This window comes from Magnolia sinica, chromosome 12 (assembly GCF_029962835.1).
Source record: "Magnolia sinica isolate HGM2019 chromosome 12, MsV1, whole genome shotgun sequence".
NCBI classification, from domain to species: Eukaryota; Viridiplantae; Streptophyta; class Magnoliopsida; order Magnoliales; family Magnoliaceae; genus Magnolia; species Magnolia sinica.
Genome location: NC_080584.1, coordinates 16230300 through 16302388, shown reverse-complemented (window position 1 = coordinate 16302388; position 72089 = coordinate 16230300). Strand labels below are relative to the sequence as shown.

Below are 72089 nucleotides of genomic sequence, written 5' to 3'. Positions count from 1 at the left end.
TGTAATATCAATATTACTATTGTTGCTATTATTATATTATCCCTTTGGAAGGAGGAATATTGTATGTGTTCCTAAGAAAAGCAATTCATCTATTTTTTGACCTCTCAAAAAGGCATGAAAATTGAAAAGAGATGTAGCTCTAGTTCATTAAAAAATGATATGATTTTTGGCGCAAGAAGGGATTGATTCGTATTGGCTTCACTTTGGTTTTGTTCCTTTTTTTTTTTTTTAAAAACAATAATGAGTTGGGGTCTTTTATTTTATCTTGTTTGGCTTTATTAATGTACTTTTAAAAAAAATCCAAAAATTACTTTTTTAACTATTAACATTGTTTGGTTACCCACCAAATTAATTGATTAAAGAAAAATACTTCTTAAGACGTGTTTTTTCTGAACTGACTAACCCATTTTTTAAGGCATTTTTATTAAATCATACTACTTAAATCGAAATGAGAGAATTATTACCTGCCAACAACTCTAGGTGGATGAATTATAGACCTTCATTCAGACCTTTTACCATGATCATGGACATTTTCTTGTATTAAGCTTATGGGAAGTTTCCCTCAATTGTTGAACTATGCCTTTGATGTTTTCCTACAAATGTTGGATTTTCAAATCATATTGCTTATGTTTGGCATTAGACATCGCCAAAGCCATATCTGATACTAGAATATTATATTCATTTTTAATAAATAAATGGTCAATGGTTCACTTCTAAGGGAACCTGTTGATAGATGTCTTAAATCTGTAATTCAACAGTCTGTCGATGACAGGTTCGATGCCATCAAGCAAGTTTTGATGCCATTAAAGTCGGCTCGATTCCATCGATATTTTTCGGAATAAATCAAATTAGTTATTGGACACTTTAGGTGTCATTTTCAATGCCATCGAAAGTTGTTCGATGTCATCGGTAAAATCTATATTTTCATGTTTTGCCGTCGGAATATTTTGGTGTTATTCCAATAACATTGAAGTGAGTTCGAAGTTCCATAGAATGTGTCATCAAGCGCATTGCGGAATTATACAGATTTGTGAATTTACGGGATTTGTTTCCTATTTCAATTGGGATTCTTCCAAAGGCCATATATTTGGGTGTAATCGGGGTTGAGATGTATTTAAGGGCCTGTTTGGTTTTCTCGTTTACAAGTAAATGGCGGTAGGTGTGTCATCATTATGAAAGACCGTCGTTTGGTTTTTTCAAGAAATACAGGTACTTGAGTAGATTTCAAAATCGCTGTAATTGAAATTGGTAGATCGCGCCATATCTCAGCCGTCGTGCATGTAGCCAAGACAAGAGGACGTGTCGCCAACGTCCTACCGAAATGACAGTTTCAGGTTCCCATGGTCTGCAGGAGTATGAAGGCTAGTCGTTTAGTCATTTTGAGTAGATAAATACATATATGATATTTTACTCCTCTTCTTCACCACCAATTGGATGAACATGAGCCGTTGATCCTTGTGATTTTCAAGATATTCTTGAGGCACCAAGAGCATGCAACGTGTATTAAGATATATTCTAAGTATCATTGATATAAGGGAGCCACCATGTCTCTTAATTCACCTATCATGTGCCCACATAAGGGGGATGACTATCCGAGAGCTTCAATGCATTTTATGGGATTATATACATATAAAGGTCCAATGCGGTCAACCTCGTGGGAAGTCCTATGCGGTCAACCTCGTGGGAACTTCCCATGAGGTGCTGTTTGGGCCCACCGTGAACATCTACTCCGTAAGTCATAGGCACCATTCTATGGTGGGCTTAGGGCCTAAAAATCAAGTCAATTCATGACTTGTGTGGGCTACACCACATACAGAAGTTGAGAGGGGTTACCTTCCATTAAAACATTTATAATATAATTTGTTGGGCCCATTGAGATGTGGTTCACAAATCCAACTCATCCATTATGTGTGTCCCACTTGGATGAGGGGTCAAACCAAGTTTCAGACGTATCTAAATTTCAAGTGGGCCCCACCAAGTGCTTTTATATGTTTTAGGAATGTCATCACATGATTTTAGATGGTATAGCCCACCTGAGTTCCGTGTACGACTGATTTTTGGGATATCCCATAATTTAAAGGGGACCATCAATTGCACGATGTTGATGTTCGACATAAATCATGGTGGCCTCATGGGATGTTCCGATGAGCTGGACCGCATAGAACCATTTCCCAGATATATATATATATATATATATATATATATATATATATATATATATATATATATATATATATATATATATATACACATGTGATTTTTTTTCCTTGGAATTTGGACCACTTACTATTTTGCTTTTAACAATGCATTTGATAGCCAACAATTGAACGGCCAAGATTGCTTGATTGGTTTGATTTTAGAGACATGCTCCTTCGTATTATGGCCTTAGTCTTTAAATGGCCTGCATGACTCTATCATTTTTTAAATGGTGGTGAACTATCGCAAGGGATTTATAAAAAATAAATAATAAATAAAAAACCAAAAAAGTAAATTCCTTTGGCTTTCAAATTAAAGAAAAAGCTGACATAAAGTCATGAATGATCCAAATGTTGATATATTGCAGACAAAAGATTACACCGGGAAGGTAATGGTAACCATGTGATTTATTATTATTATTATTATTATTATTATTATTATTTCCTATTGGAATTTGAAATTTGGTTCACTCACTATTTTATTCGTGACCATCCAATTCAGATCTATAAATTGGGTGGTTAGGATTTCCTGATAAGTGTGATTATAGAGATATGATCCATCCACAATGTTACCCACAGTATGGGTGTTCTCTGTGGCCATTCATGAGTATAACATTGTGGAAACGGATTGGCTACTCCCCTGCCGGTGCTCTGTGAGCCCCACCATGACATGACATATGTGTTTCATCCATTTTTACAGATCGAAAAAATGAGAGGGATGTAAATCTCAGGTGGACCACACCACAGGAAAACAATAGTGATAGGATATCCACCGTTAAAATCCTCCTAAGGCTCACTGTACTGTTTATATGACATCCAATCTGTTGATTACTTCATACACACCCAGATGAATTGAAAAAACAAAGATCAGCTTCATCCAAAACTTTTATGGCCCCCAAAAAAGTTTTTAATGGTCAACATTCATTCAAAACTGTTCCTGTAATATGGTCCATTTGAGATTGGTATATATCTCATGTTTTGTCTCATACTATAAAATGATCTAGAAAACTAGATGGACAGCATGGATGAAACACATACATCATGGTGGGCCCTACAGAGCACTGACCATCAGCCACTCGGCTGGTGGCAGGGGGAGTAGCCAATCCGTTTCCTAACATTGTGGGGCCATCAAGATCAGCCGACACAATGGTGGGGCCCACCTGATGAGTAAAGTGGCTTGATTCTTGTGCTAGGTAATCTTTCATGACAATGCATACTTTTTTCATGTTATTAATGTCATGCATCCACTCCCTCTGCAAAAGCATTTTTCCGACTATGGAAATCATAAGCTATGTGGGCTCCACCATGATGTGTTTCCTAAATCCACTCCTACCAATAGTTGAGTGATCCAATTTTAGGTGTAGAGGAAAAAAAAGCCATCTTATCTCTAATTCGGTTGGGCCACATGATTGAAAATAATGTATAGGGTGATGTGCACCCTCCAAACGGTTTCCCTTAGCGTGCCTCACTTCATTCATAGATTGTACTGATTTTTGGGCCAGGACTAAATTTTTGTATGGTGTCTAATGTTTAGGGTAGATTTCACATAATCATCACGGTGGGCCTCATATAAAATCAATGATGGACGTCTCTCTCATAGTTGATTTTTTACATGGCCCACGGTGATGATTATATGAAATTGTGTCAAATTATTAGATGCCACAAAAAAGTTGGGCATGAGGCCCAATAATCCATATAACATGTGGGGCCATACCAAAGGAATCGGTTAGTGGGTGACATCGCCCTGTATAATGTTTTCAACCTGTGGTCCACCTAAATAACCAATGGTGATGGTCTTTTAGCTACGCACCAAAAATTTGGTCATGCAATTGGTGATCAGAGTAATTTTTGATAACAGATCATGGTTGGTTTCACCCCACAATTAAAAAAAAAAAACCACTTAGATATAACACACACACACACACACACACACACACACACACAAACAAACACACACACACACACACACACACACACACATATATATATATATATATTCTTTAAATAATTGGGAGAGTGAAGCTACTGTTGATTTTTGGCAACACTTACCCTATTGTCTATGTCTAATCTACTCTAACCATTAGATGTGTAATCTTTCGTTAGCGCACGCACAAAAAAAAAAAAAGGGGGTTAATATATAATTCAGATGGGCCACATTAAAGGAAACAACTGAGAGAGACATTCGACATTAATTTTTTAAAGGTCTACCATGATGATTATGTGAAATCTACTTAAACCATTAGATGCCATACAAAAATTTAGTCATAGGGCAAAAAAATCAAGACAATCGGCCATTCGTTATGTGAAATCTACTAAAAATATTTAAAAAAAAAAAAAAAAAAAAAAAGAAAAGAAAGGAAGAAGAAAGATTCACACCACCCATAATGTTTAACCTCATGTCAAGTGTGGCTCATGTGATGATTGCATCCTCTTGATATTTGGAGCATCTGATCATCTTAGTGGTACACCTAGTGAATGGGTTGAATGTTACACATCACGTGGGCTCTACTATTATTCCCTCCATCCATATGGAAAAAGTTAAACAAGAGGGCTTTTTTTTTTCTTTCTTTTTTTTAGAGCAAAGTTAAACTTTTAAAAAAGTTTTTCATTATATTTGTAAATGGACTGTTTATAATCAATAGTCATAAGAATCTCCTGTCATTCTGAACGTGGCTTACTAATAATGTATGACATGCATCTCAACTGATAGTGAGTAAAAACGATTACAGGAATCTCCTGTAATCCTGAACGTGGCTCACTAATAATGCAATATGTGCGTCTCAGCCGATAGCGAGCGAAGAAGTAAAGATTTTCACATGTGAAATGACATTTTTACCCATTTATTAAGGGCCTACATCTACTAGACATGCATTATCATTTGGCCACTTCAAGGACTCCTATAATAGTGTTTGTTTTCATGGTGGAGGCTGTGGGATGGAAACCCACAAGTTCTATACTGTGATTAGCTTGTGAGAGACTAAGGGCCTGTTTGGGCATTTGTGTCAGGGTGGTTTACGAGGGGTAGGATTATAAAATCTTCCCCTATTCCTTCCCACGTCTGTTTGGGCAACCGAGCTACCGTCCCAGCTTACACTTCCAACGTCTTCTGTCAGAGGGGCGAGATTCGGACGATCCCGCGAGTGGGATTCGGAGGTTTACTTCTATTTTGCCATTGCTCAAGCTGTCAAGCATTTTCAACAGAGGTTTGCTATACCTACACACATTTCTACATGCGGACACACGTGCGAACCAGCTATGTAATTTGGTTATCGAAACCGTAAATCATGAGGAATCCACCTTCTAGATCATCTATGCAAAAACGTATTCCAACCAACCATTAGTCAAGTCACGCGTATTCAAAGAATTGGATGGTCGGCGTTTATCCTTTTCATGCACTTGAGCATTTGTACAAGTGAACTATTGTGAGACCCTCCCATATACACACGTTCAATGGGGAAACAGATCGGCTACTCACCCTGCCACTGGCCAATGGCTAGTGGTCGGTGCTCCGTGGACCCCACCATGATGTATTTGTTTCATCTGTTCATCTATAGGTTGACATGTGCCAATATGGAGTGCATGCGAAAGATCAGAGCTCTCCATGTGGTTGCTAATAATGCCCAGATCTTCTCGGGTAGTAACACTTAGCTAGGTCACAATGTACAAAAGGAACTTTTCTTAGCCGTCCATTTGTTTTGTAATCCGTGGCCCACCTTATCTGCGAATTAGTATGAACTTCTTCGAAGTATATCTAAGTAGTGTATTTCACCTGATGGAAAGATCCGATCTTGTACACATATCCTATGTTAGCATGTGTGTGGGCATGTAGATGGGCATAGCTACCACACGGGTGGAATCAGCAAACCGCCTCTTTTCAGAAGCTGCTTGACGGTTTCGTATCGTACTCGCTATTTCACTACATATAAACCGATGCTCTCTACCCAAATCTCCGTGGCCTTTTCAAACAAGCGAAGAAGAAAGAAAGAAATAGAATTCCGATAAATCATGATTCGGTGAAATCGTGATATTCCTATATTATAGGTTTGTGTTTTTTTTCCTCTTTTTTTTTTTTTTTTTTTTTTTTTTTTTTGCGTTTTTTGGGGTGCGTTTTAATGCACTATTTTTCATGATATTTTGCCATTTTTGGAATTTGTAATTGTAATAAAGTGCGATTTCCTTTGTTGGAAATTCTACTGAGAGTAGAAAGTCCAAAAAAATCACGATTTTTTTTGTGGGCCCACTGTGATGTTTTTCTGACATCTACTTCCTACATCAGTTGCAACGCCTCATCTTAGGGCTTGGGCCCAATGATCAGTCAGATCTAAAACTCAGGTGGGCCACCCCACAGGAAAGAGTTGGGATCAAGAGGCAAATTTTAGAGATTTTAAATAGGATCAAGAGGCAAATCCAAGGCGGACATCAGGTAGGCCCCACCTTGGATGTGATTGTGTCAAAAAGCGAGGCCCATCCGACAATCCCCGATGATGATATTGAGTATTAATTGTGGACCGTTGATGAAGCTCATCTTAGTTTTTACCGTATATTGTATCCCATGGGCAAACCAAACAGCCCCGCCGTGGTATCCTATGGGATGAAAGGAATCCCATGAATTCCAAACATAATATCTGATCCATCCTAGGATAGAGGTGTATACTTCTATCCCAGACAATCCACTGTCTATCATAAATGCTATTGTCAGCCCAATTCCATCCCATTTAATCCACCCTAACGCAAATGCCCAAACAGGCCCTAAGGTCGAAGCCTTTTGAATCTGGTGACTCGACCAAGTTAGCATGTGAACTCAGTGAGTCTTGTTGATGCGAGACTGAGTTGTATTGAGGAGGATGTTTGACAGTGACTCGACTCAGAATCCCCTTTATTTGAATTGACTAGATGACTCTAATCAATTGATCTGGACGGTCTACACACATCTCATGGTGGGATGTGGATTGGCTAGTGGTTGGTGCTCTGTGGGCCCCACCATGATGTATGTGTTTCATCCATGCCATCCATTCATTTTTTTTCCAGATTATTTTATGGTATTAGACTAAAAATGAGGTAGATCCAAATCTCAAGTGGACCACATCGTAGGAAACAATGTTGATTGAACTCCCACCATTGAAAACTTCTTGGGCCCACAAAAGTTTTGCATGAAGTTGATGACCTAAACAACAGGTTGGATGTCAAATAAGCACTACAGCGGGCCTTAGGAAGTTTTTAATGACGGGCATTCAATCACGACTGTTTTCCTGTGGTGTGGTCAACCTGAGATTGAGATCTGCCCCAATTTTTTTTTTATCAACCATTAGAATGATATGAAAAAATGAATGGACAGTATAGATAAAACACATGCATCATGGTGGAGCCCACAGACTACCAACCACTAACCACCTCACTAGCCAAACCCCGTCCCTCCTGGTAGTACAGGACAAATCTAGACATTGAACCAATGGCCTACAAAATAGACGGTCAAAGTTGGATAAATGTTCAAAGAAAATATAAATGATTACTTTTAGTAGACAATCTAACCTTTCCATTCATCACTAGGAAATCAGACGGCTATAAAAAGAAATAGGCAAATGATTGATTGATCGAGCCATTGGGCGGGTGGGCCAACATGTCCATGCTGCATCTTGTGGTCTGTCAGGATTAATCTAACGATCTTCATTGGACCATATGATTTTTGGGTCATTGGATTGAGGACAGAATGATCAAATTGATTTTTGTGCAATGCGATAGGGACCATCGTTTGGACGTTCTAGCTTGCATGATCAGTGTATACCGCAGTGGAAATTGACAACTTCTCATGTGACCATGGACACCACCTTTACAAATAGAGAAATTGCATTCCAACAGTAGGAAAGCTATTTGCATTGTTGTTTTAAAACTCAGTAACTCAGACTTGAATCTCACCTGAGTGAACTCAACTTGTTTAGAAATCAAGCCGAGTCGTTATGGAACTCAATGTGCTGGACTGAGTTCACACCCGACATGACTCATGGAGTCAGCTCGGCTACTCAGTCGACTCAAACTACCTGGCATGACAAATATCCTATCATCACCGTCATGGTTGTCATCTAAACAATGCCACAAAAGAGGGTGAAACATGAAGAATTTTGAGGAGATCAGCCATCCTAGTATTATTCTCCTTAAGCATGTGAAACTAAGGAGTTCTAATGGAATCTGGTTTACTAGTATTGGTATATGATCGAATTCAAAACTCATAATTTTTTAAGTATATTTTAGAAAAATATTATTTCTAATTTAATTATTAAATTTTGAGTTGAGACAAATTGACTTGATTGGATATCAAGTAAAGTTGAGTTTTTTTAATTGTTTTTTTTTTTAAAAAAAAAACCTATAATTTGCATAAATGTGACGCAGGGGAGGACATGAGGTTGAGCACCGTCTTCCTCAAGAGGATAACTATTCCGAATCTACAGAACTTCTCTGGACTCCTCACAAAGACTTCTCGAATCCACGAGGAAAGAAATCAGAAAATAGAAATAAATTCTAATAAATTCGAAATTGATTAATGAATGAATAAAAACGAGTTCACAACCCTTTAAATAGGGGTACCAAGCAATGAGAAAGAAATCAGAATCGAACTATAACTCAAACTCTTAGAATCCACGACTTACTATAAATAGTAAACTTACTATTTACAAACGGTCATGATGTCTACTAGTGCGCAAGGTTTTCGGCCAAAAATAGTAAGTGTCCTATTTGGCTTCACCAAACCGTTCTCCTAATTATTCTAAGCTCTTTTCATGTTGGGCCTAACTCCTAAAGCCCGACGGATGAAGAGTTATAATTAAACTAAAACTTACTATTTATAGTAAAAACAAAATTAAAGCAGGGAAACGACTGTCGATCCAGGGATTTTTCACAATTTCGGGCTGCGCAACCCGGCGTAGTGAGGTTGGTTGGCTAAAGTAGCTCGTTCTACTCAAAATCATATATTTTACGTCAGGTAACTCATCCCAGATTGCGAGATACGCCCGATTTAAGGTTTGATGGTCCGGATCACTTTTGTCGTCGACCGGGCCTTTTCTAATCCATCGTAGCCATGAAACTGTCCCCGACCTGCTCTACATCAAAATGTCTATCAATGGATATGGCAGATATTTGCACCAGCCAAGAAACCGGTCAATCTTAAGGTTTGTTTGGATTTGGGTAAAGTTATATCATGAATAGTAGTCTACGACCAACTTTCAAGGTTAGCTAGTTATGGATAATGTTATTATTGATTAGTTATATCATTTTTTGTTTTCCAAATACCTTGAAACACACACACCAAGTATGTGAAATTTATTTTAATGTATGTTTAAATAAATATAATTTTCATGTGCACCAAAATTATAAAGTGTTATTGGCCAAAGCAAATTGCATGTGCCTAAAAGTTGTGATGGGCGAAAGCTATGTGAGGCTTATGGAGATGCTGGTGGTAAATCCAATTTGTCCATTAGTTTTGCAAGACCATAATAGGTTAGGAATCTAAAAATCAAATTGATCCAAAACTCACAAGAGCCGTACCACACGAAACAATGGAGATTGAACCCCCACCATTGGAAGCTTTGTGAGGGCTACAAAAGTTTATCTTAGAAGTAATAACCTTATGAACAGCTTGGATGGCATATAAACATCATGGTCAGCTCCAGGAAAGTTTGGAGGATGGATGTTTTGGTTTCCACTGTTTTGTTTGGTGTGTCCTACTGGAGTTTTGGGTTTGACTGAGTTTTAGATTTCTATCCTATCATGGTCTTGCAAAACTGATGGATGGAGTGATTTGTCATGAGCATGTATGTGAGCCTCACAAACCTTCTAGAACTTACTGACATTGCACCCATGGTGTTAGGGTCCCATATCAATGGATGTGAATAAACAAGATAAAGGTTACATGCAATTAATGTCTGATGTTTAGATTATTGATTCTTGTGCCTGTTTAGACTGAAAGGTTGATTAGAAAAGAAGAATACGAACTAGTAGTGGCCACATATGCCAATTTCACATGGATTGTTGATTACCCCTATTAATTTGTACGGTTAGATTGAGTGGTAGACTGAGTGAAAGATACCTCCTTTCAACACACTGAGGTCTTGGTACCGATTGTGTACTAATAAGCTAACAATATATATATATATATTCATTTGTACGGTTAGACTTTGAGACCACCTTACCATTGAAAAGATAAAGAAAGTGAAAAGAAGTAGACTAATGATATAGCCTGCTGGTGTCTTTTTAAGCTGTGGTATCTTATATGTTTTTTTTTTTTTAATTTGGACCGTTCAACTTGACAGACCCAGGCGCCCGAGCTCAGCCGAGTATGCTTGTTGAGTCATGAGAAAGCTCACTCCTAAGAGTGACTCGTCCTAACCCATCAAGACTCATGAGTCAACCTAGTGAACTAGACATGGGTTACTGTGACTTAAGCCTAGACATACCCAATCAGGCTATTTTCTTTTGAGGCAAGAGGGAGATTTGAACTTGCACCTTGGCCGAGAGGAAGTCGTATTATCGTAGTTTCAAGACCCGACTGAGTCCTATTCGACTTGTCCGAGTCGACTTAAACTCAATCAGACCTTGTTCTGTTCAATACCATGAGTTGAAGTCGTCACCCTTGACTAAGGTGAGATGAGCCTCGATCTGGCTGAATGAGTTGGTCCAAGTTGCCGTGTCTTTTAACCATGGTTAAAAGAATACACACAAGACTTGAGTTTGCATGCATAGAGTGAAGGCTGGCATATTCAAGCCATTGTAGTGATGTGAAAGATGGATTATTCCGACAAATCTATTGAAAGATCCTAGCTATCCAATTTGATTATTTCTATTGAGTCGAGACAAATTGACTTGATTAAATATCAAGTCAAGTCAAATCAAGTTTTTTTTTATTTTTTTTTTTATTTTTAACTATGATTTGCATAAGTATCAACAAGAGATATGGATTCGACTCTCTCCTCCACATTACTAATACATATGGTTGTGGGTGATTGCATGTAGCTAGAGAGAATAGTCTCGCTTCAAAAGAGATGGAGACACCTTATGTCTTTAAAAAAGAAAAATTAATTATTATTATTATTTAAAAAAAAAAAAAAAAAGATATGTCAACCATTTGCATAATCCAAGACACCAGCTAATCTTATGGGGCCTTGTATGGATCTAGATCTATGGTATATTGTCAAGGTTAGTTGATAATAAACAATGCTATTGTTGACTAGTCCATATGTGTGTGTGTGTGTGTGTGAGATTGTCATGTGGGGTCCTGGCTCTCACTCTCTTGTGGTAGAGTCACAGGAGTTTCAACACCTGGTCAAGGGTTCGAGTACCCATAAGTGGTGAAATTCCACTATGGCATGAGTGTGTGGTGGTGTGTATGGGTTAAAAAAAAGAAAAGAAGAAGTGTGTGATTGTCATGTGCACCAAAATGATAAAAGTGTTGTTTATATATGAATTCTTATAGTTGTATGTTATGTGGGGCCCACAAAGATGTTTGTCGCAAATCCACTCCATCTGCCAGTTTTGCAAGACCACAATATAACAAGAATATAAAAATTAGGTAGGCCCAAAACTCATGGAGCAATGCCATACCAAACAATGGGGAATAAACACACATTAGAAACTTTGTGGGGCCAATGAAGTTTTTTATCATGATGATATTTGTGCCTATAGTTTCTTTAAGTGGTAATAACTTTATGAACGGCTTGGATGACATATAAACATCATGGTCGTCTCCAAGAAGGCTTCAACGATGGATGTTTCCATTTTCACCGTTTCATTTCGTATGGCCTACTTGAGTTTTGGATATACCTAATTTTTAGATTCCTACCCTAGTGTATTCTTGCCAAACTAATGGACGGGATGGATTTATCGCGAGCAGCTCTGTGAGCCCCACACATCTTTCACCTATAGAAACTTTCTATACTTTGGGGCACATGCAATCTACTATTGTCGTTGACAAGTAGTTTCATATCTTCATCATTGATATTTAATCTACAGTGTTATGGTTATATATTAATGAATGTGAATCGTTGTAATTAATGTCTCATGTAATGTTTATCCAAAAGTACATTAATTAATTAATTAATGGACATGTATATATACTTGCTCATGGTTATTATCCTACATGCAACTTTGCTAAATCCAAACAAAACCCTCAAATGAAGGGTGGAAAAGCGTGGATATCAAGCTGGTCCACTCGTCAGGTGGGCCACATGGGTCTATTTCATGTGGATGGTTGGTTATCCATATTCATTTGTACCTTTCTTGGTAATTCCTGTGCAACCGGCATTGGGTTGGACTTTGATACCCTCTCACCATTAAAAAAGGATAAAGAGAAAGTGAAAAGAAGCAGACTAATGATATAGCCCGCTGGTGTCCTTTTTAAGCAGTAGTATCTAATATATTATTTAAATTTGGACCGTTCAACTGGACAAAGCATGTCTCAAAATTTCCACAAATGGAACAATATTAACCATCTGATTTTTCTTTTTCAATCTGGACCGTTCAACATCTTTTTTAATATCAGATTGATGGGTGGCCCATCAGGCTTCTGACCTCACCCGTTGTGGACCTGATTGTAGGCCTAACAAAAAACCAACCTCCACGTGCCTTAATTTATCAATTTTTTTGGGTTTTCTAAATCTTGATACACTTGTGAAGTGTGTGAACCTTCATGGGTCTTCACCATTATTCATCTTATATAAATAAGCTCATTGATCTGAGCCATCTATCATAATGGCCACCTCTCGAACAGGCCATTGCTTGAATTGGGGCTATAGTGACCACTTCTTCATACTTGATGATGCCCATTAGTTGAGCGAACAATACATTTTTGGCCCACTTTGAAAAGTTTAGGCCGAAAATGTATTAACCATCCATTGGTTTTTGGTGGTCCACTTTTAGAACGGCTGATTCAACATGGTTTCAAGACTTGAGCGCGTCTTGTTCGACTTGTATGAGTCGACCCAATCTGGTTGGATACCATGAGCCACCTCCAACAAAGGTTACTTAAGCCCCGACCTGACTCGACTCAGACCCAATGAGTCGGTCCAAGTCACTGAGTCTTTTAACCATGGGTCTTATGCAGCCCACTTACAATTTTTACTGAGAAGGCAGGGTCCTAACCAGTGCACCATGCATTTATAACCATTATTGTATGTGTTTTGTTATAATTTTAGGTATTTCCACTGTATACCTTTGTTTAAGACACTAATTTTCTTTGTTACTGATTGACATGAGACTTCCTTGTTGCTAGTGAAGTTTGCATGTGCAAGGCTAAGGGTGGCATATCCAAACCATTGTTATGATTGCATCACAAACGTTGAATTATATCCACAGAATCTCCTGAATTGAAAGATCCCAACCATCCAATCTTTAACCTTTTACCTCCTTAAACATGATTGGTTGGTTTTTCTTTTTTAATTTTACCACATCTCCTATGGTTTGAATCACCAAACCATGAGTCCTATAGTGTAAACTTTGGGCAAAATAAGAAAGTTTCCTATTAGTTACTTCAGGGAAAGTGTGCATGTATGGAGAACATTGGAGAGAGAAAAAGTAGAAGAAATTGAAAATGATAAGAAAAAAATTGAAAATTTTATGGTAAAAGTTTAAGACACATGCAGAGAAAGAAAGAGTAAAAAATGCAGATTATATTAATTACGGGTAACCTATATCTACTTTTTTCTATATTATGGATCACTTGAACATTAAATCTACCTTGCTTCAGGGTTGAATGGACACGGCTAGTGTATTGACGTTGCTAATAAAGACGAGCTACTAGACGGTCCTTTGTGGGCCCCACCATAATGTATGTATTTTCTTCATGTTGCCAATCAACTTTATCTGCTCATTTTAGGACATGAAACAAAATATGAGGTAGATACGAATCTCCAGTGGACCACATCATAGGAAAAATGTTGATTAAATGCTCACCATTAAAAACCTTTTGTGGGCTACTAAAGTTTTGGATTAACTTGATATTTGTGTTTTCCGTTTATCTTGGTTGCATGTAATAGTGGTCCTTAGGAAGTTTTTAATGGTCAAAGTTCAATCACTACTATTTTCCTATGATGTGGTCCACCTTAAACTTGGTTCTACCTCATTTTGGGTTTCGTTTCATAAAATAAGCTAGCAAGATGTATGGACGGCATGGATAAATCACATAAATGCTTGTGGGGACCATATAGCACTATCTAGTAGTGAAGTTGATAATAACATGCAATCTATGTTCATCTGCTAACACGAGCCAACAAAACATATATACAACGTGAATTTCATATAGTCATGACACCCACAAGCTTTTATTACAAAAATTTTCTCCCATTACACCCTGCATGAGCTGCCCGTATCATACAATTTGAGTGGCTAGCCTACATCAAATGGTTGAAAAGAAGAGGGTAGAATCTAACCCGTTTCATGCTTTTTGTGAATGAAATTTGAACCATGTATTTAAGATACATATTTAGTTCTTAACATAAATTTAAATTTATTTAAGATATTTTCACTTATCAATGTTCATAGTTTTCATTAATTATAGGTGTTAAAATTATAGTTGTACACAAACCGTGTTAGCTTAGTTAACTCACTTGACTCATAAAAGCTTGATTCAAATCTGTTCAAAATTGAGTTCAAGCCGACTTAAGCTGATTTTTGAAGCTCGGAAAAAATCCAAGCCGAGTTCAAGTTTGAATAGACTTGGATTGAACTTCAACTCGAATCAAACAAGTTCATGACTCGATCATTTTGATATTGATGTTGCTCACCAAATATTTGATAAAATGACTCAACGAAATGTTATTTTGAATGCATACATTCAACTGGTGGTAAGGAAAGTATGCATACAAAACAAATCACTATAAAAAAAAAAAAACCCATTACGTGATAAACTATCCTTATATCTTGATTTTGATGCTGCCTATAAAATGTTTGATAAAATACATGTAAATTGTTGTTACTATTTTGTATATTGTGAGAAATTTAATGTGCACTCTGTGCTTGAAAAAATGTTGAATAGGATCGTTCTTGTCTTGAACTAGCCCAAGTTGTTGAACAAATCGAGCCAAACAGAGTTCGAGTAGGAATCAACTAGTGGCAGAGCCAAGCCGAGCTGTGCCAACCACAACACACGTGCAACCCTAATTAAAATGTCTGAAAGTTGCCTATTAATTATTGAATATCAAGTCAAATCAAGTAAAGACCATTCCACTGGTTGAGTTGGGGTGACACCATTGTGACATATATATCTAAGACTTTAAAAATCTTAAAATTTTAAATAAATATTGTGAAAATATTGAAATATTTCATCATGAGATTGGAAAGTTTAAAAGTTGCCTAGATTTTAAAAATCTCATAAGTTTTTAACAAAATACCAATTAGATGACGTGACATATATATTTATTTAAAATTATAAAATAATTTATTAATTTATAATAAATATTTTTAATTTTTTAATTTTAGCGTGATTTTCATGATAATGCCACGAGAAAATAAAAATTATGAAAATCTCACGGGAAATTGCCAAACCATGTCATTATGATGTAGACATTAAGTGGAAACAAGGTTTTTTTGGCTTTTAAACTACAGTTCAGACAATCTAATCAGTTTGGGTTTTGGCCGAATCCTTCAAAAATAAACGGTCTGTGCTCAGGCTGACAGCCTAAGATGATGATGATGAATGATCCTAATTGAATGATCATGGTCTTTCCATCCATAGTAAACTCTATAATTTGGACGGTCTTGATTTGTGTGTATGTATGCCGTCCATGCAAAATGAGACATCACAATTTAAAGAAGCGGCAACTGGTTGGACTTTATACCCTCTCACCATTAAAAAAGGATAAAAGAAAGTGAAAAGAAGCAGACTCATGATATAGGCCGCTGGTGCCGCTGGTGTCCTTTTTAAGCAGCAGTATCTTATATATTATTTAAATTTGGACCGTTCAACTGGATACAGAATGTCTCAAAATTTCCACAAATGGGACAACATTAACCATCTGGTTTTTCTTTTTCAACCTGGACCGTTCAACATCTTTTTTAATCATCAGATTGATAGGTGGCTCATCAGGCTCCTGAGCTCAGATGTTCTAAGCCTAACAAAAAACCAACCTCCACATGCTTTAATTTATCAAAATTTGGGGGTTTTATAAATCTTGATACACTTGTGAAGTGTGTGAACCTTCATAGGTCTTCAGCCCTGTTCATCTATAAATAAGCTCATTGATCTGAGCCATCTATCATAATGGCCACCTCTCGAATAGGCCGTTGCTTGCGCCGGGGCTCTGGTGACCAGCTCTTCATACTTGATGATGCACGTTAGTTGGACAAACAACACATTTTTGGCCCATTTTGAAAAGTTTAATTAGGCCGAAAATGTATTATCCATCCATCGGTTTTTGGGTGGTCCACTTTTAGAATGGCTGACTCAACATGGTTTTAAGAATTGAGCACGTCTTGTTCGATTTGTATGAGTGGACCCAATCCGGATCGATACCATGAGTCACCTCCGAGTAAGTTAAGTTAAGCCCCAACCTGACTCAACTCAGACCCAATGACTCGGTCTAAGTCACTGAGTCTTTTAACCATGGGTCTTATGCAGCCCACTTACAATTTTCACTTAGAAAGCAGGGTCCTAACCAGTGCACCATGCATCTATAGCTATTATAGTATGTATTTTGTTATAATTTAGGTATTTTGACTGTAAAACTTTGTTTAAGACAGTAATTTCGTATGTCAAAGCCACTGTTGTGATTGCATCACATTCGATAGATTATATCCATGAAATCTCTTGAATTGAAAGATCCCAGCCATCCAATCTTTAACATTTTTCCTTCTTAAAAATGATTGGTTGGTTTATTTAAATTTACCACCTGGTATGGTTTGAATCACCAAACCATGAGTCCTCTAGCCTAAACTTCAGCTTCGGGGAAAGTGCACATATAAGGCATGAATGGAACAGACTGGAGAGAGAGTAAAATTTTGAAAATGGTAAGAAAAAAATTAAAAAATTTACTATAAAAGTTTAAGATATATGCAGAGAAAGAAAGAGTAAAAATGCTCATTATTTTAATTATTGGTGACCTATCCTTACTTCTTTTTTTTCTATACCATGGCTCACTTGAACATTAAATCTACCTTGTTTTAGGGTTGAATGGACACAGATTGCAAATTAACACTGCTAGTAGTGATGGGCTATTGGATTGTCTTTTGTGGGCCCCACCACGATATATGTATTTTATCCATCAACTTTGTTGGTCCATTTTAAGATATGATACTAAAATGAAGCAAATATAAATCCCAAGTGGAATACATCATAGGAAAAAATGTTGATTAAATGCTCACCATTAAAAACTTATTTGGGGCACAAAAGTCTTGGATTAACTTGATATTTGTGTTTTCTATTCATCTGATTGCATGACTTAATTAACAGCTGTTAGATGGAAAATAAATGTTATAGTGGGCCTTAGGAAGTTTTTAATGGTGGGAGTTCAATTACTACTATTTTCCTATGATGTGGTCCACCTTAGAGTTGGATATGCCTCATTTTGGGTTTCATTTTCATAAAATGAGTTAGCAAGATGGATGGATGGATGATATGAATAAATCACACAAATGATGATGGGGACCATATAGCACCATCTAGTAGCAGTGAAGTTGCTACTCATAATAGCATGCAAACACGAGTTGGCAAAACACATATACATCATGAATTTCATATGGTCTTAGAGCTAGGCATTGAGTCGAGTCGGACTAAGTTAAGGATGACTCATCTCGATCCAGTTTTGAAATAGGCCCGACCCAAACTTGATCTGAGTCCGGTCTGGCCTGGACTGATCCGGACTGAGTCCGATCCGATCAGAAATACCAAGTCAGGTTGAGTTGGCATCGAGTCGGAGTGAGAGCTGAGGGAGGCAGAGACTGAGAGAGTGGATAGGAGAGAGAAGGGGAGGAGGAGGAGGAGGAGGGTGATGGTGGTGGGTGGTTGCCGGGCTTGGAAGATGAGGAGGATGAGAGAGAGAGAGAGAGAGAGAGAGAGAGAGAGAGAGGCCAGGCATGGAAGATGAGGATGAGAGAGAGAGGTCGGGCTTGGAAGATGAGGAGGATAAGTGATGTAGAGCAGGTCGCGAACAGTTACATGGCCAAGATGGATAAGAAAAGGCCCGGTCGACGACAGAAGTGATCCGGACCATCGAACCTTAAATCGGGCGTATCTTGCAATCCGAAATGAGTTATCTGACGTAAAATATATGATTTTGGGGTAGAACGAGCTACTGAAGCCAACCAACCTGCTAGGTCGGGTTGCGCAGCCCGGAATTGCGAAAAACCCCTGGATCGATGGTCGTTTTCCCGTTTTAATTTCGCTTTTACTATAAATAGTAAGTTTTAGTTTGATTATAACTCTTCATCCGTTGGGCTTTAGGAGTTGCGCCCAACGTGAAAAGAGCTTAGAATAATTAGGAGAACGGTTTGGTGAAGCCAAATAGGACACTTACTATTTTTGGCCGAAAACCTTGCGCACTAGTAGACATCACGATCGTCTATAAATAGTAAGTTTACTATTTATAGTAAGTCGCGGATTCTAAGAGTTTGAGTTGTAGTATGATTCTGATTTCTTTCCCATTGCTTGGTATCCCTATTTAAAGGGTTGTGAACTAGTTTTTATGGATCAATTAATCAATTTCGAATTTATTAGAATTTATTTATATTTTCTGCTTTCTTTCCTCGTGGATTCGAGAAGTCTCTGTGAGGAGTCCAGAGAAGCTCCGTGGATTCGGAGTAGTTATCCTCATCACGTTCATCCCCGCGTCAATAAGGGAGGGAGAGAGATTTTGGGATCGGGTCGGGATAGAGTGCGGCGGTCAGGGTTAGAGAGTCGGGTTTCGAATTGAGTCGGGTCTAACCGGATTGAGTTTCGAGTTAAGTCGGGTCTAACTAGATCGAGTTTCGAGTCGAGTTACTAGGTAACTCGAACTCGACTTAGTTTGAATTCGGATTAGGCAAAACCTACTCGGTTTGGACCGACTCACCTGTTCGAGTAGGGTTGAGTTGGATCTGAATGAATCAACGAGTTGAGTTAACGAAATTGAGTCGTCTAGTGCCTACCTCTACATAGTCTTGACAATTGACATCCATAATGCTTTTATTGCTCAAAATTTCTCCCAGTACACTTAGCATAAGTTGCCCGCATCATACAAATTAAGTGGCTAGCCTGCATTAAATAATTGAAAAGATGAGGTAGAATATCAGTTGTTCCATACTTTTTATGAGTGAAATTTGAACCATGTATTTAAGACACGTTTTCTCATTTTCAAAATAATTTTAAATTTATTTTAAATATTTTTGCATATCAATGTTCATAGTTTTCATTAAATGTACTGCCAAAACGTTAAAAGTTGTCTATAGAAAATAATAAGATTAATTCAAATTTAATTATTAAATAGCAAGTCAAATCAAGTAAAGACCATCTCCACTAGTTGAGTTGAGGTGACACCATTGCGACGTGCATATGTAAGGTTTTAAAAAATCTTAAAAATTTAAATAAATATTATGAAAATAGCGTGATAATTTCATTATGCAATTGGGAAGATTTAAAATCGCTTAGATTTTGAAAATCTCATTTTTCTAAAAATACCAATTAGATGATGTGACATATATATTTATTTAAAATTATAAAATAATTTATTAACTTATAATAAATATTTTGAATTTTTTTATCATTGCGAGATTTTCATGATAATTCCGTGAGAAAATAAAAATTGTGAAAATCTCACGTGAAATTGCCAAACCAAGTCATTATGTTCTAGACATTGAGTGGAAACGAGTTTTTTGGCTTTTAAACTACAGTTCAGACAAACTAATCAGTTTGCGTTTTGGCCAGATCCTCCAAAAATAAACGGTCTGCGCTCAGGCTGACCTGGACAGCCCAAGATGATGATGAACGAACCTAATTGAATGATCAGGGTCTTTCCATCCATAGTAAATTCTATGATTTGGACGGTCTTGATTTATGTGTATGTATGCCATCCATGCAAAATGAGACATCACAGTTTAAAGAAGTTGTAGTGAACTAACACCATAGTCTTTCCGAAGAAAAGGAAAAAGAAAAAGAGGAAGAGAAATGCTCGAGAGCTCTCAGAGAGCACCATACGCTATGGTGCTCCTGGTTGCATCAGTTCTCTTTTATACCCAAATATATTGATCGGAACCGTTGATTATGTCCTAAAAAATATCTTATCTTTTAATAAGAAAAAATAAAATTTATCTGATGATCTAAGCCTTCAGTGACTTGTTCTTGTTTTCTTTAACGATCCTTTTACTAAGAAGAGAATGTATGGATACATTATATAAAAAAGTAATTATTTAGTAAAAAATCAATCCATTATGGTCCCTAATAAATGGATGGATCAGATTGTTGATTAGATCTATTTTGTGTGAAAAATATTGAACGTTCATATTAAATTACATTGATCAAATGGTTAATATTATTCATATTGATTTGATAATTATATGGTAGCCAATAAAATGAATAATAAATCTAATGAACGGTCTAGATCAATTTATTGAACTACCTAAATATCCCAATGAAAGTAGAGGCACTACACCTTATAGTGCTCTAACAGCATTGCAGCATTTCTAAAAAAGAAAAGGACAAAAAACTCCCTTCCAAAAAACAAAACAAGAGGAGATATTTTATTTAGAGAATTGATATATTCACCCATCCCATTTCATTTCTACACACCTATTATTTATTTTGGGAGTTGAAATAGTACAAAATTGTACTTTTGGAAATCAAAAACTACAAAATGGTGTATTCAAGCAAAAGGTAGGGGTGACTAGCAGCTCCCATTCATTTCACACTGTCATTTATGTAGGTTCTTTCATAGGTTTTCCTACACTGTAACAGACCCTCGCTGCAATTCATGCAAGCTGGCCATTCCTGTTGCTGCTGAAGAGATATTGTTGCGAAGATTTGCAAGATGGGCAGTGAGATTAGAGCTCTACCAGGCCATAAATCTCTTGAAAAAGGGCTGAAATTCAACACCCAACTCAGGAATTTCATTGCTTGTAGGTGAGTCTCTTCAAATACTCCTTCGGGATTGCATCTTTCTTTGGTTTTATGGAGTGGGTGCTGATTTCCTTCTTGGGTTTTGCTTCTTGAGTGGTTTTTTTTGGGTGGATTTTGGTTAGAAGGGTGAAAAGATTGCATTTTTGATTGGTGGGATGTGCTTGTTTTCTTGCATTTTTTTCACTTGTGGGATCCACAAGACTGCACTTTTTGAATGGTGGGTTGTGTTTGCTTTCTTGAGTTTTCTCTTGCAGAACTGGAAACATTGCATTTTTGTTGTAGGTGGTGTTGTTCACTTCATTCTCTTCTTGTAGAAGTCAAAAGATTGCATTTTGATTGGTGGGTTACTTTCTTGATTTTTCTCTTACAGGAAAAAAAAAACACTTGCAATTCGTATCGTGTGTTTGTTCACTTGCTATTCTTCTTACAGAAGATGGAATTTGGAATGGTGGATTGTTCTTTTTCACTTGATTTTTTCCCTTCTTACAGAACAGAAAAGATTGCATTTTGACTGGGGTGTTGTGTTTGTTCACTCGCTATTCTTCTTACAAAAGCCAAAAGATTGCATTTTGATAAGTAGGGTGTTTTTTTTTTTTTCTTGAATTTTCTCTCACAGTACCAAAAAGATGGAATTTGGAATGATGGGTTTTGCTTGTTCTCTTGATTTTTTTACTCTTACAGAACTAAAAGATTGGATTTTGATTGGTGGGTTGCTTTGTTTTTTCTTGATTTTCTCTTAACATGGTGTGTTGTGTTTGTTCACTTGCTATTCTTCTTACAAAAGCAAAAAGTTGCATTTTGATTAGTGGGGCATTTTTTATTTTCCCTTGAATTTTCTTACATGGGAAAATAAGATGGAACTTGGAATGGTGGGTTATGCTTGTTCACTTGATTTTCTTCTTACAGAACCAAAAAAATAAAAAAATAAAATTGCATTTTTGATTGGTAGTGAGTATTTTTTTTTCCCTTAATTTTTCTCTTACAGAACAAAAAAGATCGCATTCTGAGTGGTGGGTTGTTTTCTTTCTATCTTTTTTCTTTTTCTTTTCTTTTTTCCACTTGATTTTCTTTTTTCAGAGGTTAATGATTGCATTTTTGGGTGGTGGGTGTGTTTATCTTCTTAAATTTCTCTTACAGAAACTAAAAAAGATTGCAATTTGGGCAGTGGGTTGTGTTTGTTCATTTGGTTTCATCTCACAGAACCCAAAAGATTGAATTTTTTACTGTTGGGCTGTGTTTGATTTCTTGATTTTCTCTTACAGAACACATAGGATTGCTTTTTTTGAGTGGAGGGTTGTGTTTCTTTATTCTGATTTTTTTTTCCTTTTTTTTTTTCGCCCTTTAACTTACAGAACCCAAGATATTGCTTTTTGGGTGGTGGGGTTTGTGTGCTTTCTTGATATTTATCAATAGGACCCATTTCAAGATTCTGATTTTTCATTTTATTTTTTGGGAGAGAGAGAGAGAGTGGTGGTTGCTCTAGCTTGCAATTTTTTTTTTCCATTCATTTTATCAAAAACAGGGAGAAGGTTTGCATTTTTTATGGTACTTCCATTTTAAAATTTTTGCTATTTCCTTGGTTGTGGCTTAATAGCTGTTTCTCTTATAGGATGCCACATTTAGATTCTGATTGGTGAGCGTTATTGACATGTTTTGAGATTTTTGTTTGTTTGGTTGGTTTTGTATGGATGGAGTGGTTGTAGTTCTCCTTCATGAGTCCTGTTTATGTTTCAGCATCTTCAAGGTTTTTATTTTTATTTTATAATTTTATAATTTTATTTTAATAAATAGTAGCAGGCATGATTTATTTGTTTTTTTAATCTTTCGATCACTTTTGGGCTTTTGGGAAGGAGTGGAAAGATTGCGTTTTGAATGGTGGGATGTGTTACCTCTTGATTTTTCTCAGAAAACCCAAAAGAATGCATTTTGAATGGTGGGATGCGTTACCTCCCGTGATTTTTCTCACAGAACCAAAAATCTGCATTTTGGTCAGTGGGTTTGTGTTTTCTTCAAATCTCTACAACATAACCCTGTGAAAAAGTAAGTGTTGGTTGTTTTACCAAGCATCTTTTTTTTTCCTGATTCTACAGAAATAGACATTGCAATTTTGATTGATTTTGATTTTGAGTGGTGAATCTTTGTTAAGTATCCTTTCAAGATTTTCTTTATTGATTTATTTTTAATTATTGTGAAGGAGTCTTTTGCTGCATGCACGAAGTGCTCCATGTGTTTGCTTCGTTCTTTCATCATCCCTTTATCTTGGGTTGTTTTGATCGTGTTTTTCACAAGCATCATTTCTCCACTTTTGTGCATTTTTGAGATGGAGGAAATATCACTTGGTACTGATTTTGGCTTGTTTCTTCCATGGGAAATCTCATAATGGGTTGAAATGTCCAAGCCATCCATCAGGTGGACCTCGCCAGGTCTATGTTACTACCCAAAGATAAAGGCGGTCCATTTAGAAGGTGAGCTGGGATATTAGAAATAAGACAGTTTAGAAGTCTTAAGCTGTTTTTTTTTTTGCCATAACCATACATGTTCAATTAATTGTAGCCCACTTGACTACTTGACCGATCTGATTCTTGGGATGGGGAACCTTCATAATGGTACCCTTGCGATGGATGGCTTGGATATTGTAGCTGTCCGCCATGCTAGTATATATGGTGGCGTGTGCATTAGCTGACTTCTACATGTATGTGGGCTTAGCAAAGCTCTTAATGTTTAGAGTTTTATATCTGGCCATTTGAGCCTTTTCGTCTTCGGTTGTAAATATAGATAGCATGAGACATTTTGGGATTAGTTCCATGCAGTTTTAGTGGAGAATGGACATGAACAGAACTTCTGTGTTAAGAAGCCTTCACTCTGGTTCAACACAGTCAGAAGAATCAGCTTTGGATCCGGAGAGAAACTTCTACAGCCACCCCAACTTTCATTCTTCAAGTCCACCTCCTCTCCAGGGGTTCACATCGGGCGGTCAGCATTCTGAGAGCAATGCAGCCTACTTCTCGTGGCCCACCTCTACTCGATTGAATGGGTCAGCTGAAGATCGGTCGAATTACTTTGGGAATCTTCAGAAAGTGGTGCTACCCGAAAATCTTGACCGGCTGCCGACGGGGCAGCAAGCTACTACGTTGCTTGAATTGATGACTATAAGAGCATTTCACAGTAAGATCTTGCGTCGTTACAGTCTTGGTACAGCAATTGGATTCCGGATTCGACAGGGTATGTTGACTGACATACCGGCTATTCTTGTCTTTGTCGCCCGAAAAGTTCACAGGCAATGGCTCAGCCACATTCAACGTCTGCCTTCTGCTCTTGAGGTGCGTGAAGGGATGTGGTTTGTATCTTTCATCATCATCATCATCATCATCATCTTAAGATTTCTCCCAGCTGTTTGGTCAGCTTTTTAAGTGGTAGATTGGCAATCGCTCTATATTGCCTGCCAACGCACATCACCTGGTCGATAATTTCTACTATTTTCCTCCCTACTCAACAGGATTCCATATGTTCTTTTGAGGATTTGCTTTAACTCATTTTTACTATGAATGTTAAGTGGGTTTTCTCTCTCTGATAGGGACCAGGTGGTGTATGGTGTGATGTGGATGTAGTGGAGTTCTCATATTTCGGTGCACCTGCTCCGACTCCCAAAGAACAACTATACTCTGAGCTTGTGGATGGCTTACGTGGAAGTGATCCTTCCATTGGTTCAGGTTCTCAGGTATTCTTTGCATCTTCCTGGCTAACTTCTCTCCCTTTCAAACTCGTATAATGATTAAAAAAAAGTGCTGGTTTTGTAGATAGCGCAGATTCCATGAGACTCCTTTTGGAGAAAAGCTTGTTATTTCCTAGATTTTTGCTTTAAGTAGACATGGTTTTGCAAAGTGGATTGATAAGAATAAGGATAACGGGCAGCTTTGTAAAAAAGGGTGGAACTCAAGTCAACCATTCAGATTCGGCCAAGTTTCATTTTCTTTTTTTAGGGAAAATAACTAGCACACGTCTGTTCTTTGTTTCCACTTCCAAAATCTACTCTAAGGGCCTGTTTGCATGGCACTTAAAAATGAGTTCATCTTATTTTAGTTATTCGTAAGTACATATTAGTGATTGTATTTGTTTTTGGTAAGGATTAAAAATAATGTTGATAACCAACCATCATGATCTCTAATGCATAATTACGAATAACTAAATGAGATGAACTCATTTTTAAGGGGCACCCAAACAAGTCCTAATATTGTATATTTGCCAGTTGTCATCCACCTTTTAGAAGTATTTGATAGATGACACTTATGCCTAACTTCCGTCCCATGGAGGTTAAATGCTCTTTCTGATTTTGCCTGTGCTCTAGCTTCCCTTTGAGCCTTCTTGGCATCCATGACTCGGTATTCGTATTGGCTGATACTGCCATATTGTATCCATATCGGCCTGATACGATACGTGATGTGAGGCCGAAATGATCCACTCGAAAGAAAATGGGAAATGATCCACTCGAAAGAAAATGGGCCACATCAGCTTGTGTCGGGCCATTTAGGCACCAATACGGGCAGATACACCCATGGAGGCCCAAATATGATTTTTTTTTTTTCCATTTCAACCATGGAGGAAGCTTAGAAAGTCATTTTAGACTAGATTTAGGCCTATTTGGAGGATCAAACAAAATATTTGAGTGGGTTTCGATGAATCAAAGCGGAATGGGCCATTATGTGAAAATTGGAAAAAAAGGGTAAACGTTCACCTTTTTCCATGTTTTTATCATCTTTTTGTTGCATTTCAATGTAATGGGTCCTAGTTCAGCGACTTATGCTTGATTTGCGTTCATTTAGGTTGCTTTTGGTTGACTTTCAACAAGTCAAGCTGCCAGACAGCATTCTTATCGAAGGATGGTCCGATACACCATTATATAATTGTGGCCGAAAGCATTAATGTACCATAACCCAGGCCGTTCATATTGTGAGCCCCATGTTTGGTGGGTAAACGAAAAATGGATTTATTGGATGACCTAGCTTTACTGTTTCATTTTGACCATCCATTTGCTACTGACAGATCAGGTACCTAGGATCAACCATATAGCAGCGTGGATGGCAGCGGAGCGGATTTATCCTGACTGCCGGTTTAGGGCCTATGCTATCTTAGGCGATGATGTAGTTATCGCATCTAGTAGGGTTGTGTTATAAATTTTGGGTGGTGCCCCATCAACAATGGGGTCCACAGTTCTAATAGTTTGGATATATATATATATTTTTTTTGCAACAATTTATTATAATTTGGATTAGTGTAGTTGTGCCATGTATGGATCAACAAACCATGCCACCATTTCAAATAACTCATTGACGGCAACTGGTGTAGGACACGTAATAGTGAGGAATTCTAGGGTACTTTTGCCCATCAACCATATAGTGAACTTCGGTTCAGGATTCCATCTAATTGTGTGACTTTTGAAGCATATGCCATCAAGATTAGGTGCCAACAGATGGATGGTCTTGATTGATGTCCCCCCGTCATGCATGCAGTGGAAGGGGGTTCTACCATATAGTAGTTCTACTTGAATCTATTGAAAGAGTGCATCTGGACCATATTATTGTTGTTAGAATCTATCTCATGCAAACTTGAAGCCCATGGAGGAGTGTGTTTTCTTAAATACTTCAAACCCAAAATAGTCATGCATATATGCAATTCTTGAGAAGAACTTGTACATGTGAATCTAAAATGAGGAAATTTGAGTAAATTTCCCTTTTTTCGCCAAAATTGTTAATCCTTGAGCTGGTTGGCTAAGCTAGCAAGTTTATTTGCATGGCCTTATGCTTGAGTTACAAGAAGATTTCAGTTTCTTTGAAATCTTCTCATTTGATCTTCCTCCAATCACCCAACGTAGGCCTGGGCCCAGCAAAATCATAATCTTGCATGGGTTGATGCAGGACATGGAAATTAAGCATGATCAGGCTTAAGATCATACTAAATTAGAAACAATCACACAAAATTCCACATCCCACATAAAGTCAAGCACTTAATCAAGGGGAATCTATGCGGGTCCAGTCCTACACATTTAGGGTTGGATCAATAAAAATTATAAGCCAAACAATACTTAAAGGAGAGTAAATTCATCCACACATGCACAAAAATATTTCCCAAATCCAAGGGATTCACGGATTTCAATTCGGGGAACCCTAGGGTTTAAAAAAGGTATGAAAATAGGGATTTAGGACAATCTAGGGTTAGGGTTAGGGAAATCAGGTGAGGGAGGAGTGAAAGAGAGGAAAGAGAGAACCTGGAACTGATTCCGCACGTGTGGACAGCTAACCCACCTGACACACGTGCGCTGGTGGTGGCCCGTACGTGTGTGGGGCCCACAAATCAGAAAAAGGCCAGCTTGGACTTGGTTGGCCAGGGGTGGGCCACCTTCCCTTCAAGTTTCAGGCCAAACGAATGATCGGTTTGATCACGGTACTCCGCCGAAGTTTCAGCCCTTCTGCAGATCCAGATTTTGAAATTCTACTGTAGGGGGAGAATCGCTGTGAAAGGATAATGGATTTGATGATTGGTTGGTCGTAGGAGATGGTGGATATTTGTTCACTCCCCAAGTATAGGGTTGTGATGTAGTAATAAACTCGGTAAGACCGAGGTCGAATCCACAGGGACTGATACCTGTACGTTATATGAAACCAAGTAGAACTAGAACTAGACTAAGATGCTATCTAAATCAAATAAAATTTAGGGAATAATTGTGGAATAATTATCTAAAACTTTAAGGAATTCAGAGGAAGGGAACTAGGGTTTCAGAGGATCCACTTGTAGAGATCAGGGAGATCTTATGCCTGCGTCAAGGATTATGGAATTCAAACTGAACTTACTTGATCTGATTTTCAAGAGATGAAAGGTATATGAATTAGAATGGATTCCATCATCAAACCATGCCCAGGAGACAAAGTAAACAACAGAATTAAACTAATTACCAACCAACCAACAACGTATGAAGATCAGGAAGGATACTTTCATCCTACCATGCCCATGGGACAATGATGAACAACAGGGGTTCCTGACTTCATAAACATAAAAAAAAGGAAAAGAAATACTCAAAGCCATTGCAAATCCATTGTAATTTCAGTCACAACAGACCATAAAGGACTAGGAAAAATATTCCTTGAATAATCAAATATAGATCAAATTCAGTTTATGAATTAAAGGCACAAAGTAGACTCTCCCATCTTGCTACAGGCTTCACCTCTTAGCCCTAGCTAAGAGGTTTAGCCACACATGATATGGGCTAAACCAGAAAAAATTAATAGAATTATAAAGGAAAAAAAAAAGAAAAAGAACCAGAAGAGAGAGAAAACAGCTTCTCCTTTTTCTTCCTCACGTTCAAGACCCAAAGACCCAGCACCTTCACGTTCTTCAATCAGCCGCACAGCCTCCCCTTCTTTTCTTCCTGCTGGCGTCCTCACGCTGCCAGCAGCAAACCTTTGCACTGCAGCAGCAACACTCCTTCTTAGCAGCAAAGCACGTTCAGCCCCCCCGCCTACCGCAAACCGTTCCTCCTCTTTTATTTTCCACCTCCCGTAGCTCTCTCCGAATCCTTTCTTCCCTCCTCGGACTGTCGCCCCTCTTTTCCTCATATAGAGCAGGAGGTTGTGCGGAAGGTCGGAGTCCGCGGACGACTTGGCTGCGGAGACGCCCTTTACGCACAACAGCCAGTTCGGAGTCTTCCCCTATTTTTCTTCTTTGCTTTCCTTCCAAAAGGACAACGTCCTCTGGGAGCACAATCTGCCGCAAAAACCGGACGGCGTCGGTTGCGAAACAGAGTGCGTTACGTACTTACGCTGGCTGATGGTGGGGCCCACATGGCTTTCGTTTTTGGAAATCCACACCGTCCATTCATATCAGCTCGAAAAAACAGGTAGGATTCACTATTTTTGGATAAAAATCGGTGCGGTCCAGGGATGATTTCATTCAGCCGTCCGTCGCACGTTTGGGGCAGCTAGAGATCAATATCCATTGTATCGTCAAATTCTGTCGCCTAGGACTTAGTGAGCAGGCCGTTATGAACTCGATGAATGGCTTGGATTCTTTATTTGGCCAATGGGTGGGGCCCACAGGAAAGAGCCGCAAGATTTTCTTCCTTCCGCAGGGAGGAATTTGAATTGGAGAAGGAGAGCTCGGTCAGCGCTTGCTGACCGAGGTTTGGATGCCCGGTGCACCTGCATAACTTGTACATGCACTATCTGTATGGGTCCCACAGAGATGTTTGTGAGAAATCTACTCCGTCCATCCATTCTGTCATATCATTTAAGGTGTTGATTCAAGAATTGAAGCATATCCAGATGTCATATGGGCCCAAAATCGACGGTTTATGGGCTGATCTATCCGTTGGGCCACTTTTACTAGGATCCAATGGCTGCAATTTTACGTGTACGGTTCATTTATGGTCCTCAGGCCACGTATGGAGTTTTGAACCGATCAGATGGTGGGAACCTTATGATCTTGCATTCTGGACACTTTTCAGGCTACTTGAGCTTCGGTTTCTCGATTTTTTCGAGTCCCTGATGTATAATTCTGTTGATCTTGGGTCTCTGGAGTCCGTTCCATGCTTTGGTGTCATTAGAGCGTTAAGTCCATGCTTTAAGCACCCTTTTCGGTCCAGGCTCGTACATACACTCTGCATTACAAACACGATTAATCAGGCCATTAAGCGGTATCATGCGTGTAAATCTATGCACTAAATGGGTCTGATATGCAATATTTGACCCTCAACAATATTGATGGTAGGAGATGGGGGCGAATCGGGATGGGTGTGGCTTTGCACCACGGTAGTTAGCCCTTTGAAGAAGGAAGGGTTTCACACCCAATTGGATTTCCACAACTCAGAGAATTAGAGAAGCAGGAAAACACAGAATTTTATTCATAATATTCAATGAAAGAAGCCCATGGAGGAGTGTGTTTTCTTAAATACTTCAAACCCAAAATAGTCATGCATATATGCAATTCTTGAGAAGAACTTGTACATGTGAATCTAAAATGAGGAAATTTGAGTAAATTTCCCTTTTTTCGCCAAAATTGTTAATCCTTGAGCTGGTTGGCTAAGCTAGCAAGTTTATTTGCATGGCCTTATGCTTGAGTTACAAGAAGATTTCAGTTTCTTTGAAATCTTCTCATTTGATCTTCCTCCAATCACCCAACGTAGGCCTGGGCCCAGCAAAATCATAATCTTGCATGGGTTGATGCAGGACATGGAAATTAAGCATGATCAGGCTTAAGATCATACTAAATTAGAAACAATCACACAAAATTCCACATCCCACATAAAGTCAAGCACTTAATCAAGGGGAATCTATGCGGGTCCAGTCCTACACATTTAGGGTTGGATCAATAAAAATTATAAGCCAAACAATACTTAAAGGAGAGTAAATTCATCCACACATGCACAAAAATATTTCCCAAATCCAAGGGATTCACAGATTTCAATTCGGGGAACCCTAGGGTTTAAAAAAGGTATGAAAATAGGGATCTAGGACAATCTAGGGTTAGGGTTAGGGAAATCAGGTGAGGGAGGAGTGAAAGAGAGGAAAGAGAGAACCTGGAACTGATTCCGCACGTGTGGACAGCTAACCCGCCTGACACACGTGCGTTGGTGGTGGCCCGTACGTGTGTGGGGCCCACAAATCAGAAAAAGGCCAGCTTGGACTTGGTTGGCCAGGGGTGGGCCACCTTCCCTTCAAGTTTCAGGCCAAACGAATGATCGGTTTGATCACGGTACTCCGCCGAAGTTTCAGCCCTTCTGCAGATCCAGATTTTGAAATTCTACTGTAGGGGGAGAATCGCTGTGAAAGGATAATGGATTTGATGATTGGTTAGTCGTAGGAGATGGTGGATATTGATGGTAGGAGATGGGGGCGAATCGGGATGGGTGTGGCTTTGCACCACGGTAGTTAGCCCTTTGAAGAAGGAAGGGTTTCGCACCCAATTGGATTTCCACAACTCAGAGAATTAGAGAAGCAGGAAAACACAGAATTTTATTCATAATATTCATTGAGAAAAAACTTACAAGGGGTGTCTATTTATAATAAAACCGTATACCCTAAAACTCGCGCCATGTGCGTAACCTATTACTTAGAGATGAAGTAACCACAAATAACAACTAATCAAAGCAATCTAAACCGTCCATGATATTCCTAATAACAAAAATAACCAAAACTCAAAGTACTAGATCGTTTAGAATAGTGGGCCATGATCATGAGAATCCATGGTGGGATTCACATGATGATCGGGTCCACTCCAAGGGACCAAAACGCAGTCCTCTAGTAAGGAGGCCCTCCCTGGACGTCATCATTGATCCAAATCGACGGTGGGGTCCTCTTCCTTGCATACGTGCGTAGGGGGGCATGCATGTGCGTGTGATGTCCCCATCATGGGCCCAAGTTCAAGACCAACCCAGGCCTAGTGCATTGACAATTAAGGTTGAAGGTTGCATATGGTTCCTTTATATATATATATATATAAAGGTTCCTGGGATAATGATGAACCACAATGAATAAAAAGAACACTATTAAACATGGGAAATCCGGAGTTATTGTTTGTACCTTGGTAGGTTTAGCATCAAACATGCAAAGCATTGAACCTTGTATGAGCATAACGTTATGCCACGTTTGTACCGAGCATTGCATCCAATATGTTTCGAAGAATCACTCCCCTAAGTAGAAAATCTCCCTATGCTTAAAAACCTTAGATTTTCATTCCATTATCCATGTAACTTGTTATATACTTTTCCCATTCTAATTATCCATTACTTTCAATTCTAGCCATCTATTTTAATAAAATATTTGTAACTCTAAAATATCCATGATCTCGTGACAACGATATAGGCCTTCTGTGAATGGGTCAGATCTTTCAGTTCAAGTCGGAATTTTATGTTCCTGGGTTTGTTTGGAAGCTAACTCAATAGGCTTTCAAATGTGACCAATTTTTGTATCATTTGGACATTGTTTGCTACCTGAAAGTGGACCTGAAGATAAGTAACGAAACAAATAAAGGGGTGGGTCAGAAAATTTGTGTGATCTACTTCGGTAACTGGATTGATCATGGAGCCCACATGCTGTAACCCATCCCCATCATCACATCTAAGATCAAGAGATGGTACACGTGATTTCTAAGGATGACAAAAGAGGCTGTTAGATACATGTGTGGTCTGTCTGAGACATGGTGATATATCCCAGTCTAAGACTGACTCTATTTGGACTGAAACTAGAGTCGACTTGGTTTTGGTATGTCTTGCATGAGTCAAAGCCTCAAATGGCCTGAAAATAGCCAAAAGAGGCTGAGTCATGATGAAACCGATTTGGTTCCTTCAAACCAAAGTTAAGCCAACGAGTTGACTTGGTTCCGTCCAAACCAAATCAGTTTGTTCAAGAATGAAGTCCAGTTGATGAGTTGGCTCGGTCTCATCTGACATTTAAAATCATGGTCCAATCAGATTGGTGGGCCCCATGTCCTATGATGGGCATATGTGTTTGTTCACACATTTGCTTTGTTCACTCTTACGCATCCATGGGTTAAGAATAGTTTTGAATTTTTTTTTGTTAGCAGTTGCTGTTTTTGTTTAAACTTGCTTAGACGGCAACAGGTGGCGTTTTGATTGAGTTAGGAAAATGGTGTGTGCAAGGCCAGCATATACCAGGCTGTAGGTATGTGTATGGCTAGAAGATGATTAAAGACTCTTTCTTTTAAAACTGTGATGGGTTAATTTGTGATGTGATGCTTCTTTTTAATCTAGTGGTTTGATGCCCGAGCCTATCTTCTCTAGTGATGAGATGCCTTACATTTATTCTTTACTTTTTCCTCATGTTTCTGATCTCCCTCAATTCCCACAAGTGCTTTCTTGCATTAACAGCCACTGTTGTTACTGTTACGGTACGGGCTGGGAAAAACCCCAACTGTAATGGCCTTAATGGGCCTTTTTTCCCCCCTCCCGTACCAGCCGTTACGCCCCCGTAATTCATAGCGGTACCCACCATTACCATTACGTAATGGCCGTTACATAACCATTTTTGGATACCATGACATCGACTATCGAGACTGAAAATCCAGTACGTATGGTCTGGATTTGTTTCTTTGAATTCAGGTTCAATTTTCCTCTTCAAACCGCATCACACCTTCACCGATTAGATAAATTGTCGAGTCCACTCCTAGGCTGCATCAGTGTAGTATTATCTTGTGTGTATGGAGATTAAATTGCAGTTTATGGGCCCAGTCAGGTGGTGGGTGCTTTTTGACTGTAAATGGTGCCAAAGGTTATCGACCAAGGCATTCATAGCATCCTGCTAATATACACCTGATTGTCTTTTGAGTTTGATGTGAATATATGTTGTGTCAGGTTGAGACATTTTTTGCTTATCCATCAACCCATGGAAAATGATTCCAAGGTATTGCTGCTTATATGAGAAAAGGATTTCATTGAGATAGTTTCCTTGGTACTGGTGGAACTTTGATTGTCTTTGCTACCCTCATTTAAGTTCCTAGTTGAACAAACCTGATAGGTGCTAATTGTGCTAAGTTACCGAAATTACTAGAATATTATATTTTAGATACCGATTGGTTGTCCTATCAAGTTGTAGCTTGTAGGAAACCAAGCCAACAAGGTAGGCTTTGCATTTGGGGTGGCTTGGAATGCGGAACTGGCATTGAGCAGGCTTTTGGTTTCCTGCTTTTTCTGCCTCAAATCACGAGTGATATATGTATGTGAAGGTTCTGAACACATCTCATGTGCAATTTGGCACAACTTATTGTGTATCCTTGGGAACTGTGAACTTCAAACACACCCTTTTGTTTCAAGCTCCGTTCGTCGGGAACTAGGAGCTTCCAAAAGTACTCCTCCCCTTTAGTTTCAAGCTCCACTATAGGCAGACGATCCATCGTGAAACTAACCATCATTGCAAAACAACCAGTTTTGTTTAACGTAGTCTGGTGGTTCCCTACCACTCAAACTTACGGTTGCATACATTTGAAGAGTGGGAAAAGTGCAAAAAATGTGAAATGTGGATTATGGAGATGATGGCGGGGTTGGGTTGCTACTGTTGCTCATATGAAGTCACAATGTAAGTGCTAGCCCGCGAATGGTTTAAGTTAGTTGTGTGGCCCATGTTAGTCAAATATATGTTGGGAGTCGAGTATTTGATCAAATATTTTAACATGGTTGCTACCATATTCTTGTATGGAATTCTTCTTTCTCGTCTATAGTGCCATCTACAAATCTTAGACACGTTTTGACTCTTAGATTCAGCCTCTCGACGTGTTATGCATTAGCTTTGTTTGTTGTTATAGTTCAATGTGATTTGTCCTCCGGCCATCTGGTGGTTGGATAAAAAATCAAGTTCCTGAACCTTGGAGGTTTGCTTTTCTGTGTGACGAGATCCATGCCAGCGTTGGGGGTAAACATCTCTTTTTTTCCTTTATCACTGATGATGGTAATCGGTCGGATGTTCTGTTGGATAGAGAGGATGCCCACCAAGAGTTGTGTATGGGATCAGTCCCTCTTTTGTAGTTGTGCTTTGCCTTTTTTCTTCATGTTCTAGTTCGTGTCTCACCTGGCAATAACCTCAATGACATTGAATCAAGGGTTTTCCCCCCATTTTCTGAATTGTACTAATAGTGGAAGATTAAAAAAAACACTAACAGAATTTGTCTTTTCTTTCGCACAAAATGATTAGGCGCATGGGAAGGGTTTGGTAACTCTCCAAAACAAGCAGTAGAGAATGATTTGATGATAATAATGTGAAGAAAAGAGGAGAATATTGAGAGAGAAGGAAGATGAGAGTTTGGGAGAGATGTTGTGTTAGGCTTGCTTGCCCTAACACATAATATTTTATTATAATAAAGCATATAGTACACCGCAGGAGAAGAGGGAAGTGTGCACATGCACTTACACTAAAAGGGCCACTAACCACATACACAATACACTAGCATTCTCTATACTCCCCCTCAAGTTGGAGCATAGATGTTGATCATGCCCAACTTGTCACGAACACGATGAAGAGCATCTCGACTCAAGGACTTTGTAAGAACATTAGCAAGTTGATCCCCAGATCGAACAAAAGGAGTGACGATTTCCTTAGAAGCTACTTTCTCCCTAATAAAGTGACAGTCAACCTCAATATGCTTGGTTCGCTCGTGGAAAACCGGGTTACGAGCAATATGGATGGCCGCTTGGTTGTCACAGTGAAGAGGAACAGGATCCGAAGGAGGATAGCTAAGTTCTTCAAGAAGGTTGCGAAGCTACACGAGTTCACACGTCGCATGAGCCATAGCACGATATTCTGCTTCAGCTGAGGACCGGGCAACAATTGACTGCTTTTCGCTCTTCCATGTTATAAGATTGCCACCTATGAAGGTATAGAAGCTGGATGTAGAGTGGCGATCAAAAGTACTACCTGCACAATCAGCATCGGAATAGCCAGAAAGATGAAGATGACCATGCAATTGAAAGCGGAAGCCAAGACCCAGGGTTGATTTTAGATACCGAAGTATGCGGTAGATAGTCGTGAGATGGGAAGTATGGGGAGCTTGCATGAATTGGCTAACAATGTCCACCACAAATGAGAGATCTGGGCGAGTAATAGTCAGGTAAATAAGTCGGCCTACAAGTCGTCGATACATCCCGAGATCAGTAAGGAAAGCACCATCATTTGGTCGAAGCTTCTGTGAAGTATCCATGGGAGTGGTAGCAGACTTGCACCCTAACATGTCGGTCTCCATGAGAAGATCGAGCGCATATTTTCATTGTGACAAGACCAATTTGGATGATGAGCGACCAACTTCAATTTCGAGGAAGTAGCGAAGAGGACCAAGATTCTTGATCTCAAACTTGGTCTTCAAAAAATCTTTGACCACCCTCATTCCAGCAGAATCACTACCGGACAGAACAATATCATCAATATAGACAATGAGAACCATGATGCCCGCCGATTGACGACATATAAAGAGAATGATCGGCATGACTACGAACAAAGCCGAACTCCAAGAGAGCTTGACTAAAATTTTTGAACCATGCACGTGGGGATTGTTTGAGTCCATATAAGTGCAGGATTGTGAGAAGCAACAAAGCCAGGAGGTTGATGCATGTAAACTTCCTTTGCAAGGTCCCCATAGAGAAATGCATTCTTAACATCAAGCTGAAACAAGGGCCATGATAAATTAACAGCCAAGGAGATCACAACGCGAATCGAATTAAGCTTAGCCACCGGAGAGAATGTCTCGAAGTAATCCACACTATGAGTCTGTGTGTAACCCTTAGCAACAAGACGGGCTTTATAGCGATCAATGAAGTTGCCTGGAAGAAACTTGATCGTATAAACCCATCGACAGCCAACAGGTTTATGTCCTAAAAGAAGTGACACAAGGTCCCAAGTATGATTCTTCTCAAGAGCAGATATTTCTTCTATCATTGCCTTCGTCCAGTCAGGACTTTGAAGAGCATGTGAGAGAGATCGAGGAATAATCTGTGATGAAAGGGAAGCTGCAAACGACTGGAAAGACGGTGAAAGATGATCATATGAAACGAAATTACGAATGGGGTATTGAGTATAAGATCGTGACCCTTTGCACAAGACAATGAGAAGATCTAAAGTTGAGGTAGGAGAGTCACCTGAGCCAACATCCAAAGTGAGCGGAAGGGTGGATTGCTGAGCATGTGAAAATTTATCTCGACGATGATACACCCACAGAGGCTTAGGCTCACCCAAATCACCAACAAGATGCTGAATGGAGGGAAAGAGTTTTCCCATGATCACTAATGGAAAGAGGATAAGAGTCATACTCCCCCTGACTCGCAAGAGGATCATAGAGGGATCGGCTTGGAGCTGAGAAAAAAGAAATATCCTCAAAGAAGGTTACATTGGCAGAGAGATATTTCTTTCGAGTCAATGGGTCGAAACATTTATACCCTTTCTGATTCCGAGTATTCCCTAGAAAGACACATTTAATTGCCCTGAGGCTAAGTTTATCATTACTTTCATCCAAAATTTGAATAAAGCATGTACAACAAAAAACTTTAGGTGGTAGAAGAAATGGATTATCATGAGGATACAATATAGTAAATGAAGATTTGTAAGACAGGATATGTGAGGGTATACGATTAATAAGAAAAGTAGCAGTTAGAAGAGCATTACTCCAAAAATGTTTAGGTAGATGCATACCAAGCAGAAGGGTGCGAGTAACTTCAAGAAGATGACGATTCTTTTGTTTTGCAATACTATTTTGTTGAGGCGTGCGAGCACACGACGTCCTAGACAAAATACCACGTTCCTACAAGAAGGACAGAAAGGCAGTAGACATGTATTCCCCTCATTATCAGAATGGAGGGTTTTAATGGAACATTGAAATTGAGTGCACACTTCATGATAAAACACTTTAAACGCATCAAATACTTCACTTGTAGATTTCAAAAGATAAATCCAAGTCATGCGTGAATAATCATCAATAAAAGTAATAAAATATCTAAATCCAAAAGTGGAGGTAACCGGAGCTGGTCCCCAGACATCCGAGTGAACTAGAAGAAAATGTTGAGATTTCCTCCCAGAAGAGGTAGGAGGAAACGTAACACGATGATGTTTAGACAATTCACAAATATCACAGCATAACGGTTTAGTGACAGATAAGGAAGGAAACAAAATTCTCAATCTAGCTATGGATGGGTGGCCTAAGCAGCAATGCCACCGAGTCATGGACTCTCGATCCAAAGAAAGGGTACTAGAAAGCGGCAACGAGTGTATATCATCGAGAAGATAAACGCCTTCTCGCTTATGCCCCCCACTAATCACTCTCTTCGTCTGTAGGTTCCGAAACAAACAATAAGAAGGGAAGAAGGTAATGGAACAATTTAATGATTCAGTAAGAGAGCTAACAGACAATAAGTTTAATGGAAAACGAGGCACATGCAAGACTGATGACAAAGACAAGGAAGAAGAAAAAGGGATGGAACCAATCCCAGAGATGGGAGTTTGGGTTCCATCTGCGACTGTGACATATTGAGTGTGAGGAGAAGGAGAATAAGAAGAAAATTACTAGTCATATGGGAGGAAGCTCCAGAGTCTATGACCCAGGAGGTAGGAGAGGATGACGCAAGAGGGGCAGTACCTAACTGGGCTGAAGCTGCGTAAGATGGCTCAGGAATATCACGAATGTGAAGCCGCATAAGGGCATCATATGCAACTCGAGAAATGATAAGAGACTCCCCTGAAGTAGACTGCTCAGCTGTCGGGATTGAAGACTGTCTCAGGAGCAACTGTGGATGCAATAGAAGCAGTGACATACGTAGGACGACCATGTATCTGCCAGTAATAATCAACGGTGTGATTAGTTCCACCACAATGTGAACAAATGTGGGAACTATCACGTCCTCGTCCACTTCCACCACGACCACGAAGACTATGGCTGCCACGACTGCGATCTCCCTTGCGACTTCTACTACGACCACCAAAACCAGAAATGTGCTCTAAACTAAAGGATGGTACCCAAAGACCAAGAGAGGACTGATCGCCAGCAAGATGTGCCGAAAGCTCGGTTGACACAAATGAATGAGAAGGAAGAGTAGAGACAGTAGCACACTGATACATGTCATAGACTGTCGTCAATGGGGGAAGAGGATCCTGCATAACAACTTGATCTCGAACATGAAGATAATCAGAATTGTGTATTGTGTGTGTGGTTAGTGGCCCTTTTAGTGTAAGTGTATGTGCACACTTTCCTCTTCTCCTGCGGTGTACTATATGCTTTATTATAATAAAATATTATGTATTAGGGCAAGCAAGCCTAACACATCTTTCCCAAACTCTCCTCATCTTTCTTCTCTCTCAATATTCTCCTCTTTTCTTCACATTATTATCATCAAATCATTCTCTACATGGTATCAAAGCAGAAAGTCCTATGTTCGACTTTCGAGAGCAGCAAATATGCCTCGCTAATATATTATTCTCCCATGAGGGGTCAGGAAAATCAGGTCCGGCCCAGGGACCAGGAAATTAAGCCTAGCCGTATGTTGATTGCAGCCAATTGTCATCTCCTAGATTAACTTCGATAAATGGATCCTAGATGTCCGCTTTGTTAAAGTGATAAAGTCCCTTGATATACATTGATACACCACACTCCGACAACTTAAGCTTTTGGAGTAAATGGTTGTTTGACACAAGCCATACATAAAATTATGGGTTAAAAACTCTCATGAGGAACTAGTCATCTAGTCAAAGAAAGCCAATTAAAACTCACAGGTGATGATAGGTATTATACCATTAGGGTGGTGGAAGATGACCCTCCTAAACCTACCTTTGAGCTGGTTGTGGTATGATATTACCCACATATGGGATTTGGGCCTCGTGTCTTTCATTCAAATATTTTGGAGTTTCCTTCTCACTGATTGAGATCATTGAATGTACTTTGTGCCCCCCCCGATATACATTGATACACCACACTCCGACAACTTAAGCTTTTGGAGTAAATGGTTGTTTGACACAAGCCATACATAAAATTATGGGTTAAAAACTCTCATGAGGAACTAGTCATCTAGTCAAAGAAAGCCAATTAAAACTCACAGGTGATGATAGGTATTATACCATTAGGGTGGTGCAAGATGACCCTCCTAAACCTACCTTTGAGCTGGTTGTGGTATGATATTACCCACATATGGGATTTGGGCCTCGTGTCTTTCATTCAAATATTTTGGAGTTTCCTTCTCACTGATTGAGATCATTGAATGTACTTTGCGCCCCCCTTTTTTTTTTTTTTGAGAGAGAGAGAGAGATGGTTGCTACTTCCAAAATAGGCATGCTTTAGTGGAGGAGGTTGTTAGGAAAATAATTTTGATGTTCTCGGCTGGGCCTCTAATGTAGTGGTGGTGCGCTTTGCCTCTTTTCTTTTGTTTTTTGCTTGTATTCTTTCCCTATCATTATGGTGGGCGTTCTAATAAATCTTTTGTTACCTCTTAAAACAAAAAAAATTAAGCAATTGAGATTGTCCCTTGAGCGTCAAGAAGCTCGTTTTGAACACTGTTGTAGTCTGATGGGTGATGCAAGAGATGAAGAATTATAACAACTTTGTGGGCAAGTTGAGAAATTAACTATGCTCCTTGAGCATTAAGAGGCTCGTAGTGAATACATTCATAGGTGTGCATGATCATTCAAATGACAAGTTCAATTTCAATCCCTATGCCATTGGGCCCACTTGTGAGGAGCCATTGGAAGTGCTCTTTCTAAAAAAGTTTCCAAAGCATTGCCCATGCCCAAGAGTTGATGGTGTATGGTTTGATTGAGGATATGATCCTTGATGGAGTGGAATGGTGGAACATGATTCGTGTAGCCAACACCAATTAGTTGAGATAGGGTTTAGATGATAATGATGATGATGATTGCCCATGCATAGCATAGTGACTATTTATAACTCGACTTGTCCGACTTGGTTCGGACTGACTCACCCATTCGGTTCGGGTCAAGTCGGATCTGGACGAGTCGAGTTAGCTGGATCGAGTCGTCCGATGCCCACCTCTATGTGGCACATATGGAGGCATGCTTTATTATTATTATTATTTTTATTTGGATTTGCATGTAATAATTTCCATGCACTTGGTATATATGTGCGGTCGTTAGAAATTGCCATCTTCTTGGAAAGTTCTAATTTAGAGTTCCTAAGAAACTAGGCCATTGTTAGTGTAGTTGGAAGTTGTATTAGGTGTAAATATTTGATATTATGATAGATTGGGTTAGTAGGATCGTTCTTTTATAAGTGAGTGTTGGGAGGGTCATGGGGTGTTGAAAATAATCTCTCTGTTAGGGGAAGTAAAATCTTCTTTTGGTTGAGCATTACTCCCTGGTGATACAGTTTTATCTTAATTTCCCCTCTCTTGTTCTTTTCTCCATCAGGCATCAACACTTTTTATGGTTGGTTTTGTTATATTCTTTATTTTATTTGGAAGGATAATGATTTTAATGAAAGCTGTCAGGCAATAACTCAAACAGCAAAAATACAAAATCTAAAAGGAAGGGAAAAATTACAGCCCCAATAATGATTGAGCAAAGGAAACATCGCAATGGCTGACAAAGCCTGCCCAATTGATTACATCCCAAAAAACTTTTTCCCAAGACCCCGTTCTATTCCTAAAACACTGCATGTTACATTCCGCCCAAATGTTCCAAAGAACTGCAAGCAAACACAAGCGCCATAAGGCTTGGCGATCTTTGGCCATCTGAATCTTGTCCCAAGACTGGAAGAAAGATCGATTGAAGGAGGCATCACCCAAGCAAAACCGAAAGCTTTAAGGAACTGGTTCTACACCTGACCAATGAATGGGCAATGGGTAAATAAATGATCAATTGATTCTGCATCGGCCATGTACACCAGACAAATGTTGGGAAGAATCATAGCCCTCTATTGAAGGTTGTCTACGGTTAGAATGCGTTTTCTCTTCACTAACCAAGCAAAGGAAACAACCTTAGGGGGAGCTCCATAGGACCAAAAATCATGGGAGAAATCTCCATTTGAGTCATTCCCCACATTCCTAATTTTTTAATAAAGAGATTAAACCGAAAATTTCCTGGAAGGAGAGGCACTCCACACTGGGGAAGGGTGGATATTTTGAAGCCGCTCCATCAACCTCACAAAGTCCACCTATTCCTCTAGAAATCTCTTCAACATGGAGGACACTAAATTCCCCCACCTCCATCTAGGGAAAAGCAGCTGGCCATAGATATGTTCTTAGCGGAAGATAATCTGGCCAAGGATGGGAAATCCTCCTTCAAGGGCGAAATACCACACCACATATCCTCCCAAAATCTAATACGAGCACCATCTCCAAGAGAGAAAGAGAAGCTAGATCTGACTAGAGGAGCATCAGAGATGATAGCTTTCCATATACTTGAAGCTCGATAATGCGAGGATTTTTTGATATCCCAGCCCCCCTCCTCCAAACCATATTTAGCTGCGACAAATTCCCTCCATGACTTGCCTTCAACATCCATGGCTTCAAGGTCTCTATTTCCCTCACCTCCTTCAGCCAAAGGGTTACACACCTCTTGCCGCTTTAATAAATGAAACTTATGCCTTCAGCCCCATGCCATAGAAAATCCGTCCGCATCTTGTCTAGTTTATCTAAGACCAATTTTGGGCATTTATATATGGATGGGAAATATAACAGGAGATTCGAAAGAGCTGCCTTGATGAGAGTAATACGTGCCACCAAAGACATATGTTCTTTTATTATTCTTCTTTCACACTTGGGTATCCATTCGGGGTCTAACACATGTCTCTTTCGTCTGTCTTTTGTGCTCTACGTTTTAATTGCTAGAACAGTGCCATAACTTTATCACAACTGGTGAATAATCTGTCTGACCATGATAAAAGGTTTTAGCCTTCAGGTTGAGTTGCATTTGATACTTATAGCAAGGTATCGTTTTTTGTGATTGTTTTCATGAGGAAGTTTAGTAAACAACCAGTAAAATTCCGCTGGATATTGGTTGAGTCGTCATTATGGTATGTCTTAATTAATAATCATTTTTTAGTGATGTATTTGATGTTCTTGGAATCAATCTTATACACTTATAGGGCGGTATATACCCATACATGTAATTTATGTTGGTTTCACCCATGGAGGGGAGTTCTTAGACATGGAGTGCCTACCCAACCACTGACACATAAATAGAGTAATATCATATGATAAACACATTATTATATAAAACGCATTCGCCTATGAAAGCATGAAGTATAGAAAATATCTACATAAATATAAATGCATAATTTCCATCTAATACACAAAAGATTAAAATCGAGTTCTCTCTCCTAATAGCTGTGTTGTTATGTTTTACACAAGGTTTAAATTTTGTTCTTTATGACTCTGTTTTGTCCGATTTGTACCGGTTCTGGTCCGCAATGAAATGAGTCACCAGATCGATATCTGACCAAAATGGACAATTCGGGGCCAATCATACTGGTTTTAGTCTCCAGGAGAGTTGCAGTCCAAAACAGCCATATTTAAAGCACGGGTTTGACATCCTTTGAATGTGCCCGACATGGCAAATTTTTGGAAACACATATAATGCACCATTTGGAGTTTATTGGTTGGGTTGTTTGGGTGCTGTTATTGTAAGGTGAAAGAAACATTCTGAATTCTCGTGGTTTTTGACTTGAATCTTTTCATAACTCATCAACTCCTACTTGCACTTTTCCTTCTTCTGCTCAGGATGCACAAGAAAGTCGTAAGAATGTGTGGAGCTGTTTATGTGATTATGCACCGACATTTGCGATGATTTTCCTTCTTCTTCAAAGCCTTTTTCTTTGAAACCGAATTCTTTTGATTTTTTTATATTTTTTTTTGTCCATTATTCTGACCTTGCACTTCATTTGTGGATTCTTGTAGTACATACATCATCTTTCGTTCTCTTCCCTTGTATGCATTATTGTATTCACATGGATTCTCATATACCGAAAGTGTTTGAATTGTCCTTTCTCTCATATTCTTCTAATGTCAAACGATCCAATGTGTCCATTCACATATACTTAGGTTGCAAGTCAAGAGACATATGGAACTCTGGGCGCTATTGTGAAGAGCCGAACAGGCAGCCGTCAAGTTGGTTTTCTCACAAACCGGCACGTTGCGGTCGATTTGGACTATCCTAGCCAGAAGATGTTTCACCCATTGCCACCCAATCTTGGGCCTGGTGTCTATCTGGGTGCGGTGGAGAGAGCCACATCATTCATCACCGACGATCTTTGGTATGGGATATTTGCTGGAACAAACCCAGGTAATGTGGTTCCATGGTATTAATGCTGCTATTGTAGTTCTGCATTTGTAGTGGTGCTGATATTTATTTAAGAGCTTTGCTGAGCCCACATTTGCTAAATCCAATCCATCCATTAGAGGGGTATCACTACCTACATGCCCTAGCTCAAGAATAAGGTCGGTCCATGAGTTGGGTTTGAGTGTACAGCTGTGAAAAACATCGCTGAAGATTTCTAACCCGTCCACCTGTTTCCAATACCGGGGCCCACCTCTGTGTGGACCAGATTTATTTTTGGGCAAAAATCTATACAGTCAGATCACCCTGATGGTTGGCTTGGATTTACACCTATCTGCCATGCTGGTGCATGTAGTAGCATGTACATGATCTGCCTTCTATATGCATGTGGGCTTAGGAAAGTTCTTTATTTAATAGGAAGAGGTTAATAATAGTGTTGTAGGTGGTAACACACAATAAGATAGGATCTTTGTATCTTGAAGGAGGTTTGCTACATCCACAAGCATGTAGATCTGTGCCAGTTGACATGCTTCCACACGCATGCAAGATCGAGGCCGTCCATCAGGTGGGTCCTGCCGTGTATGTTCTCTGCACCATGAATCAGGCTCATCCACTCATCAGGTGGGCCATACTGTATGAAACAAATTGTTAGCTAAGGTTACTAGGCCAAATATTCTTTTAGACATTCTTTTGTTTTGTAAACCATGGTCCATGCCTGATTTTTGATTGCTAGGGGATCAAATGGTTGGACCCAGCTGATGGACAGCTAGGATGTTCCAAAGAGGTTCCAGGTCAGCACATTGGGCGGCAAATAGAGGGTATTGTATCTACATCAGCACAGAATAAGCAAACAGCCCCTATAAGTACCCATAAGCTAGGAAATATTGAAACATGTAAAAATTTGACAGTCTCGTCTTAGTAAATTCTATGCGTGCGGCCCACTTTATGGTGATCTATATCATTCATACGATGGGCCCAATGGTAGATGGGAGATGCCCCAAAATCTCCCTATCCGACAACCTGCACTGTTCATTTGGGCCCTATTAAATTGTAGACTTGGTTGTAACTGTCCATGCCCATTCAGTGGCAGGATCATCCGATCATTGGTGGAATGGGACATGGTCCAGCCTTGATGGGACCCACCAGATCATGTTTCTTTAGATCGAGTGTCATATAATAATTCAAGGATAAATCATATTCATTGCTTATTTGACCTTTTGCCAATGCTTTCTACTGATTGCCGGTTTCATGGCATTCTAATCCCCACACATGCGTATTACAATTCCGTGCACCTGCAGAAACATTTGTTCGAGCTGACGGAGCCTTTATTCCCTTTGCTGATGATTTTGACACCTCCAACGTCACCACTTTGGTGAAAGGCGTGGGCGAGATCGGCGATGTGAAGACTGTGGACTTGCAGGCGCCAATTAACAGCCTCATTGGGAGACAGGTGGTGAAGGTAGGAAGAAGCTCCGGATTGACTACCGGGACCGTAATGGCATATGCTCTAGAGTACAATGATGAGAAAGGGATTTGCTTCCTCACCGATTTTCTCGTTGTGGGTGAGAACCAACAAACTTTTGACTTGGAAGGTGACAGCGGCAGCCTCGTTCTTTTAACAGGCCAGGGTGGTGAAAAGCCGCGGCCCATTGGGATCATATGGGGTGGGACAGCCAACCGTGGACGTTTGAAGTTGAAAAGTGGTAATGGTCCGGAGAACTGGACTAGTGGAGTTGATCTTGGGCGTCTTCTAGATCTCTTGGAGCTCGATCTCATCACAACCAATGAAGGTCTTGAAGGTTTGTGCTTCGTCTTGTTCTTTACAAGCTTGTTTTTTTAGTGGAAATATAGTGATGAGCTATGCTCAGTCCCCACACTCCCTCCATACGAGGTCATGCGTGTGGAACATCCAAGCTGTGCATCGGGTGGCCTCACCTTGTAGGTGGCCTGACCTCGAAGCCAGGCTCAACCATGGGTTGACGACTCATCTTAGTTGAGTTGGACTCGGTCAAGTCCAACCCAGTTTAGCACATGAGTCAGCATTGAAATATACCCGACTCGGCTGAATCCTGACTCAACTGAGGACTGTACAAATTAGCCCGAGTCACCGAATCTTTCAGTCCATGTGGTTGACTCATCAAGTGGGCTGCTCATGTATGATACGATGGATGCTTTAAAAGAATTGATCAGGGTCCACCATCAACGTACATCTGTGGTTCACGTGTTGAGTGGAAATGATTTTTTGGGCTTGATCATCTACACAGTGGAGCCCAACTGATGGACAGCTTGGATGAGTGGCAAACGTGCCATGATGGCATTCATGTGTGGCTGTAGAGTTTCATGTCGGCCTAGCAATACATGTAATGGTTGTTTGCTCGATGGAATTCATGGCAACGTCTCACCTTTATCACTTCACTCTATAGTCTAAAAACTCGAAAACTCAACTCAGTATCTGGCCAGGTCGGGTGGACTTAGAGATCCGATCAAGACTTTTTTCATCACAACTTGGGATTTAATGAATATTTAGTGGATGTTTTGGGTAATGAATAATGATGCATATTTAAAATTGAGCTAAGTACAAAAAATGGCCAAGATGAGCAAACCAACAATGCATGGCCTGTTGGTGGATGTGTTCGGTTCTCTTCCTTGAGGTTGCGGAAGACTTCGAGTCATTGAGCTGACTGGGTCAGTGGGCTGACTCGATGAGTCTTGCTGTGTCAGAACCAAGTCGTGGCCATGAGCGAGTTTCCTAGTGACTCAGTTCAAAATCTCATCGAGTCGGGTTGACTCAGCTGAGTTTTGAGTCAAATCACCGAGTTTAGAACTGTTACTGCTCTCCATACTACATGCTTCAACAAAGATTTGAAAACGTGGCACGCCGATCTAGTGATCCAAGCAATTCATATGTTAGGATCCACCTTGGACCAAAGTTAAAATCATTCCAATTAGATCATGATTTCTATTGTTTGATTGGTTACCAAGATGGATGATAGAGCAAAACGTTGGAAATGCTTATGGTCAATGTCAAAAGCCCACTAATTGGAGTAGCAGGTTTATCCATTTCATTTGTGTGAGATGAGGTACAAATGTCTTTAGGGGGGGGGGACCAATTCCTGATAATCAATTGTGGAAAATAACTTCTCAATAGCAAAAGATAATGAAATCTTGATTTCAATTGAGTTGTATGACAACCTTCACCTAAAATCTTAGGCAGGACAACTTTATGTTACGACGTCCTTGAATCCAATATTTCAAAAGAATAAAAGAAGAGAATAAGATTATCAATCACCACAATACACAAAAAATTATAGTGGTTCGGTGTTTAACATACAATTACTCCACTCCCAAAATTACTACACGTAATTTTGGCTTTCCACTATTTTCAAGGTTTTCATAAGATCACTTTAATAACCTCTTACAATTCTTGTGATTTTTATGGGCTTACCATAATAAAACCTCAAGTGATTTTCACAGGTTAACCACTACACAACTGATGAGATTTCCAGACAATTTCAAAAAACCCAAAATGAAAGTAATATATTGAAATCAAATACATATTTTCTCGTAGACGAATGTCGATGCGGAGATACTGATGAAACCTTTTAGAAGTAGATGCTTCAATCAATGTAGCGATCCTCTTTTTTTTTTTTATGATGATGAATCAATGTATGCTCAACCAGAAAGGATCTATGGATATATAATTTTTCAAGGAATAAAACTCTAAAAGTTGTAGATTCAATTATCTAATATCAAGTTGAGTATAACTTACTCACAAATTGAATTTAAAGCTGGCCTAAGCTCCCAAAAATTCGAAAAAACTGTATTGCTGTAAACTTGACCCGAGTCACCCTACGGCTAACTCGAGCTGAGTTCAGTTGGCCGAACACAGGGTCGGGTTGGCCGAATTTCCAACAGAAACAACAATATTCGTTGCTGAAAACTTGACTTACGCTGATCTCTTGACTTACCGCTGATCTCGGGCTGACCCGAGATGGTTCGGCTGGCTGAAGGTGAGGTTGGACTGGCTGAACGCCCTCAGTTTATCATGCAAAATTTCCATAAATTAAAGTTTGAAAAACCATGATAATGCACTATGTTCTAGGGTCTTTTTTAAGATCATTTTTATCTGTAGGTTGGCATACAATTGATCTTTCTGTTGAAATCATTCTGAACCTTCTATTCTCGGGATGTTGAGTCGTGCTTTTGAAGTGTTAAAGAGAATTGAAGTACGTTGAAGATCCATACTGTATTTTGTCTATAAAATTTGACGACTACATGTTTGCTTGGAACATTAGCACTTACAATCTGATACTTGGACCGTTTCCCATTCATGATTAGGGGTGTACATCGAATCGAACTGAGTCGAGTTGGCCTTAGCTTGACTCAGCTCGGCTCGGTCCTTGAGCCTGACTGGCCAGCTCGGGCTGAGTTCGAGCCAAGATCGAGCCGAGTTCGCCATTGAGGCATTTCCACAAACACTTGGACTTCACCTTCAAAATCCCTTTGTATGTGAAATAGAAGCAATGGTTTTACAAGTATTTTATCAAACACCTTCTAAGCAACATAAAAACAAAGAAAAACCAAGAAAAAAAAAAGAGTATTTGTTTCACGTACATACCTTCCTTGCCACCAGCCACACTTTGTTGAGTCATTTTATTGAACACTTGGTGAGCAACATCAATGGCAAAGTAACTGAGTCACTAAACGGGTTCGATCCGAGTTCGATTCGAGCTGGATTCGATCTGAGTCGAGTCGAGCTGGGGCCTGCTTGAACTTGGCTCAAACTCATTTTCGAGCTAAAAAAATCAGCTCGACTCGGCTCAAACTCAGCTTCGAACCGAGTCGAATCGAGCTTTTTCGCGTTGAGTCGAGCGAGCTAACCGAGCTAGCTCGGTTCGTGTACACCCCTATTCATGATAGGGCCCACCGGATGGCACCAAATCACTAGGTCATGTGCCATGTTTCCAAATTCTTATGGGAACATACTAACAACACCAATGCATGGTTCACATGACAAACAACTACTTTTTAGATAAAATATTCCTCCTTTTTAAAGCTGGATTTTTTTTTCTCTGAGACATTCCACAGTGTACTCAGAGCACTATAAGTTATAGTACTCCTAGTTGCATTGGGACACTTTGACAGTCCAATCAATTGATTTAGACTGTCCATTAGGTCCAACATAGATTTCTTGGGCTACCATGCAAATATCATACCAATCTTATAATTCTAACCATTTTGATCATTAGCCTCTAATATGGACGGTCAAGATCATCAACGCAAAAGTAGGTCCTGTCAACAATTTGATCAGTCTATTTGTTGGGCTCCATAGATTGCTTATGATTTTAAAGAGTCACTTTTGTTAGGCAATCCTAACCGTCTCATCCACCGCTCAGAAAAAGGAGGGCTACAAAAATTATGACAAATCAGTGATGGATTTTGATCAACCAATCAGTATTCTTTTTGCATAGTGGTCCATGAAATATGTTCCAGACTCAATAGACAGTTCAGATCAATTGCATGGACTGTCCAAGTGACAGATGCAACTAGGAGCACTACAGGCACTGAAGCATCTCTCTTTTTCCCCCTCTGACTAATTCTTAATCATGATTTCTGTTTAATAGAAGCAATGCAAGAACAAAGAAGCGCATCAGCGGCAGCCATTGATTCGACGGTCGGGGAATCATCTCCCGCAGAAGGCACATTGCTGAAGGACAGGACTGAAGAGATCTATGAGCCATTGGGTTTTAACCTCCAACATATCCCCATGGAAGTTGCATCCGGGTCGGGAATAAACCCACCTTTCATGCACGCCGAGTTCCACACTGACGGGGTCGACACTGCAGCGAATGTGGAGCACCAATTCATCCCGAGCTTCACCGGCGGCTGCACGTCTCCTATGCATCAAGACCACCACCAAGGCAATCCCAAGTCAAACAATCTCTCCGCGTTGAGGAACACTTCCGAGGAAGACCTTTGTGTTTCTTTGCATTTGGGCGAACGAGAGCCCAAGCGACAGTGTTCCGAACCCACATTTAGGATGGAAGAAGCGAAATGAAGCCACATACCACACCAAAACATTGGACCCCATGTGACTCTTCGTGGGTCACGATTAGGACTTGAAGAAACATACTACAGCAATGGATTGATCGGTTTGAGTTCGTGGGGCCTTTAACCTATTTTGCATCTACGTGCTAGCTCGGACCATGGGGTCCCCATTTCATCAGAAAAGAGTATTTGGGGCCCATGCTTGATCAGAAGGGAAAATTGGGTGGTTGGGAAATGGTGCCATCAAAAGGTCAGATCTCCAACTAGTTTAATCATCATGCGGTTTTTGCATTTCTAAGCATATATATATATATATATGGATATGCGGGTCATACAATATTTAAATATTTAATAGAAAATGTTCACAAGAGAACTTGAACAGTTATATCTTGCAGTTATATATATATATATATATATATATATATATATATATATATATATATATAGTGCATTATACTATGTTTAATAGAAAATGTTCAGGAGAGAAATTGGATGGCTAGGCATGGCAGGTCAAGTTCCATTTTGATGTATTCGAAATGATATTTGTTAGGAATTATTTAGTTTGTATTTTGGTGCACAAACTCAAATGTTATGAGCCTGAAGTTATCAAAACTAGCATCGTGATTGTTTCTGTAAAAACTAAAATTTGAATTTTATTAGGAATTTTGGGGGAATCTAGTGTAAGATCAATCTGAGGTGTATTGCCGGAGGCGTATACAACTGAACTGCCATGTAGGAAACGAGAATGAACTTTTGGGGTTCTGGATTTAATGGATTTAATGGTTGTGTATTGACATAAATTTGTGGTTGCCCGGTTTGGACCGTGTGGATCGTAGGATTGTTGTTGGACCTACTTCTAGGAGTAGGCCATTGGATGGTTTGTGTAGAGAGAACTAAAAGCATGGACCTGGAAAACCAACATGGAATCCTTGGGAAATTTGAAAATTGGGGATTTGTTGTCTGGTTTGTAGTGAAGTTTTTCATGGAAGGTCAATTGTGGAATGATAAGAGTTCTCTCGTAACCATGAAAATATTTACTAGATATTTTTTTGACAGAAGTTGATATTCACAGATTTTTGAGGAAAACCTTAGAAATGGAAAAATGATTTCCATAGCTGCTTTTTCTTCTCAAACTGCAAATGCATGTAAAATGTGGTAAATAAGTAATGATGGCGTACTTGTAATTTGGTGTGGGTAAAGATTGTTGATAGGTACATTTTTTTGAAAGAGTGTCACATAAACTGTGGGCCCCAACATGATGTATGTGTTTCATCCATGCCGTCCGTTCATTTTGTTAGACCATTTTAGGGCAAGAACCAAAAAATAAGGTAGATCCATTTTAGATCATTTTAGGGCAAGAACCAAAAAATTAAGGTAGATCCAAAACCTCTTAGCCTCCAATAAATTTTCAATGTTAGGCGTTCGATCCTCACTATTTTTTGTACTTTGATCCTCTTGAGGTTTGGATCTACCTTATCTTTGGGCTTATGCCCTAAAATGATATGAAAAATGAATGGACGGTGTGGATATAACATATACTTCATGGTGGGCTTACTTGTTATACGTTGAGTTTTACTCGATTTTTGAAGTGAAATTTCACCCTAAACTAAACATGAAACAGTAGTCATAATTGCTTCTTTACCACCTTTTACATGGATATGCATTTAACTAGAAGTAAATATCTAAACAAGGAAAGAGTAAATAGATATGAAAATTGTTTTCTTTTCCTAAGTTTTTAATGCTCCCGAACATGCCATAAGAGCCTATTTGTATAGAGAGAATTCAAAACAACATGGACATAGAAAACTCTTACAAAACCCCCCATGTAGTCATCCAGCAAATTGGAAATTGTGGAATCCAACAATGAATCTGTTGTTTTATTGAATTCGTCATTTTTCATGGTAATGTTAAAAAGTCAATGGTTAAAGACCTATTTGGATAAAGAGAATCCAAAACAACACGGACATAGAAAACCCATAAAAAACTTCCATCGAGACGTCAACAAATTGGAAATTGTGGAATCCAACAATGTTTTCGATGTTTTTTTTTTTTTTTTTTGGATTTATAGTTTTTCATGAAAATGTTAAAAAGTCAATGGTTAAAGAGCCTATTTGAACGTTGAGAATCCAAAACAACACGGACACAGAAAACCCCTATGGAGTCCTCAACAAATTAGAAATTGTGGAATCCAACAATGAATCTGTTATTTTGTTGAATTTGCAATTTTTCATGGAAATGTTAAAAAGTTGGTAGTTAAAGGGCCTATTTGAATAGAGAGAATCCAAAACAACATGGACATAGAAAACTCCTACAAAACCACATGGAGTCCTCAACATAAGAGGAAATTATGGAATCCAACAACGATTCCATTGTTTTGTGGGATTTATAGTTTTTCATGGAAATGTTAAAAAGTCAATGGTTAAGGAGCTTATTTGGATAAGGAGTTCATAACAACATGGACATAGAAAACTCCTATGGAGTCGTTAGCAAATTGGGAATTGTGGAATCCAACTATGATTCCGTTGTTTTGTTGGATTTGCAGTTTTTCATAAAATTGTTAAAAAGTCAATGGTTGAAGGGCTTATTAGAATAGGTAGAATCCAAAACAACATGGACAAAGAAAACCCCTACAAAACCCTTACGGAGTCCTCTACAAATTGGAAATTGTGGAATCCAACAATGATTCTGCTGTTTGGTTGGATTTTTCATGGAAATGTTCAAATGTCAATGGTTCAAGGGCCTGTTTGGATGGAGAGAATCCAAAACAAGATGAACTTCAAAAAACCCCTGTAAAACTCTCATGGAGTCCTCAACAAATTAGAAATTGTGATCTTGTTGTTTGGTTGGATTTGCATTTTTTTTATGGAAATATTAAAAAGTCAATGGTTAAAAAGATAATAATATTTCTCATGGTGGAGCCTACATTTAACAATATATATATATATTGCAAGAAAATATATTTTTCTATGGTAACCTTCACTTTTTGCGAAGCCATTTATGACTCTTTAGCAAAATGCCATTCTTTTCTCTTTGGAAAATTACAAAGAAATTTCGATTGAAAGAATAGAATAAAAATAAAAAATTCATGCTGGGATGGAAATGGGCTTGAAGCCAGACCTAGCTTGGCCCTAGCCCAGACATGGCCCCATGTGCCATGGTCCTACTTGGGATGAAAAGGCCCTGCCCTTTGACCACCCTTCCCGACCCTGATTTTCATGCCAAATAATGGTCATGGTTGGGCTTATTATTTCAATGGTATGGATATCCTGCACGAGTAGGCTTGTATGGCCGTCAATGGGTCAGGCGACTCCACTGTATGAATGCTGTAGCATGTATGTCTGTCAATGGGCCCTGCGACCCCACTGTGAGTAGAGCTGGTCATGGGACAGACTCCACGCGTTCAGACCCGACTCGATCCGAACCAAGTGGGTGAGTCGATTCGAATCGAGTAGACTTTGTCCAATCCAAACTCAAACCGAGTCGAGTTTAGGTCACCCAGTAATTCAACTTAACTCAATCCGAAATCCAACTCAGTATTGACTCGACTCTATCCGAAACCCAACGCATATATATATATATATATATATATATATATATATATATATATATATATATATATATATATATATATATATATATATATATATATCTGTGTGTGTGTGCGCGCGCGCCCCAGATTTGATGTTTCATATCCGAGATGCCGTGTAGCTGACGGAGAGGCTGCAATTCCGGTAGGTGCACCTAGGTTTTGAGTTGTGATTTCAGCCTGTGGATACCCATTGCACCCAGCCTGACTCAACCCCAGGTAGGACTCAGTCCGGATTAGTCCAGGCTAGACCTAGACTCGGACCCGGTCAGGCATCATGGACTTGGTACTAAGTCGGGTCGAGTTCGGGTCAAGTCTATTTTAAAATCGGATCGAGTCGGGTCAGTCCTAATTCGGTCTGAATCGACTCGATACCCCGCTCTAATTGTGTGAATGGTTTGGGCTGGGCTCAGGCTAGGTTGGGCCATTCATTATTAGACAAGGGCTTGCCCAGGCCAGGAACTAGGCCTCGCTTTCAAGTTTGAGCCCAGCCCTTGGCCCATTACCAGCTCGAGTTTCATGTTTGGAAGTTCTGTGTGCCCATGCTTTAACATGTTCCATTTTCCTGGTTTCCCATTCATGGCGTCCACTGCCCCCCACTGCTGAGATAAATGTTCCCCAGTGCTCTTAGAGCACCATAAGTTACAGTACTCCTAGTTGAATAGGGTAACTTAGACAGTTCATTAGATCGATCTGAACGGTCCATTAAATCTAGAACACATTTTAAGTTCTATAATGCAAAAACAATACCGATCAGATGATCAGAGCCATCATAGATTGGGCCTTTCTTTTGTACCCATCCTTTTTCCAACTCATGGATGAGATGGTTAGGGTTGCCTAACAGAAGTGTCTCTTTAGAATCATGAGCGATCCATGACGGGAGCTATCAAATGGATCAAATTGTTGGTTGGACCTATATTTATATAAGCGATCTTGGCCGTCCATATTAGAGGTCATTGATCAGATGGTTAAGATCATTAGATCAATGTGGTATTTGCATGGTATCCCAAGAAATATGTGTTGGAACCTATTGGGCGGTCCAGATCAATTGATTGGAGTGTTTAATTATCTTACTGAGCGATCAGCCTCTAATAATTTTCCATCTGGTGAATTTTCGGTGCATGAGCTAGAGTGGGGTGCACCAAAGGTCTCGATCACTTGATAGTGGGCCCGAGTCGTTGTTCTTGTTGGATATAGGCCTGTGGGGCCCACTTGTGGGCAATCACTAGTCAGTGGGTCCCACACGTCCCCATCATGGATTGCGTTTTTTATTTTTCAAAAATCGCCCTTATCAGACAATCACAGCCATCAATTTTCTTCACTCTCTAGTACTTAATATTGACCGTCAACCGTTTTCTTCACAACCATTTCTTCGAAGTCCACCATTCAGATGGCTAGAAATCACCCGATCTATTAATAATTTGAACCATCTTGCATCCATAGTAGGACCCACTAGATGGACGATCCAGATTTGACGGATCGTCTCCCTGGAAACAAAGCTGACGGAGGAAATTGTTGCTTGGGTGAAGTTTTTGTTCCACCAGTGCCAATTAGCTAAGTGGGATTCATGGTTCAGTAATCCACACCGTTGATATGATGGGCCTGGCAGTAAAGTAGATATGATCCACATAAAAGGGTGGTTCTATAGAACTGACGTTGTGGATTTGGAAAGGGTAAGCCCTAAGTCCTAGAGGGGGGTAAATAGGACTATGCCAAATAAAAAATAAATGCGAAAAGATAACTCAGATAAAAGAAATCTAAAACAACCTCAAATGCACAAGTATTGAGAGATTGATACAAACATTGTTTTAAGGATAATCTTACATCAAAAACTAATGGCTTATGGTAGGACAATCCGATTTTTAGAACGTTAGTAAGTATCAAAAATTCAAATTGATACAAAGGCTCTTAGGAGTTTCAACTCCCAGTCAAGGGTTCGAGTACCCATAGGTGGTGAAATTCCACCAGCGTGAGTGTGTGGGGTGTGTGTGGGTGTGTTAATAAATAATATATATATTAAAAAAAAAAAAACTGATACAGAGGCAAAGGAAATAAATCTTGCTATTACAACAATCACCACAATTACATAAAATAGATATAAGCATTCACACACATAACCAGATACAATCATCTACAGCAACACCACGAATTATAGTGGTTCGATGTGTACACTAACTGTTCGTAAACAGCCACACCTACTCCACTCCCAATAACCACAACCCACGTAGTATTGGCTTTCACTAAGAAAGAAGGTTTTCCAAGGTTCACCTTATAACCTTTACAGATGTGTTTTTCAATGGGCTTACACAATCAAAAAAACCTTCACACTGAGATTTTCCTGGCTGATCTCAGTTAAAACCACAAAAAGAGATTTTCCTGGCTGAATCTCTCAAACCACAATACAAAAAATAAAATCAATACTTATCTGAAGAATGATCTTCGATGTAGCCTGTAGAATTGTCTCTTTGTAGATGAAGATGTTCAATGTTCAATCTCACAGAAGAAGGGATTATAGGTCTAGATGAATTTTAAATTAAATCCAACCTTAAGCTACTTGGATTCAATTTCTTGGATCACACAAAGGGTTAAATCAAAATCCCCTTTATATTAACTAGAATGGAATCAAGAGATTAAGAAATTAAGAAATCAAAAAGCTATTAAAATGATTTATAAATACCTCACAATAGTGAGGACTAATCTCTCAGAGTGGTGGCTTGAATTGGCTTGGAATGAATGAAAAAATTTGAGAAATGTCCTCAATTTATAGGTTGGAATTTGGTTCCCTTGACAGGTTTAAGGTTCGGCTCGACTGGTCCTAGCAGAACTAATTTTCTAAATTTCTGGCGCGATCGGATAAAACAGACTCTCGATTGGTCGAGTGGCTCGGTTGACTGGTCGAGTGAATTAAATTAACGTTATTGGAGTTCGAGTCAAGCCCTACTCTACTGGTCGAGCAGGTCTCCACGACCGGTCGAACGGGTTACTCGACTGGTCGAAGACCAAACGACCTTAGCCGATTTTTTGAGTAAAATTCTGGATTGGTCGAGAAAAACCTTAGACTGGTCAAGCCAATGCCTGGATTAGTTGAACACTAACCAGGACTAGTTGAAGTAAAGCCTAAAATAAATACTATGAACCAAATTAAACATGCAATGTTAATGACCTAATCCTAAGGTCTTTCTAGAGTCATCTATACCTTAAATGTGAGTATTGAAATTGAAACATTGGTCGCTTTGGTAGATATGATACTTTGAAGCACATGAAGCTTGACCTCGTATACTTTAGCTTATGTCTCGAACTTGTATCTTGAGCATTTGACTTGAGGCTTAAACTTGATCAAATGTATTTGAGCTTAAACTTGAGCTTGAACTTAAGCTTGAGCATGTGATCTACTCAAACTTGAGCTTGAGATAATGCACTTGGACTTGAGTACTTGGACTTAGTGAACTTCAAATTATTTTCGTAGTTGAACATACAAAATTGTAGCACACTAAATATCGATGTAGATAACATGAAGCTCATCTTCGAATGAAGGTGAACTTTCCATCTATTTGAACTTGAAGGTGAACATTCCATCTATCAAAATAAGTCAAACATTCCGAAGTGTTTTGGCACAATAAAATTTGATTATACAGGGTGCTAGATTTACAACATAGCACTTACAGGATCATTCGGCAAGCCCATCAACCTGATTTTTTTAATAAATATGATCTTTTATGACGTGGACCACCTTCTGAACGGCTCGGATGTTCCACAAAAACTGACCGTTGGCTGTAAAAGAAAAAGGTTTTATGTTAAAGTTCTCACAGGGTTCGTGCATGTGATCCTCAGAGTGAATTTGATATAATCATCACTGTGAGCCCCTTAAAATAAGGGTGAGCGTCTCTCCAAACTGTTTCTTTTGGTGAGGCCCACCTAAATGAGGGGTCATCTTAATGTTTTGTCTTTGGCCTATCGTTGGATTACACATTTAATGGGTAGAGTGGATCTCATATACACATCGTGGTGGGCCCTTAAAAATTAAGGGTGTCCGATCCTTCAATAAATTTTAAAATACATCAGCAGAGATCTCTGTTTTATAACATATGGGAGAGACAATTACCTTTTTTAACAGGTCCCCCTTGACAACGGCCCACCTTGACTGAATGTGAAATCCACTCTGCCCATTAGACGTGTAATCCAACATTAGGCCCAAGTCCAAAAAATCAGGTTGACATGTAATTTAGATGGACCACATCAATGGAAATAATTCAGATAGAGACATTTACCCTTGATTTTACATTGCACTGATGATTATATGAAATCCACTCCAACCATTAGATGCCACATAAAATTTAGACCATTGGTTCAAAAATAGGCCCATCTGTGATTCAGGTGGGACCACAATAAGTGAAACAGTTCAGAGGGTAAGCATTGCTCTATATACTAATTCCAACCATGTGGTCCATCTCAATCAGGGATGGGGCTGTTTTTCAGGTCCTAGGCCTTACATTGGCCGATACGTCTGGTGGTCCAGGTGGATTTCACTTAAACACTACGGCGGAGCTCACTCGAGTATCAGACTCCTTTGCTCACATGGGCACCCTAACTTCAGAAATTGACCGTTGTAAACGCCACCGTTTTACTAGAGTCTTTTTAGAGCCATCTCAAACTAACAACACCAGTGTAAACCTCTCATGTACGGACAGACTAATTAAAAATGAAAGCACCCCTGCTGTTCAAAGAAATAGCTTTAAAAAGCAGGGGGTATTTTCGTCTTCAATTAGTCTGTCCGTACGTGAGAGGTTTGGACTGGCAATGTAAGTTTGGGAGCGTTTGGAAAAGACGCTGGGTAAAAGGTGGTGTTTAGAGTGGTCAAGTTCTCCCCCAACTTCCATACTTCCACGAGGAAAAAAAAAGCTAACTGAAGGTAGGGATGTCAAGGGCCGGGCCTGGGGTAGTTTTTGAACTATTTTAGGCAGGGCCGTCGGGCTGGTAAATTCAAAATTCCGATTTTGTAAGCTCGAGCCCGGCCCTTTAACACCCCTAGGCAAAGACATAATTTCTCAAAAGGGATACTTAAAGAGAAATTTATAATAAACTACCTAATTGACATGAATTTACATTTCGGTACCTTTTTCAATAGCTACTATAGTAGTCAATATAATTATTGATCATTACCTTTCCTCGTGGGGACATACCAGCAGATGAGTTGATGATTGGGTGGGTCTCACCATAATGTTTATGTAAAATCCACCCTAACCACCAAGAGCCCATGAATCAACTCCATGCGTGATTCAAGTGGGCCACATGATTTAATACAGTGTACAGGGCAATACTCACCTTCCAAACGATTTCCATTACAGTGTCCTAAGTCAATCATGAATGTGTGTTGGGAAATAGGTCTAAATTTCTATGTGGAATCTAATGTTTATAATGGATCATATATAATTATCATGGTGGGCCTTGAAAAAGTCAAGGGTGGATCATCTCACTCCCAACTATTTTCTTTGGTGTGGTCCACCAGCTCATAAGTCAGCCTTTTTTTTTTCAAAGCCTAATATTGGACTAAGTATCTAATGGTTGAAGTGGTTCTTATATAAACATCATTGTGGGCCCAACAAAATAGAGACAACATCCCATACAATTACTTCTTCTTCTTCTTCCTCTTCTTCTTTTTTTTACTTTCTAAATAGTCTTTATATCTTTCGTCTTTCATGTGCTCATGTTCCGGCCTTTGTTGGTAAGGGATGCTGGAGAGGGGACGCTCTGACTTCAATTTTTTGTAAGGCCCTTTATGATGTATATACAAAATTCACTCTAACCATTAGATAAGTAACCACAATTTAGGCCTACAGCCAAAATATTAGATTGACTAGTGATTCAAGTAGGCAACATCAAAGAATATAGTTGGGAGAGACACGAACGGCCTTGATTTATACGAGTCTCACCATGATGATTATATGAAATCTATTATAACTATTAGATGTCACACCAAAATTTTGATTAGGGCTTAAAAATCTGGACCATTCATAATTCAAGTGGACCATACTTACATATGTAGTTTTGATGGCAATTGTGGCCTTATTCACTATTTCCAATCTCGTGGTCTTGGATTGGATAGTAGTGACTTATGGGCCGTTGGCCTAACATGATGTGACACATCTAGTGGTCAGGATAGAATTTACATAAACATCACAATGGGGCCTCTACCCAAGCAGCTGACCCATTTGATCACACACACATCCAACTGGCCATTAAAGGAACGTAACCAAAGGTAGAAGGATGATAATTATATTGATTAATAAGGCAACTTTTTGAAAAAAGTTTTAGAATGTAAATTTTATATTATTCAGGTAGTTCTTTATAAAATTCTCTTAAAACATTGGGGAAGCTTATTGAGGACCTCTTTGGGAAAAGGCATCCAAATATAAATTCTACATTAAATAGGTGGTTTTTTAATATATAATTTCTTAAAATTTTAAGGAATTTATAAAAATAACTACCTAACTAATATGGAATATACATTCCAATACCTTTTTTCAAAAAGGTTTTCAATAAGCTACTCATTAACCATATACCTCCCCCCACCCCACACCCCCCCTCCCCTCCCCTCCCCCCCTCCGGTCTATCACCTCATTTTAGGCTAAGATCCCAAAAATCAGCTCCACTGTGACACATGATTGGAAAGTATACATGGAGACACTTTCCCTCTAAATTGTTTTCATTAGTGTAGCCCACATGAATCAAGGACATGCATGATTCTTGGTCCACAAGCCTGAAGTTTTGTGTGGCATCTAATGTTGAAGTGGATTTCGTATAATCATCACGGTAGGCCCTATATAAAATCAAGCATGGGCATCTCTTTCCCAAATGTTTCCATTGACATGGGCCATCACAATGATAAATCAGCTTGATTATTTTTTCTTAATCTCTAAGCTTGATATAGGACTAAATATCTAATGGTTGGAGTATATCTTACACAAACAAAACGGTGGGCTCTATCAAAATCAAAAGTGGCATCCAATATAATTTAATTAGTTTTTCTCTGAATACTCTCCCAATAGTTGGAGCGGTACTCCCCAACTTGATTTTTGGTAGGGCCCACTTCGATGTCTATGCCAAATACACCTTGACCATTAGATGCCTAATCCCATTTTAGGCATAGAACCAAAAAATCAGGATGACTTGTTATTTAAGTGGGCCACAACAAAGAAAACAATTCTAAGATAAAAATATACCCTTAATTTTTACGGGGCCCACCATGATAATTAAATTAGGGTAGAGCCCACCCAAGCAGCCAACATAAGGTAGTGGAATGATAAATATATCAACAAGTGAGGTAGTTTTTTGAAAAACTTTCCGAAAAGAACTTAGCAAATGTACTTTAATTAGGTGGCTTTTTGTAAAATTCTCTAAGTTTTTAAAGGTCCTTGACTTGGATTGCAATTGGGTTGTAATTTCTGTCCTATTTAAGGGCCAGCCCATTTAGACCTGATTTGGGTTTTGAATCTAGGCCGTTGGTTGACTCTGGACCTGAGTTGTAAACCCACTTTGCAACAAATCCTATGATTCCTCGGTGGTTGGTTGGATTGGACGACTGTATCAAAGTCATCCCAACGTCACCTTAGACCGATTTTAGTGGGCCATGACTCAGATATGGGACCCATGATAGTGAAATTTCATGAAATTTGGTGGAAGCTGATAAGGTGCTAAAAGAAAAAGTTAGTGGAAAAGCCTGATTTGACCTCCAAAGCAAGAATTAAAAAATGGCCAAAACACGTGGGGTGTCTACTAAATCCAGACCGTCCATTCAATAGGTTCAGTACATACTAGGGGACGCAGATTTCTTGTTAAAGGCAGAAGTTACTGCACAAGGAAAGCTAGGTGGGTCCCACCGTGATGTTTGTGAAAAATCCACCCGTCCATCCATTTTGCCATATCATTTTAGGATATGAGACAAAAAATCAAGTGGATCCAAAACTCAAGGAAGCCATATATGAGGGAAAACTGGGGAAAGAAATGTCTACCGTTGAAATCTTCTTGGGTCCACATTGATTAATATATGTCATCCCAACCATTTATAAGGTCATCTTGCCTGGCCCACTTGGCTTTTGGATCTACCTAATTTTTTATTGCATGTCCTAAAATGAGCTCGCAAAACGGATGGATGGTGTGGATTTTTCACAAAAATCACGGTGGACCCCACCTAGCTTCCAGCGCAGGATCCCATCTACTTCCTAGGTCATGAGCAAAAAAATCGAACTGATCAGACAATCTAACCATTCAATCTCTGGTATACAAGTGGACCCAAAAGGAAATGGGCCACATTCTATGATTGGATGGTCAGGATTATCTTATCAAGGCAGATTTTTGTTGGTAGCTGGCACTAGTTACGGTGAGTCGACCAGGTGGACTGAGTCCCAGTCAGTCATAAGTCTTGAACTTAACCGAGTCAAGTTCACTCATCCGAGTTTTGAGTCGAATCACTGAGTTGATTGTGGTCCATTGATCACTTTAGATCCAAAAGACACAGACAGATGTCATGGTACATCAAATCATGAATGTGGTCAAATCCAACGGCTCAGATCATTTAGTTTCACTGGTTGATTAAATTCCCATTGAGGAGAATCGCCACACGTGTGCTAATATGGCACGTACTCTAAAGCCGACTAAATCGCATGCCGATCTGGGCCCACCACAGATGATCCAGGCCAGTCATCAGGTGGGCCCCACTAAGTATGAGTATGGATGATTAGAAAGAAATCACCAATGGCTTGTATTAAGTGTACACATCTGGCCTACATTGAATGGACCTTTTTGGATTATGGAACAAGGCAACTTTCAATTGGGCCACACCTATAGTACATGGTCTAGATCTCGGCACACGTGTGCTGCATTGTCACGTGTATGTGAATCGCTTTTGGAGATTTGATTGTGAAATCCCATGAATTCTGATGGAAGTTATTAAAGTAAAAAGTGGGAGGAAATGGCCCACTAAAGGACGTGGATTGCGGGAGTGAAGGAATCTACGCTGTGGGGTCCACCGTGATGTACGTATTATATCCACTCCGTTCATCCGTTTTTTCAGCCTATTTTAGGTTATGAGCCCAAACATGAGGGACATCCAAAGTTCAAGTGAACCACAAGAAAGGAAAGAAAGGAGACTAAAATCCTACGGTTGAAAACTTCTCAGGGACTATAGAAGTTTTGGATCAAGATGATATTTATTATTATTTTTTTTTTCATTTCATCCAGCTCGGAATCAACTTAAGAATGGATTGGATGGAAAATAAACATCATGGTGGGCCCTAGGAAATTTCAACATTATCCCCACTCTTTCCTGTGGTGTGGCCCACCTGAGATCTGGATATGCCTCATGTTTGGATTCATGCACTGAAATTAGCTCTCGAAACAGATGGACGGCATAGATATAACACATACATTACAGTGGCCCCACAGAGCTTAGCCATGCAGAGGCAATCCGCTGCCCCACACTAAGCATCAAATAGAGAAAATGACAATGAAAGCCCCAAAACAATAATTAAAGAAAGTTAGGATTAAGGACTACTTAATTGGTACTAATTACATAGTTAGGGCCAGCTAATAGAAATGAAATAAAGGGTTTTTAACCAAAATTGGACAAGTGAATTTGTCCGATCGGGACCGTTGCCTAACATATCCGCGTCGGTGTCGGCTACTGTACACCCGAAAAATACGCTAATAGTAGCTGATCATGGAATGAGAAATCATGATGCAGTCTAATCCGACAGCTCAAATCATCTGGCATTACTTGGGATCGACGGCAAGTAATTCAATAACAATAGCGGTGGCCGTAATGTCAGCTATTTTTTTCCATAACGGCTGTTACGGCTGTTAATATGTACTAGTACCATTATGTAATTGTCATTAATCATTTTCTAATACCTTGATCGATGGTTTACTAAATTAATGAGGAAAAGAGTAAACATGAGACGTGATTTTGTGGATTAACTATATACGGCAACCTGTTCATGAACATCTGTGAGATATATATATATATATATATATATATATATATATATATATATAACTCGACTGAGTCAACTCAACTTAATCAGATTTTTGGGTTGAAGGTGCTCTACTTGGTCAGATTTGGGCTTAGTAAAAACTTGATTTGGTCATGACTCTTGTCAAGACTCATTCTAGACTCAGTGAGTCGACTCAGTCTATTCCTTTGGATGACTTGTGAAAAACATTATCAAAACTCACCAAAATTCAACTAGACTCGCTAAGATTGTAGAATATAAGTTATAGTGCTCCTAGTTGCATTGGGACAATTAGAAAGTCCAACCCATCCATCTAGATTGTTAATTAGGTCCACCTGTTCATGAGATATCTATGGATCATTGTACACCCAAAAAATACTCTAACGGTCACCGATCATGGAATGAGAAATCATGATGCAATCTAATCCAACAGCTCAAATCATCTGGCAAAACTTGGATCAACCTCAAGGCATTCAATAATGATAACAGTGGCCGTAACGGCAGCTATGTTTTTTTCATAATGGCTGTTATGAACCCTTAATATGTACCAGTACCATCATGTAACAGACATTAATCATTTTTTAATACCTTGATTGATGGTCCTTGATCGTTGGTGACTAGATGAATTCGGATTTTCAATTACTTAATTACTCAGGAAAAGAATAAACATGAGAAGCAGTTTTGTGGATTTAACATATATAGCAAACTGTTCATGAACTTTTGTTGGAGAAACTTATATATATATATATATATATATATATGTGGGAAAAGGTTCTATGCGCTCAACCTCACTATGAGCTCCCGTGAGGTCAAGCTGTGTGGGCCCCACCGTGATGTGTGTCGACCATCAACACCGTGCATTTGATGGGTACCCTCTAAATTATGGGATATCCCAAAAATCAGCCGTATACGGAACTCAGGTGGGCCATACCATCTAAAATCATGTGAAACACCGTTAAAACATATAAAAGCACTTGGTGGAGCCCACCTGAGTTTTAAATGCTGCTGAAACTTGGTCTAAACCCTCATGCAAGTGTGACACACATAATGGATTGGCTGGATTTACAAACCACATCTCGGTGGGCCCAAAAAACTGATTATGAATGTTTTAATGGTGCACGGCCCCTCCCCACTTCTGTATGTGGTGTGGCCCACACAAGTCACGGATTGACTTGATTTTTGAGACCTAGGCCCACGATAGAATGGTGCATCTGACTAATGGGTTAGATGTTCGAAACGCATCACGGTGGGGCCCACATAGCTCAACCTCATGGGATGGACTCGTGAGGTCGAGCGCATAGTACCTTTTCCCTATATATATATATATATATATATATAAGCACTTGACTCGACTGAGTCAACTCAACTCGATTAGATTTTTGAGTCGAAGGTCCTCTACTTGGTTAGATTTTGACTTGGTAAAAACTTGATTTGGTCATGACTCTTGTCAAGACTCATTCTCGATGAGTCGACTCAGTCTATTTCCTTAAACAACTTGTGAAAAACTTTATCAAAACTCACTAAAATTCAACTAGACTCACTAAGATTGTAGAATGTAAGTTATAATACTCCTAGTTGCATTTGGACACTTAGAAAGTCCAATCCATTGATCTAGATTGTAATTAGGTCCACCAGATCATTAGATATCTATGGATCATTGTACACCCGAAAAATACGCTAACAGTCACCGATCATGGAATGAGAAATCATGATGCAGTCTAATCCAACAGCTCAAATCATCTGGCATTACTCGGATCAACGGCAAGGCATTCAATAATGATAATAGTGGCCATAACAACAACTATTTTTTTTTTTTTTTCATAATGGCTGTTACGACCCCTTAATATGTGCTAGTACCATTATGTAACAGACGTTAATCATTTTTTAATACCTTGATTGATGGTCCTTGATCGTTGGTGACCAGATGAATTCAAATTTTCAATTACTTAATTACTCAGGAAAAGAATAAACATGAGAAGTGGTTTTGTGGATTAACTATATACAACAAACTGTTCATGAACATTTGTTAGAGAAATTTATATATATATATATATATATATATATATATATATATATATATATCTATATATATATCTATATATATATATATAAGTATATAAGAGCTTGACTCGACTGAGTCAACTCAACTCGATTAGATTTTTGAGTCGAAGGTGCTCTACTTGGATAGATTTCGACTTAGTAAAAACTTGATTTGGTCATGACTCTTGTCAAGACTTATTCTAGACTCGATGAGTCGACTTAGTCTATTCCTTTAGACAACTGGTGAAAAACCTCATCAAACCTCACCAAAATTCAACTAGACTTGCTAAGATTGTAGAATGTAAGTTATATTGCTCCTAGTTGGATTGGGAAACTTAGAAAGTCCAATCCATTGATATAGACTGTTCATTAGGTCCACCACCCACTTCAATATTGACTACCATGAAAATATCACACGTGAAAATATTAACCATTTGATAAAGTGCCCTAAATATGAATAGTCAAGATCATTTATTCAAAAATAGGTTTAAGCAATAACTTGATCCATATATTTTTTAGGGGACCATCATGGTTTACTTATGATTCAAAAGAACCACCTTTGTTAGGCAATAGTAACCATCCACATGGACAATCGAAATTAATCTCATGAACTAAGTGTTGGAACGCACTGTCTAATACTGAGCTATGTTATTGAGTCTTAGACTAACTTGATAGACCTTTGATGCATTTAAGTTTAAAATTTTTTAAAGTATGTTTTGAGCCATCTCAATTGCTTAAACATTGCACATACAGATTATTTGGGAGCAGGCATCTGGTTAATGCTGGATCGCATTGGTGGGCCATGCTCAAAAAATTTCAAGTGATTAGATGTTCGAAATTATTCCAATAGCAGAAAACTTTTCCCTGGTGAGGGAAGTCATGAACTATGATTCACCATAAGAAAAAGAAGAAGAAAGGAAGTCCACTGACCGGATGGTTAGGATTAGTCAATCAATCTCATTCATTATCACAACAAGATCTGATTTATAGATTATGTCTTTATCAAAATTAATGCTGGTATTTTTGTTTGGAAAAATCCAAAATGTGAATAAGAAAAACCCAAGTGAAATCTTTGAGAAATGGAAAACCATATTCTAACATTATTTCTGTTGCTTGTTGTGGTGCATTGTTTTTTGTTATATATATATATATATATATATATATATAGAGAGAGAGAGAGAGAGAGAGAGAGAGAGAGAGAGAGAGAGAGAGAGAGAGACCTTTTTACCTTCATTACCAAGTGTGTCGCTTCATTTTAATTTTAGGGTCTAAAAAATCAGCTTGGTCTATACCTTAATTTGTACATGGCCTGGTGAGATGCATAAGAGAAATCCACTTAGGCCATTAGATGTATGATTCCAAATTAGGTACGTGAAAAAAGAAAAAGAAAAAAAAGGTTAAAATGTGATTCAGTCGGCCCTACTAAAGGAAACAGTTGTGGAAGAGATCCCTACCCATGACCTTTTTTAAGGACACAACGTGATGATTAAATGAAACCCACTCCAACCATTATATGAACTACTAAATTTTCGATCCATGGGCCAAAAATCAGCTCTATATGTGATTCAGGTGGGCCACATAAAGGAAAACAATTTGGAGGGTGGATGTCACCCTTCATAGCATTTTCACTTGTGTGGCCCACCAAAATCACGGATATGGCTGATTTTTTTGCCCTAGGCTTAACGGGGGTTGTTGCATTGGATGTACGGAATGTAGTTCACATACACATCACAGTGGGGCCCACCTACGCCAGTCAATGCAATGGAGTCTAAAGTGCTTATCTAAGGTCCAGTTTGCACGAGGCGTGTGCATATGTTTTAAGAGGTTAATATATGACATCGTAGGATTTTATTTGTTGGATTTGGATTCTTTCAATCACCAAAATCATTAATATAGATTGAGAATATGTAAATAAACATTAAAAAAGTAGAAGAAATTTTAAACAGAATATTTCAATCTTTTGATTATTTGAAGGTTAGATAACGATTGATATTGAAAATAAAAGAGTCAAATTATTAAAGATTGAAATAATTCAATTTTAATAACTTTGATTTAATCTCTATTTACCATACAAACTCAGGCCAATCATATTAATGACTTGGATTATTGGAAATAACCTGATTCAAAGACTAATATTACAATAGGTCAAAAATGCATGTATTCCAGCAAACCTTTTTCTTACACTATGAAATACTCAAGTGATAATGTTTGGAGACTTGTAGCCTATTAGAGGTATCATTAATTGGTGGTCTCCCATAAAGAAAATGCTCATTGATCATAGTACATGAAATCATAAAATGATCAAATCCAATTGCTCGAATCGTACGGTCTCGATCATAAGGCCCATCAGGTGGGCTGCACTCAGTGTGAAGAAAATGAGCCGTACGTTAGAGTCAAAATTGCTGATTAATTACACCAAGCCAAAATGATGATTGGATGGTCGAGATTTTAGGACACAATACGTTCACATTGAGCCCCCACCTGATGAACGGTGTAAACCTTGAACATGTGTTCCATGTTAGCATGTGTGCCATAATTCACCTCTTCAATCTCTCTTCGCGCAAATTATTGTGGCATTTCTCTTCATAGAAGTTATATTGTCAAATCTTAAGAATTTTGATAGAAGTGGTTAAGGTGCCAAAATCAAAGTGAGAGAAAATGATACACTAACCATCAATCATGGAAGAAAAAAACTGACTAAAGCCTCAAAAGCAAGGATAAGGTAAGAGCTTTGCTGAGACCACATGAATTATGGTGGACCATCCACATGTTCCCACATGTGCCAACATGACACATGGGTGGGAAATCCGGTTGGTCCACCAGATGGATGGGTTTGATTGTATATATGCCCTCTTTCCCAAAAAAAGAAGAAGAAGAAGAAGAAGAAGAAAAGGAGACGAACACACCTAATGGATGGCTAGGATGGTTTTGCATGCTAGTGGCAGAACGTATAACAAACAACATGTATATGGTACTTATTTACTCCGTGGGCTTGATAAGCTTCCTAAAGAAACTTAGATTGAGGATTTTTAATAATAAATGTGGAAGACTTCTATTAAGTGAGTCCATGTGACCAATGGTTTGGATGATCTAGCCGTTGGATATATTTAGATTATTTAGCTAGTTTTATAATCTTTATAATTAATGAATAGATGATTAGTTATTCTGTCGAGTGTTCATAAGTGGAATATTATAGAGTAATTATTGGACATTTGAACCGTTTGGGTCCACCTTTGATGTGCATGTAGGATTAAACCTTGTATTTGGTGTAACTCATTATATAACCTACATTAATTGAGTCGACCCAATCTAAAACTTAGGTGGGACACACCACACAAATAATGCATAAACAAAGATCAAGATAAAGAATATATGATTTGATTTTTGACCAAATGCATGTTTGACATGAATAATGAAATTAGATATAATTCACCCATCAATTTAACTGACAATGGTAGTTTGTATAATTTAGAGAACTTGAATAAAGCTCGTATTTTACATGTCTATATACATGATCATACAAATATAAAGCCATACATGTGCAATTAACTGCCATCGAAGCTGCCCAAGAATCAAGTTGACTAATCAAGTGGGCCACAATTGCAAAACAAATGTATGCTCTTGAAATCTTTAGAAAAGTATTCTAATTCATCCACTTATTTCCAATATTGGGGCCCACATGCTGACTGGACTGGATTTTTTTAAACATGTAAAAGGTCAAACAATCCTGAAGAATGGATTATGGAACTGGCACGTATGTGACATTCTGGCACGTGTTGTATGTATACGAGCTTTATTGCACACGCGTGTGGCTTGGCAAAGCTCACATTAATTAGAATTCTCGAGTGTACTAATACTTTGATTAATGAAATATGTGTCGTCCAAGGACCTTGATGCAAATGGACACATCTAATCTACAAAACAGATGCATCATAGCCTTACACGTGTCCTTGAATGCGCCTTTACACCCACACGAGGGGTATGGCATGTGAATGATGTGTGGATGCATGTACGTGCATGTGCATGGAGCCTGAGGTTTGCTGAGCGTACATGCGTGTGTAAGAGAGGTGCATATACATGCCACCAGATTGCATACGCGGCAAGCCGTGTGCGAGATCCAATCCGTCCATCGGCCCCTGCCACTGAACAAAATGTCAACAGTGCTAAAAACAAAAGGACGGCTTAGAAAAACTTGGCAAAATAGTTTTACCCGTCCATTGGTTTTGGAAACCGTAGCTCAAGTATTTGGTGGGCCAAAATCAAAGTGACTGAGAATGATACATTAACCATCAATCATAGGAATAAAAAACTGATTAAGAGCTTGTCGAGACCACATGCTTTAAGGTGGACCATCCGTGTGTCCCCACATGTGCCAACATGGGATGGGAGATCCCATTAGTCCACACATGATGGACGGCTTGGATCCAACACATGTGGTACAATATATAACAAACAACATGTAGATAATCCCCCTTATACACGTGTGTCGGGACGTATGGTAATTTTGGGACATTTCAGCTGTTTGGTACACCCGTGATGTGTACGTAGAATCGAACTGTACATCTGGTGTGACTGCTCATATTCAGCCGACATTCATCTGGCCGTCCCAATCTAAAACTTAGGTGGGCCACACCACGTGGGCAATGTAAATCCAAGATAATGCATGTAAGGTTTGATATTTGGTCAAATGCGTGTTTGACACGAATAATGAAATGACTGGAGACAGTTCAGCCGTCAATCCAGATTGCAACGGCACTTGTCGTAATTTATTGGAAGCAGATTCCGTCCTGCCCGGCGTGGATGGTTATCAGTCCTGGCATGGACCTGTGAGGCCCAACGTGCTGTATGGATTTCATCCAAGCCGTTTCTCCATTTTGGAAGATCATTTTAATATGTAAGAACAAAATTAAGGGATATCTGAAACTAAAATGGCCACACTATTTGTATTAAACGAACACCATTAAAAACTTATTAACTGACATAGAAGTTTTGGATCAAGCTGATATTTGTTTTTTCCCTTCATCAAGGTCTATTTGACCTTATGAACAGATTAGATGGTAAATAAACGTCTTTTCGAGCCTTAGGAGGGTTTCAACGGTGGGAATCAGTATCAACGTTGTTCCCTATGGTGTGGCCCACATGAACCTTGGATCTACTTATATTTTTGGATCATAATTTAAAATAATCTTCCAAAATGGATAAACAGAGTGAATAAAATCCACACATCACAATGGGCCCCACAGAGTTCCTGCCTGGACTGATAACTGTCCAGCGGTGCAGGACGAAATGTGTTTACTAACTTATTAGACTTGAACGTGGCTAGTATTTTGTAAAGTCAAGAGATGCAAAAGCAGATAAAATATACAAACGCATGCGTAACGTGCACGTTAGGCTTTACTGCACACGTGTGTGGCTTAGAAAAGATGTGTAGTTGGATAAAACCACACGTGTGTACAATAAAGCCCATGTACCAATATGGCATGATAGGTTCGAGATCCAATCCATCCATCGGTGTGACACCACTAGAGTGATGCTGCTCTAGTCCTAGAATCAATTTGATCCATTAATCAAGTGGACCACAGTTGCAAAACAAATGTACGGCTCTAAAAAACTTGACTGAGTTATCTAGCCCATCTATTTGTTTTAAATATTAGGGCCCACATGATGATAGGATCAGATCTTATTTTAGACAAAACACGTGTGCTATGTCAGACTATCTGATGAATGGATTATAAATCTCGCACGTATGTGCCAGAAGTGCCATTCTGGCACGTCTTTCGTCTATACCAGCTTTATTGCACACACGTGTGCTTTACAATACTCGGGTGTCTTCATGATACTTGGATTATTGAAATCTGTACGTTGTTCAAGGCGGCTAATGGAAATGGACACATCTAATCTACAAAACAGATGCGTCATAGCCTAACACGTGTCCCTGAATGCGACTCCACACCCACACGAGGGGTATGGCATGTGCATGATGTGTGGATGCATGTACGTGCATGCGCATGGAGCCTCAGGTTTGCTGAGCCTACACGCGTCTGTAATAGAGTCCATCTACATGCCGCCCAGAGTGCCAACGTGGCACATCCGTGCAAGATCCAATCCGTCCATTGGATTGATCGTACGATGAAGATGGCCTTTCACTGAACAAACTGGCCAAAATGCTAGAAACAAAAGGACGGCTTAGAAAACTTGGCTAAATATTTTTACCCGTCCATTGGTTTTGTAAACTGTAGCTTGAGTAATTGGCGGGGCGCCAGCCACGATTTTTGGTCTGAAGCATCTGCATGGTGGGACCCATGACGGACGGATCTCGCACACGTGTGCCACTTTGGCACATGGGCTGGCATCTACATGTGCTCCCTTGTACACGCGTGTGGGCTTCACCAA

The 72089-nt window shown here is 39.1% G+C and overlaps 1 protein-coding gene across 8 annotated transcripts; it reads left to right on the top strand.

Moving 5' to 3' along the window:
* Window positions 1–21062: 21062 nt before the first annotated feature.
* Window positions 21063–50737, top strand: LOC131221013 (protein NARROW LEAF 1). Of its 8 annotated transcripts, none has more exons than XM_058216073.1 (10): window positions 21063–21261; window positions 23657–23723; window positions 23812–23950; window positions 24069–24578; window positions 24833–24976; window positions 43781–44021; window positions 44498–44580; window positions 44749–44833; window positions 45314–45814; window positions 49640–50737. In XM_058216073.1, exons 4-10 carry the CDS (start codon window positions 24081–24083, stop codon window positions 50071–50073), a joined length of 1986 nt encoding a protein of 661 aa, XP_058072056.1. In that variant the 5' UTR covers window positions 21063–21261; window positions 23657–23723; window positions 23812–23950; window positions 24069–24080; the 3' UTR covers window positions 50074–50737. The 8 variants fall into 8 exon arrangements, with proteins under 8 accessions (XP_058072056.1, XP_058072053.1, XP_058072057.1 ...); XM_058216070.1 differs by having other exon boundaries at window positions 24059–24578; XM_058216074.1 differs by lacking the exon at window positions 23812–23950.
* The last annotated feature ends 21352 nt before the right edge of the window (window positions 50738–72089 follow it).

What these genes read in the sequence shown, in the direction of transcription:
- LOC131221013 (XM_058216072.1), top strand. Translation starts at nt 24,081, where the DNA reads ATGGACATGAACAGAACTTCTGTGTTAAGAAGCCTTCACTCTGGTTCA. An exon ending in ATTTGCTGGAACAAACCCAG is followed by an intron (nt 44,022 to 44,497) that starts GTAATGTGGTTC and finishes TGTATCTTGAAG; the next exon opens with GAGGTTTGCTACATCCACAA. An exon ending in CATTGGGCGGCAAATAGAGG is followed by an intron (nt 44,834 to 45,313) that starts GTATTGTATCTA and finishes GTGCACCTGCAG; the next exon opens with AAACATTTGTTCGAGCTGAC.